General features: G+C 39.1%; 7 protein-coding genes, 1 long non-coding RNA gene and 1 pseudogene across 13 annotated transcripts; 6 read left to right on the forward strand and 3 right to left on the reverse strand.

Annotated features, from left to right (window-relative positions):
- The first annotated feature begins 3629 nt into the window (after positions 1 to 3629).
- On the forward strand, positions 3630 to 8721 carry LOC131319901 (chloroplast envelope quinone oxidoreductase homolog). Its single transcript, XM_058350344.1, has 4 exons — positions 3630 to 3774; positions 5544 to 5685; positions 7158 to 7249; positions 7794 to 8721. Exons 1-4 carry the CDS (start codon positions 3709 to 3711, stop codon positions 8481 to 8483), a joined length of 990 nt encoding a protein of 329 aa, XP_058206327.1. The 5' UTR covers positions 3630 to 3708; the 3' UTR covers positions 8484 to 8721.
- Positions 8722 to 13611: 4890 nt separating this feature from the next.
- LOC131319853 (chloroplast envelope quinone oxidoreductase homolog) lies at positions 13612 to 17515 on the forward strand. The gene is made up of 4 exons (XM_058350273.1): positions 13612 to 13746; positions 15013 to 15154; positions 15998 to 16146; positions 16661 to 17515. Exons 1-4 carry the CDS (start codon positions 13681 to 13683, stop codon positions 17348 to 17350), a joined length of 1047 nt encoding a protein of 348 aa, XP_058206256.1. The 5' UTR covers positions 13612 to 13680; the 3' UTR covers positions 17351 to 17515.
- Positions 17516 to 17844: 329 nt separating this feature from the next.
- LOC131319911 (uncharacterized) lies at positions 17845 to 19193 on the reverse strand. Its single transcript, XR_009198065.1, has 2 exons — positions 18935 to 19193; positions 17845 to 18863 (listed from the first exon to the last, which is right to left on the reverse strand). It is a non-coding gene; the product is annotated as an uncharacterized LOC131319911 (long non-coding RNA).
- A 2905-nt stretch (positions 19194 to 22098) lies between these two features.
- On the forward strand, positions 22099 to 28007 carry LOC131319894 (chloroplast envelope quinone oxidoreductase homolog). Its single transcript, XM_058350332.1, has 4 exons — positions 22099 to 22269; positions 24875 to 25016; positions 26011 to 26102; positions 26934 to 28007. Exons 1-4 carry the CDS (start codon positions 22198 to 22200, stop codon positions 27621 to 27623), a joined length of 996 nt encoding a protein of 331 aa, XP_058206315.1. The 5' UTR covers positions 22099 to 22197; the 3' UTR covers positions 27624 to 28007.
- Positions 28008 to 29239: 1232 nt separating this feature from the next.
- Positions 29240 to 32011, forward strand: LOC131319886 (chloroplast envelope quinone oxidoreductase homolog; annotated as a pseudogene).
- Positions 32012 to 33542: 1531 nt separating this feature from the next.
- On the forward strand, positions 33543 to 37673 carry LOC131319860 (chloroplast envelope quinone oxidoreductase homolog). Of its 4 annotated transcripts, none has more exons than XM_058350310.1 (5): positions 33543 to 33718; positions 34251 to 34320; positions 35184 to 35325; positions 36526 to 36617; positions 36878 to 37673. In XM_058350310.1, the coding sequence occupies exons 2-5, from the start codon at positions 34255 to 34257 to the stop codon at positions 37565 to 37567; spliced, it is 990 nt and encodes a 329-aa protein (XP_058206293.1). In that variant the 5' UTR covers positions 33543 to 33718; positions 34251 to 34254; the 3' UTR covers positions 37568 to 37673. The 4 variants fall into 4 exon arrangements, with proteins under 4 accessions (XP_058206293.1, XP_058206277.1, XP_058206268.1 ...); XM_058350294.1 differs by having other exon boundaries at positions 33558 to 33718; positions 36523 to 36617; XM_058350285.1 differs by having other exon boundaries at positions 33563 to 33718; positions 34225 to 34320; positions 36523 to 36617.
- A 1464-nt stretch (positions 37674 to 39137) lies between these two features.
- Positions 39138 to 47271, forward strand: LOC131319918 (uncharacterized). Of its 3 annotated transcripts, none has more exons than XM_058350372.1 (9): positions 39138 to 39499; positions 39632 to 39695; positions 39798 to 39998; positions 43486 to 43667; positions 43766 to 43940; positions 44029 to 44240; positions 45128 to 45253; positions 45347 to 45483; positions 46718 to 47271. In XM_058350372.1, the coding sequence occupies exons 1-9, from the start codon at positions 39460 to 39462 to the stop codon at positions 46880 to 46882; spliced, it is 1302 nt and encodes a 433-aa protein (XP_058206355.1). In that variant the 5' UTR covers positions 39138 to 39459; the 3' UTR covers positions 46883 to 47271. The 3 variants fall into 3 exon arrangements, with proteins under 3 accessions (XP_058206355.1, XP_058206364.1, XP_058206346.1); XM_058350381.1 differs by having other exon boundaries at positions 39139 to 39499; positions 39780 to 39998; positions 45347 to 45450; XM_058350363.1 differs by having other exon boundaries at positions 39140 to 39499; positions 39780 to 39998.
- A 703-nt stretch (positions 47272 to 47974) lies between these two features.
- LOC131319929 (GTP cyclohydrolase 1-like) lies at positions 47975 to 51975 on the reverse strand. The gene is made up of 2 exons (XM_058350387.1): positions 51188 to 51975; positions 47975 to 49507 (listed from the first exon to the last, which is right to left on the reverse strand). The coding sequence occupies exons 1-2, from the start codon at positions 51384 to 51386 to the stop codon at positions 48348 to 48350; spliced, it is 1359 nt and encodes a 452-aa protein (XP_058206370.1). The 5' UTR covers positions 51387 to 51975; the 3' UTR covers positions 47975 to 48347.
- A 1618-nt stretch (positions 51976 to 53593) lies between these two features.
- Positions 53594 to 60678, reverse strand: LOC131319938 (cyclin-C1-2-like). Its single transcript, XM_058350400.1, has 9 exons — positions 60528 to 60678; positions 60326 to 60432; positions 59285 to 59324; positions 58352 to 58396; positions 58127 to 58245; positions 57891 to 58005; positions 55864 to 55908; positions 54494 to 54641; positions 53594 to 54074 (listed from the first exon to the last, which is right to left on the reverse strand). The coding sequence occupies exons 1-9, from the start codon at positions 60557 to 60559 to the stop codon at positions 53970 to 53972; spliced, it is 756 nt and encodes a 251-aa protein (XP_058206383.1). The 5' UTR covers positions 60560 to 60678; the 3' UTR covers positions 53594 to 53969.
- Between the last annotated feature and the right edge of the window lie 270 nt (positions 60679 to 60948).

Here is a 60948-nt window from a genome sequence, read left to right on the forward strand (position 1 = left end):
CTTCTCCAAAACGTGAGCCTCCTTTATATAGAGTGAAGGGGCATGAGAGTTGAATGTTGCCTTCAATTGCTGATATGAATTCAGCCAATGAATTCAGTCAATGAGTGAGAGAGGTTACTGATCAATCCCAATTCGGTAGTCGTTGAAGTTTACCAAACGGCCGTCAAATTCAATTATTTATCAACCGGACTACAACTAAAGATTTGCATAGTATAGTGAGGAAGTCCGAGTCGATTCACAGGGAGTTCGAATATAGCTTGTTCGGATTAGATGTAAGGGTTTTCGGCGCTTAGGCGGCCAACTTTTAGTTTTCCTTTGAAATGAGAAAACACTAAGGAAAAATACTAGAAAATGAGTTTGAACTAAGAATTAAAAATGGCAAGGCAATGGAGTTACTAACGCCCGTAACTTAGGCCATCCAACAATTCTCAACGAAAACACGGTTGAATCGCACGGCATAGGCTATCAACCGGAAGATTTTGCTAATGAAAATGGTTAGACTTGATATAGAGTTTGAACAACAAGCTTAACACAAGGCGTGACATCGCTCCCGGAACCATATGAGCGAGGACATGATCACCGGAGATTAACAACGCCAAGACTTGCATTCAAACTAAATATCAAGGTCAAGAACTAGAAGTATGGTTTGGAAAGCGAGCAAGTTCTTCGGTTCTTTTGGCAAACACGAGTCAAGACATAGCTCACGAAACCATATGAGCGAGCATATGATCACCGGAGGTTAACATCGACAAGTTTTGTTACATAAAAGGCGAACCACTCACATTTCCAAACCAAACCTCAAGTTGAGAAAGACAAGATTAACCAAAGTCGCGAGGCGTTATTCACCCCATGGCCAAGCCTAAATGACTACTCACACCTAAAGAAAAGACTAGAAAACATGCTAAAGGAAGAAAACATGATTAACCGATAGAAATGAAAATAAACTTGGTTTAAAGAAGAATCTAGTCCGTAGCTACAACATTAATACACGACAAATTAAACGAAACCAAATACTTACTTGAGTTCTTGACAAATTAAAGTCAAAAGCTTGAAAGCACAACAATGGAGAAAGACTATCCTAAGCTAACTACTTACTCCTTTTACAAGTGAGAGAGAGAGGAGTATTTATACAAAAAGACTCTCTCTCTCCTCCAAAATATCCAGAAACACACCAAAAGTAGAAAGTTGCCACTTATGGAAAGTTAAAAATTGTCAAAAAGTAAGTCGGTAAGCCTCCCGTATCGATACTCCAATACCGTATCGATACTGAGCTGTTGCTTGAATTCCAAAATTCCCTGTAGAGGAACCGTATCGATACCCAGATAACCGTATCAATACGCTGAAGCCTTCAAAACTCTCTGTTTCAATGAAGTATCGATACTCCAGAATCCGTATCGATACGCTGAAGGTTGGATTTATGACTACCTTCTGTTTTGAAACCGTATCGATACTCCAAAATCCGTATCGATACGGTTCTGCTTTCTGGCAGATCAAGTCCTTCGTGCCCCGATTTGACACCTGATGGCCCATGGCACGCTCCAGACACTCCCGAACTCGGATTTAGGTGTCCTTGGGACCGTTAGAAAGCTTGTCGAGTCTACTTTCTAACCCAAGTGGTTTGGTTTAAAAGTAATTTATACATAAAAAGTTATGACAATTCTACCCTCAGCTGGTCGGAAGATAAGTAGCTTTGGTAAAATCCTCACTTCTCCTTCAATTCCCTTGACCTTTGGGCGACCCGAGCAACCTCCAAACCATCTCTTCATGACTCTTCGGGCACCACAACGTGGTGGCATGTGGCCTTGAGTACTTGGTTGCACCCGGAGCATTCCTTGGCATTCAAACGCGCCTTATTTATACGAATTACCTGAAACATACAAAAACTTACCTTACGTGCAATATCGCTATATAAGCTAAATAAACACAAGTTAAAACAACATAAAATGGGACTAGTCGCACCAAATATCTGCAATATTGGGTGCTCATCAGTTACAGGAATCAATACTCCATCATGGTGAGGGTTACGGGAATTACAGAATATCATACATCAATACGTTTATTGATTGTGGTGCGTTAAGATTCAACGAGTCCGGAACGCTCACGGTTGCCTCGAGAGACCCTTCGGTTTGCCCCGATTTCATTCATCTGAAATTCTATAAATTTCCAACAGTATTCATCGTGAAATAGTTTCAGATTTGAAAATTCTCAGGTGCTATCAATTCTTTTAGGATTGTGATTTTGGTACTTCAAAAATTGATAGAGAGGCTCCAAAATTGAACTGTATTAATACACAAAACAATGTCGTTTTGGAGCCTCTCCATCAATTTTTTTGGAGTGCTAAAATTAATTTCCTTCTTTTATTGCCAATCTATATGAAGCATTTGCTCTGATTTCAAGTTGGGTCCTGTTAAAATCAATTTCCTTCTTTTATTGCCAATCTATATGAAACATTTGCTCTGACTTCAAGTTGGGTCCTTGCTAGTGGACGGTTGAGTTTATGGCTTCAAAATTAGTCGAGATACGCGTAAGGTAGCCCGGGCATCGGGTTATAAAAAAGGAAATGTCTACATACATGACATCATTAGAGCATCTCCAACCCATACTCTATTTTTTCATTTTGAAGGAAAAACATTCTCCAACCCATCTTCTAAAACTCTCCTCAATTTTGGAAGATGAACTTTGATCCTCTAAATATAGAGGATGAAGGAAAAAATAGAGGATCTCCTCCAAATATGTGTTGGAGTTGAGAAATAGTGTATTAGGTTGGAGTTGAGATAAATAGTACAATCCTTTAAATCTACTTTTCAAATAAAATAGATTAATTTGATTCTCTCAAATAAAGATTTAGAGGATGTTGGATTGGAGATGCTCTTAGGAACTCTTCATGCGCAACATTTGACATTTCGAATGAGATGACCGATGCCAACAAAATTTTGCGAGTGCACATTCGCTACAAGAACCACTGAATAAAAATCGATTCTATGTTGCAACAACATGCACGTCGTTTTTTTTTAATTTATAATTAATTACTCGGACCAGCTTATGCACGCCATAACTAATACAGAGATTGTAATTCCACCGTTCACTAGCGGGGACTCACTTAAAGCAAGATCAAATGCTCCCCGAAACCCTCAAGTCTCAAATCTTCACCACTAGGCCAACCCCCTTAGAGTATGTATTTCATTGTGAAATACAGTATCTGTCTCAGGTTTTAAAATTCTCAGGTGCTATCAATTCTTTTGCTGCTAATCTATATGAAGCATTTGCTTGGACTTCAAATCCTGCCAATGGACGATTGAGTTTATGGCTACCAAAAGTAATCGAGATGTGCGGTAACTAGTCCGGATATTCAGTTATAAAAAAGGAAATCTCTTTATATATGACATCATTAGGAACTCTTCATACGCGACGTTTGACATTTCGAATGAGATGACCCATGTCAACAAAATACTACCACTGAACAAAAATCGATTCTGTGTTGCAGAAACATACACGTCGGTATGAAAGGTGCTTTTGTTTGCAAATTGCAATAATGCGCCACCTCAAAACAGCAAATTCTGAACAAAAAACGATGAAAATTCAACCTTCGCTTTGTCATCCCTACCAAAAAAGGAAAAACCTTTTGCTCTCTCTCTCTCTCTCACTCTCTATATATAGAGAGAGAAAACTTGTGTATAGACACTACTAGAATTTTCTGTGAATTGGAATATGGCAGGGAAGCTCATGCATGCGGTTCAGTACAATTCCTATGGAGGAGGAGCCGCAGGTTTGAAGGTAATTTCATACGCTCCTCAAAAGTTACTTTTTTGTTCTCTCTTTCTACTGCTATTATAAATGGTCCATCTGTCATTATCTCTATAGACTCCAGTAAATATGTTACTTTAACCTTGGTTGACAATTGACATGTCAGCATCGTACTACTATTTTGCCACGCGCACAATTTTAAAACAAAAGTCCAGAACAGTTGAGAGTCAGGACCCGTTTGATGGATTGGTTCACTTGCATCGAATGATTTCGGACATAGTTGTGTAAGTGTTCCGCGTTGTGTTCTAAAGTTATTTGCGTAGATTGTCTGTTTTAGCAACAAGAGGAGTCCACAATCCACACTATTTGGGTTAGTTTATACGCAAATCGATGGCGATCGTTACACTTTCTTAGAATTGGATACGATCGGGTTTCTGCTAAAAATGAAAGTGCATACAAAACTTTGCTTTTTATAGCCCCTTGCAACATGGGTGGGGTTTATTTCAGGGTTACAAGGGGGATTGTGTAAAATTCATGACTAAATTAGTATCTGGACAATTAGTCTGGGACTATTAAACTCAAGACTCTTAATCCTGCCAGTAGTCCCCGAATCAAACAAGGCCTTAAAAAATTGTATGGGACTAAGTGAGCTGATGCGGGGAGGAGAAAATAATTTACTGGGTGACGTAGAGTAGACCAAACTATTACAATCCAAAAATCATTGTGGATGTAGTCCACAAACACAAGGGTTCTGCCACCCAACTTGGAAATTTTTTCCATATGGTTCCCAGCCTGTAAAACCTAGAGGAATTTCTAAAGAAGATCACGACGTCAAGACTGGAGGGGAAGCATCAAGATTCGAGAGTGTCGTTTGGCAACTATAGAAGGGCAAAAAAGTTTATAAGTTTAACTGGTGACGGGGGAAGTATTTGTGCAGAGTATTTTTTTGCTCTATGTGTGGCCAAATGTGTATAGTAATTCGATAATATTGCTAAGGGATTTTTCCAACTACGTGTAATCAAGTGACCCAACTTGCGAAGCACTGGCTCCGCCCTCGAATTATGTGGGGCTTCTCGTGTCGGACATCCTCTGAAGTACCTGAGCATCCCGAATCCCCAATAGGATGGTTAGTCTTTTGGCGTGCAACTGGAGTAGAGACCGTTGGATATGCAAACTCTTGTCGGTAAAAAGTTCACCTGTACGTATATGAAAACCAATGTCTCAGTGTAAGTAGTTGGGAGGGCCAAAAATTTCAAAGGTGTTGTACCAAGAACAAGTTTTCGTAAGTGTTTTCATTGACAGGTCGCGTAAGTGCTTTTCAATGAGCGGAATAACTTTATTTGAGACCGGCGATTCCCACTTAGTGGATTGTATTTGTGAATGACTTCCGAACATGCATTGGGATTTGGGACTATGTTTGTAATTATGCAGAGTCTAGGTATAACCTAGGTGCATACTTCTACTGTTCTACTCCTACAGCATTTTGCCTTTTGATCTCAATTGTTTCCATAAACCTGGCGACTCAACATATGTTTTAGAAGTTGAAAAGGAGAGACAATCAGTATTTTAGGGAGCAAAAGAAGAAAGCATAAAGTTGAATTCTTGAATCAACCAACAGATTTCCATTTCTGTTTTGACAGTTGCAACACAAAGATTGAGTTTTCTATGAGCACATCAATACTTTAGTTTCCCTTGAAAATGTTTCCTGACGTCGTGAAGTTCGATTTTTCATAATTGATGATTTTCTTGGCCTTATCAATAGGTTTTGACTTTCGAGTTGCATATATTGTATCTTGCAGCATGTTGAAATTCCTATTCCTGCTCCAAGTAAGGACGAGGTTTTAATAAAACTAGAAGCAGCAAGCATAAACCCATATGATTATAAATTACAGGCAGGTGTGGCCCGTCCAGTTTTGCCACGGAAATTTCCCTTCATACCTGGTAAGTTTGATCGCACCTACTCTTCCATCTGTACCTGGTTTATCTCTTAGACTACCTTTGGTTTCCGAGCCATGACCTATTTGTCACTTCTATTGTTAAACTATAGCCTTCCTCGGCTTTAAGGTTGTCGTTAGTCTTAATTTTGCAATGTTTTGTAAGTACTTTAAATACTTGCTAAGGTGAAATGACATATTGTTGTGCCCTGTAACCACTTGTCTGATCTCTCTGCCTCTTCAATTCTTCCCTTTCTTTTCTCGTATTCTTTTCACTTTATCCTCTTCCTTCTTTTTCCCGTCTTTTCTCTACATTTGCTTATTTGTCAGGTGTAGCCGTGTAGGGATCTTAATGAGTTAAATTACAGTGGATTTTTCGGATTATGTTCGCGATCAGGATTCGATATAGATGCATTATATTTAGCCTTGTCCGTAAAATTTTCAGATTCCTGATCCAACCAGTCCTTGAACTCCGGCAACCAAAGAGCAGAACGCTCCGTTTTCATTTACTCGATCCTGCTCATCAAACCAACAATTTCGGTTTCCTCATCTGATATGGCATTCTCTTCTTTCCTCAGAGTTTCATTTTCACAGAACTCTGAATCTTGGTCTGAGCCTATCTGCATTGCCTGCTCTTCACATTGTATAAATATTTTGAACTTCTGGTAAATGCGTGACAATATTTTTTTTGAACAGCTAAATGCGTGACAATATTATCTACCCCCATCTACTATTAAGAGGCAATATTTGTATCTTCTAATTTTGACGTCGTCAACTTTGGTACTTTGATTACAGAATATATATAAATGAACTGTGCTAGTAATCAAGAGTGTCTGATACATATATGCATGGCTTTCTCTTTGCTAGACTAACGAAATAAGTATCTTATGTTTTCTTAGTGTCTGCATTCCCCAGGTTATAATAGCCTCCAATATTGCTGAGACTAGTATAGACAAGGACTGAACCCAATGAAGTCCAAAATGCTTGAGATTTTAAGCCCAATAAAACAGTGTGTTGCGCACAAAATCCTTGAACTTCAGGTTAAATGTGTAAATATAAAACCCGTATGGTTTTGTCGGCTTTGATGCCAAACGCAGCAGTAGCAAATTCCTAAGCGTGGAGTGAAAACTTCAATTTGAGTACTGCACATTTTCAGACCTTTAACATTAGCGATAGTGAGATACTCCCTTTCAACTTGTGTAATAGAGTAGTTTTCCTAGACCATCACAACATATTTTCCTTTCAGCATCACTACAATTGTTGAATATTTTAGAAGTAATTGAACATGTGAAAGCAATGAAGGATTGGGTTTGAAGAGGAGCAAAACAATTGGATTGTTACAAATTTCAGAGTTTGGAAGTTATTTGGAAGTTTTCTTTTGCTCAATATCCATGTTAAGAGAATAGTTCGTGAGCATGACTCATCCAATTAGATGAACTTTTCTGAGCTGATTTTTTTTACTTTCTTTGGGTGGAGCAGTCTTTGATGTATCAGGAGAAGTAGTGGAGGTTGGATCTGGAATCAAGAACTTTAAAGCTGGTGACAAAGTTGTATCTATGCTTAAGTCTACGGTATGTCTCACACAGTTCCCATTGCGTTATGTTCAGCTTTGCGGTGTTTGTAGTTGGTATGCATCTCTTCAAACTTTTAAATCAGAAAGCTTTGGATGAAGTTGACATTCCTATTGAGGAAACGATACCTAACCTGCTGGCTATGTTGTGTAAATTTTGAACATAACAATTGTATATATATCACAAACTTAGCCGAAAACTGGCTCACACGGTCGGTGACACTTGTCCTGTGTTGCAAAAACTTGATCCTGAAAGGCAGACACAACGCATAATAATCGATATCCCAGTAAGAAATCGAGCAGGTCCTGGTCATTTAATAAATGCATTGGTGTTGGATGTCTTCTGGTGGACCAGAAGAAAAAGCAGTTTTGGATGTCCTCAATTCTGAACCCTGAACTAGTACATATGAAAAGATAGTACCACTTGGTTCACTATTGCATATATCACCTAAGTATCATGCTTGAATATGAATATATATGTAATTCAGAGGTGGTGTCAACCTCTGCCATTTTTGTTTTTGAAAGTTCATGGGATTGATTGACAGGGTGGAGGTGGACTAGCTGAATTCTGTGTGGCTAAGGGGAATCGAACAGTTCCAAGGCCACCTGAGGTATCAGCAGCTGAAGGTGCAGGATTACCTATCGCCGCTCTCACAGCTCACATGGCCCTCACCCAATTTGCAGGAGTCAAGCTCGACGGGAGTGGCCCACAGAAAAAAATCCTAGTCACGGCAGCCTCTGGCGGCGTGGGCCACTACGCCGTTCAACTGGCCAAGCTCGGAAACACCCATGTGACGGCCACTTGTGGGGCCCGCAACATGGAATTCGTGAAGAGCTTAGGGGCCGATGAGGTGCTCGACTACAAGACGCCTGATGGAGCCGCACTGAGGAGCCCATCTGGCCAGAAATACGATGCTGTCGTTCATGGTACCACCGGCATTCCATGGTCTACGTTTGAGCCCAATTTGAGTCGAAATGGAATGGTAATAGCTTTGACTCCTAATCCAAGTACCATGATGACTTTTGCATGGAAGAAACTCACCTGCTCTAAGAAGCAGATTGTGCCACTGCTTTTAGACGCTAAAGGCGAGAATCTTGACTATCTTGTTAAGTTGGTGAAGGAAGGGAAGCTTAAAACGGTAATCGACTCGAAATATCCTCTGACCAAGGCTGAAGATGCCTGGGCCAAGAGCATCGACGGTCACGCTACTGGGAAGATCATAGTGGAGCCATAACATATGCCCTTCTGAATTGATTATCTGGTACTGGTTCTATGTACTTAAAGAAGAGAATGTGTGTATTTAGACCGTAGAATACATGTAGCTATTCTACTTTCTGGTATTTTCGTGGTTGTGTGCTTCATATTCTTTGCTTGGGTGAAATTTTCGTTTCTTCTGCTGGCCATTTTCGTTTCTTCTGCTGTGCTTTCGAACTTATAACACTAATGAGAGAACATCAACTTCTTTTCCCTTTTTATTTCTTACCTATTGCTGTATCATACCGTTATGCCCGGAGGATTGAAGCCAAACAGAAAAACACATCAAACGCGCACAAACACAAGATATTTATGTGGTTCGGCAACTAGCCTCCTCCACGGGATAGGAGATTTCTTATTAGCGGGAGGATTACAATGTGCCTCACAATCTCTCTCGTGTATCACCCAATTCTCTAGAAATGCATATTTTTTTCTTTCTTGTTTTGGGTGCTGTTTGGGGGTTTATGCCTTTTTTTGGGGTGCAAATATTTAATATTAGGTGTATAAAAAACCAATAGCTTAGATAAAAGTATTTATCATCTCTCTCTGTTGAGTGAGGATTTTCCTGATTATTAATCATTTTTCAGAGGCAAAAAAAAAAAATCAGGTGACATGGTAGAGAACTTGGAATTTTCCCTATTGTTGTGTTGGCATGTACCATACAGCTGCCCTGGCTGTTTGGATCTCTCAACTTTTCCTCGTTCTTCAATGGTTGGATGTTCATTGAGGTTATCCATTTTTGCGCAAGTTTTGTTTTATAATTCACATGTCAGGGTCAGCTTATGCGACATTTGACATTTGTTGTTAAGTTCATTGAGATAATTCCTATTAATCTTTGTAATATTTTCAGAGATTAATAAAATTTTTTTGCCTTTAAAAAAAAAAGTAAATTGGGATAATTTCTGATGTAGCAACGTACCATTACCTACAATAAGAAACCTTTGTGATCACATGACTCAACAACTAAAATTATTGCCAATCGTGTAATGTATAAACTCGGAAGATTGCGAGGACCTGAATATGTACCCGGTACCCACGTACTCGGAAGATTGCCGGTGCTGGGCTTTTGCCCTTGGGATTATGTCTTGGTTGGCATCTTGCCAATCAAGATTTTGAGTCTGGGATAGGTACTTGTGTCTTTCTCCTTGCCCTTTCTATCTTAGGAAAATGACGATCAAGAACGTGTTTTGATAATTAATACCCACTAAGGACATACTGAGAATATTTGTTAATGCTAAAAATGTCATTGGCGGATATTAATTTTCAAAACACGTTCCGGGCCGTCATTTAAAATCTTTGTAATCTTTCGAAGATTTATAAAAATATTTTGCCTTTCAAAAAAATAGTTCTTAGTTAGCAATTATTTTTTGTTTTATGATCAGCTCTTTGGGCTAATTTACCCTTGACTAATTCGGAAATCATAGATTCACCGTCCACTAGTGGTGGCCCACTCGAAGTCACATCAAAATACTCCCATAATAAGTTAATAATACACTAGAGATTTCAATTCTACCTTTAAATCTCAGAGCCTTGACCATGAGGCCAGTCTTTTGAGGTTTTGAGCCAACATTATTGACTAGAATTGAAGTATGTATTTTCTAATTATGTATTCTAATTCAACGTGTAAACTTATCAAGTGTTATCAATTCTTTTGTTGCCAATTCATATGGAGCATTTACTCTAACTTCTAGTTGGGCCCGCCCCTGTCAGTGGACGGTGAGTTTATGGCTCTCCAAATTAATCGAGATTCGCGTAAGCTATCCCGAACATCTCTGTTTTCTGTTTATAAAAAAGAAGAAGAAGAAGGAAATCTCTTTCCGCATGACATTACGAACTCTTCATAGTTCATACGCGACCTTCGACATTTCCGAATGAGATGACCGACGTCAAAAAAACACTGCAAATGCACATTGCTTCTTGGGACCACTGAATAAAATTCTCCCGTCGAACAAAAATCGATTCTAACGATCAAAAAAAAAAAAAATCGATTCTGCGTTGGAAAAACACAGGTCGACATGGAGAAGGTGCTTTTGTTTGCACTGCAAATTCAAAAAAGGAAGAATGCCCAACGTTGATGTGTCGCGACCAATCCATACGCAATTCTAGAGGATCCGACCCGACACCTCAGCCCGCCCGCAGTACCTTGGGCTGGGTGATCCATGTGGTCGTCAATGGGCATTGGCTGTCGAGCCTGACAGGGCATTTACCTGATTGGGCCCGTCGGGCGGCCCAAGCTGACCGACCCGCTCTCCAGCCCACTACAGTGTCTTTTCCATTTATTTGACAAATCCTGGAACCAAACAGAGCTAAATGTTTTCTTATCTTTCCGTCGTTGTATAACTACGTAATTTACCGATTAATTAAAATAGAAAACTCTTCTGACTTGTATCCCTTGAGATGACTTTGAATATGCAGAAAACTACTTGTCGTTATAATATTACAACTGAAACAGATCAGCCAAGTAAGTTCTAACGAATTGTGACTATAAGTAATAACAAATCAAATGTTTTCCTTCCTCCTAAAAGTCTTCCTCCTCTGCCTCGTCTTCGGCCGGCTCCTCTCATACCCAACTAAAAATGGTTCTTGTTCTTCTGAACTTCGTTTTCTCGGCCGTGACTGCTATAACAAACCTTCTATCTCGCTTGATCCTTACAGGAACAGCAGGCCTTCTCGTGCTGGTGATCCGGGCGTTGAAACTTTCAGGTGGAGCGATGAAAGTCGCGATAGAACAACTCTCCGAGGGCATCAATTCCTTTGCCGAGTCTTTCTTTGTTTCTTTGGTGGAAGTTATAGGAAATATCTTTTCCACCCTCTTTGATCTTATCAAGGATGGGATTTCAGTCTCTGCGGATGCTATCGAGTTGGCACTCGGAGTAGTGATGGAGCAGACAGGGAATTCAGTTGTTGGGTTATTGAAAGGTTTGGCTCTGGTTTTTGAAGGGTTTGCAGGGATGGTTTCAACCATAATAACGGATTTGTGGAACAACTTGATGGACGCTACAGGATATGTAACTAAAAATGCTTGAGATTTTTCTTTATTGTTTTGGGTGCTTGCTGTTTGGGGTTTTATGCCCTTTTTTGGGGTGCAAATATTAGTTGTATAAAACATCAATAGTTTAAATCAAAGTTTTTATCATCTCTCTCTTCAAGGGAGAATTTTCCATTTTTGCTGCATTTTTTTTTTCCATAAGGAAATTGATATTCGCGCTCCACTTTTTACTGATGGCGTTCTAATTTTAACGTAGTAACTTCATAAACAAAGTGGAGCGCCGTCAATAAAAAATGGAGCGCGAATATTAATGTCTTTTTCATAACTAAGATGTTGTTAGGTTCATTGGGATATACTTATAACTTCCGATGTAGCATCGTACCATCACCTACAATAAGAAACCATAGTGATCACATCACTCAACCGCTAAAATTATTGCCAATCGTGTAATGTATAATCAGTTGTGTTTTTTTAAATAATCAGTTGTTCGGACCAGTTTATACGTAGTCCTTAACTAATACGGAGACCGTAATTCCATCATTCACTAGCGGGGGGGGGCACTCAAAGCAAGATCAAATGCTCCCCGAAAAGGTTTCGAACCTGAAATTTTAATAGAGATCAAAATCCTCAAGTCCCAAGTATTGACTAGTTGGCCAACTCCTTAATTTGAGCCAACCGTTGTATTCATTCAGAAATAGTCTCATATTTGAAAATTCTATACGAAGCATTTGTTCTGACTTCAAGTTGGGTCCTTGCTAGTGGACGGTTGAGTTTATGGCTCTCAAAATTAGTCAAAATAAGCGTAAGCTAGTCCGGACATCAGATTATAAAAAAGGAAATGTCTACATACATGACATCATTAGGAACTCTTCATGCGCAACGTTTGACATTTCGAATGAGATGACCGATGTAACAAAATTCTGCGAATGCACATTTGCTTCTAGGACCACTGATTCTGTGTTGCAACAACATACACGTCATTTTTTTAAAATTTATAATTAGTTGTTCAGATCAATTTACATACGCCTTGACTAATACACAGACTATAATTTCACTGTTCACTTGTGGGGGCTCACTTAAAGCAGGTTCAAATGCTCCCCAAAACCCTTAAGTCTCAAATCTTGACCACTAGGCCAACCCCCTTGGATTTTGAGCCAACATGTAGAATTGAAGTACTCCGTGTATTTCATTGTGAAATATAGTCTCCGTCTCAAGTTTGAAAATTCTCAAGTGCTATCAATTCTTTTTCTGCTAATTCATATGAAGCATTTGCTCAGACTTCAAACCCTGCCAATGGATGATTGAGTTTATGGTTACCAAAATTAGTCGAGATATACGTAAGCTAGTCCGGACATCGGGTTATAAAAAAGAAAATCTCTTTATACATGACATCATGAGGAACTATTCATACTCGACGTTTGACATTTCGAATGAGATGACCGATGTCAACAAAATACTACCACTGAACAAAAATCGATTCTGTGTTGCAAAAACATACACGTCGGTATGAAGGTGCTTTTGTTTGCAATTTGCAATAGCGCGCCACCTCAAAACAGCAAATTCTGAACAGAAAAACGATGAAAATTCAACCTTTGCTTTGCCATCCCAACCAAAAAAGGAAAAACCTATTGCTCTCTCTCTCTCTCTCTCTCTAGATATACATATATATATATTAGTCCGGTTCCCTTGAGGGATCCCGCACGGGCTTACCGTGCGGGACTCCCATTTTTCGATCGAATTGGGACGATCCGAGCCGCTCAAAGTGATCAAAACGTGATTTTCAGGGGACTCGCGAGAAATCAGCAAAAAAAATGATCGGGAAAGGCTTGATCCGAGCAGTTTTTTATTGAACGGTTCAGTAAAAACTGCTCAGATCAAGCCCTTCCCGATCATTTTTTTTGCTGATTTCTCGTGATTAATCTTAAAATCACGTTCTGAACACATTGAGCGGCTCGGATCGTCACAATTCGATCGGAAAAGGAGAGGTCCGCACGGTAGACTAGTAAGGGATCCCTCATTGAATCCGTGGTGTATATATATATCTATATATATAAATATATATCTATATATATAAATATATATCTATATATATATATATATATATCTCTCTAGAGAGAGAGAGAGAGAGAGAGAGAGAGAAAAAAAAAAAACTTGTGTAAAGACACTAGAATTTTCTGTGAACAGGAATATGGCCGGGAAGCTCATGCATGCGGTTCAGTACAATTCCTATGGAGGAGGAGCCGAAGGTTTGAAGGTAATTTCACACGCTCCTCAAAAGTTTCTTTTTTGTTCTCTCTTTCTACTGCTATTATAAATGGTCCATCTGTCATTAATTATCTCTATAGACTCTAGTAAATATGTTACCTTAACCTTGGTTGACAATCGACATGTCAGCATCGTATTACTATTTTTAGCGGGACTAATGCTACTATGCGCACAATTTTAAAACACAAGTCCAGAAACAGTTGAGAGTCAGGGACCCGTTTGATGGATTGGTTCACTTGCATCGAATGATTTCGGACATAGTTGTGTAAGTGTACATCCCGCGTTGTGTTCTAAAGTTGTTTGCGTAGATTGTCTGTTTTAGCAAACAGGAGGAGTCCACGGTCCACACTATTTGGGTCCGTTTATACGCAAATCGATGGTGATCGTTACACTTTCTTAGAATTGGATACGACCGGGTTTCTGCTAAAAATGAAAGTGCACACAAAACTTTGCTTTTTATAGCCCCTTGCGAAATGGGTGGGGTTTATTTCAGGGTTTCTCCGTAGGATTCAAGACCATTAATCCTGCACGAATCAAACAGGGGATTGTGTATAATTCAGGACTAAATGTGTATAGTAATTCGATAATATTGCTAAGGGATTTTTCCAACTACGTGTAATCAAGTGACCCCACTTGCGAAGCACTGCCTCCGCCCTCGAATTATGTGGTGCTTCTCGTGTCGGACATCCTCTGAAGTACCTGAGCATCCTGAATCCCCAATAGGATGGTTAGTCTTTTGGCGTACAACTGGAGTAGAGACCGTTGGATATGCAAACTCTTGTCGGTAAAAAGTTCACCTGTACATATATGAAAACTAATGTCGCAGTGTTAGTAGTTGGGAGGGCCAAAAATTTCTAAGGTGTTGTACCAAGAATAAGTTTTCGTAAGTGTTTTCCTTGACAGGTCGCGGAAGTGCTTTTCAATGAGCGGAATTACTTTATTTGAGACCGGCAATCCCACTTAGTGGATTGTATTTGTGAATGACTTCCATTTCTGTTTTGACAGTTGCAACGCCAAGATTTTAGGGAGCAAAAGAAGAAAGCATAAAGTTGAATTCTTGAATCAACCTATAGATTTCCATTTCTGTTTTGACAGTTGCAACGCCAAGATTGAGTTTTCTATGAGCACATCAATACTTTAGTTTTCCCGTGTAAATGTTTCCTGACGTCGTGAAGTTCGTTTTTTCATAATTGATGATTTTCTTGGCCTTATCAGTAGGTTTTGACTTTTGAGTAGCATATAATGTATCTTGCAGCATGTTGAAGTTCCTATTCCTGCTCCAAGTAAGGACGAGGTTTTAATAAAAGTAGAAGCAGCAAGCATAAACCCATTTGATTGTAATATCCAGGCAGGTGTGGCCCGTCCAATTTTGCCACTGAAATTTCCCTTCATACCTGGTAAGTTTGATCACACCTACTCTTCAATCTGTACCTGGTTTATGTATATTTGACTACCTTTGCTTTTACGCTGTGACTCATTTGTCACCTTGTATTGTTAAACTTGTCTGATCTCTCTGCCTCTTCAATTCTTCCCTTTCTTTTCTCTTATTCTTTTCACTTAATCCTCTTCCTTCTTTTTCCCGTCTTTTCTCTACATTTGCTTAATTGTCAGGTGTAGTGGTGTAGGGATGTTAATGAGTTAAATTACTTTGGATTTTTCGATTTATGCCCAAGGACTGAACCCAAAGAAGTCCAAAATGCTTGAGATTTTAAGCCCAATAAAACTGCATGTTGCGTATAAAATCCTTGAACTTCCGGTTAAATGTGATATAAAACCCCCTTCTTCTTTTTTAATGGTCTTTGACGCCAAAAGCAGCAGTAGTATATTCCTATGTGTGGAGTGAAGACTTCAATTTGAGTACTGCACTTTTTCAGACCTTCAACATCAGCGATAGTTCAATACTCCCTCTCAACTTGTGTAATAGAGTAGTTTTCCTTGACCAAGAGTATCTTCAATCTTGTACCTTTGAAACGGTCACAACATATTTTCCTTTCAGCATCACTACAATTGTTGAATATTTTAGAAGTAACTGAACCTGTGAAAGCAATGAAGGACTGGGTTTGAACTTTGAAGAGGAGCAAAACAATTGGATTATTCCAAAATTCAGAGTTTGGAAGTTATTTGGAAGGTTTCTTTTGCTCAATATATCCAGGTTAAGAGAATAGTTCATGAGCATCGTTCATCCAATTAGATGAACTTTTTTGGGCTGATTTTTTTTGCCATTCTTTTGGTTGGAGCAGTCTACGATGTAGCAGGGGAAGTGGTGGAGGTTGGATCTGGAATCAAGAACTTTAAAGCTGGTGACAAAGTTGTATCTATGCTTTTTTTTTATGGTATATCTCACACAGTTCCGATAGCGTCTTGTTCAGCTTTCTGGTGTTTATATTTGGTATGCATCTCTTCAAACTTTTAACTCAGAAAGCTTTGGATGAAGTTGACTTTCCTATCGAGGAAACAATACCGAACCTGCTGGCTATGTTGTGTACATTTTGAATGTAACAATCGTACATATATCACAAACTTAACCAAAAACATGCTCACACGGTTCGGTTCTAAATATTGCCTTCTATTCGCAGAAGTTCTTGCTCTGCCCTATTAATTCATGCATGTTGCCTTATCTACACGCATAATAATTGATATCCCAGTAAGAAATCGAGCAGGTCCGGGTCATTTAATAAATGCATTGGTATTGGATGTCTTCTGGTGGACCAGAACAAAAACGAGTTTTGGATGTGCTCAATTCTGAACTCTGAACTAGTACATATGACAAGATAGTACCACCTGGTTCACTATTGCATATATCACCTAAGTTATCATGCTTGAATATGAATATATATGTAATTCAGAGGTGGTGTCAACCTCTGCCATTTTTGTTTTTGAAAGTTCATGGAATTGATTGACAGGGTGGAGGTGGACTTGTTGAATTCTGTGTTGCTAAGGGGAATCGAACAGTTCCAAGGCCACCTGATGTATCAGCAGCTGAAGCTGCAGGATTACCTATCGCTGCTCTCACAGCTCACATGACCCTCACCCAATTTGCAGGAGTCAAGCTCGATGGGAGTGGCCCAGAGAAAAACATCCTAGTCACAGCAGCCTCTGGCGGTGTGGGCCACTACGCCGTTCAACTGGCCAAGCTCGGAAACACCCATGTGACGGCCACTTGTGGGGCCCGCAACATAGAATTTGTGAAGAGCTTAGGGGCCGATGAGGTGCTCGACTACAAGACGCCCGATGGGGCCACACTGAGGAGCCCATCTGGCCGGAAATACGATGCTGTCGTTCATTGTACCACCGGCATTCCATGGTCTACGTTTGAGCCCAATTTGAGTCAAAATGGGAAGGTAATTGATTTGACTCCTGGTGTTAGTACTATGATGACTTTTGCATTGAAGAAGCTCACCTGCTCTAAGAAGCAGATTGTGCCACTGCTTGTAGATGCTAAAGTTGAGAATCTTGACTATCTTGTTAAGTTGGTGAAGGAAGGGAAGCTTAAGACGGTAATCAACTCGAAACATCCTCTGAGCAAGGCCGAAGATGCCTGGGCCAAGAGCATTGATGGTCACGCTACTGGGAAGATCATCGTGGAGCCATAACATACGCCCTTTTGAATCGACTATCTGGTACTGGTTCTATATACTTAAAGAAGAGAATGTGTGTATTTAGACCGTAGAATACATGTAGCTATTCTAATTTCTGGTAATGTGTGCTTCATATTCTTTGCTTGGGGGAAATTTTCGTTTCTTCTGCTGTGCTTCAAACTTATAATACTAATGAGAGAACATCAAATTACTTTCTTTTTCTTTCTTACCTATGGTTGCATCATACTGTTATGCACGAAGGATCGAAGCCAAACAGAAAAACACACCACACACACAGACACAAGATATTTACGTGGTTCGGCAAATAGCCTAGTCCACGGGACAAGAGATTTCTTATTCACGGGAGGATTACAATGTCATTTGCTCACATCTCTCTCTTGTATCACTCAATTCTCTAATTATCAGACATAAATAAGCTGAGCAGAAGCCCAATTTGTAGGCACTACAAAAGAGAGAGAATTCAAAAATGCAGGCCCGGCTATTGTACGATGCAAACTCTGTTTCCTTTTTAATTCCATAACAATGAATTTTTCGTCCACATATTAAAACACCTAAATGTCGGCGAGAAACAATGATACTGGAAATACAATCGAAATCAGGGAAACCATCACCTCTCCTAACCATATCCCTAAAGGTCGCTAAGGTTACTTCATGCTTCCCGATCCTTGAATGATCTGATATCAATGTGGTCCAAGAAATGATATTAGGCTCTTCAATCCATCCAAAAATCTACCAAGCCTCATCACACTGCCCCATTCTGCAATAAACATCCATTGCCATGTTCCAAGAGACTAAATCAGGCTCAAAACCTTCCAACCCATAGAACCCAACAAATCCAAAGCTGATTCAAGAAAACCCATTACAAACTTAAAAACCCGTCTAGCACTCTCAATGTCCCCGCATTTCGAATACACATCAATTAAAGAATTGTGAACTTGTAAAATTCAGTTCAGCTCCATAAATGATCACATATTTGTGGACTTGAATCCCCACTTTGAAGTTTCGATATTGAGCACATGCCCGTAAGACCTTAGGAAACACATACTTGTAACAAATTACACCCTTCAATTTCATCTCACCACAAAACCCCAATGCACTTATCTTGACATTCCACGCTGCGAATAAACCAAACCAAACACATTTGGTTGCGGCATGTTGTCGAACATAACGTGGGCTGAAAATGCTGATTTCGAATCCCCACAATCCGCATGCATTTGAACTACTTTTGTGGAGGGTCTGCGTCTAGCCCGTTGATGGGTTTGTCATCCTTGGTCTATTGCTTTTGATTTGCTGCAAAGTTGAAGTAACTGGTTGAGTTCTAGTGGGGATGGGTATTTCGAAGTAGAAGCGGAAAGAGATGAAATTACTCTATGGGTATTTCTAACTGGTTGAGTTCTCATCTCCCTTGAAATTTGAAGCAGAAGTGGTGCAACAAAATCTTAGTTAAAATGTCAAATCATCCTCCATCCACCGAGTAAATGGAGAAGGGGCGGGAGAAGGAATTATGCTGCAAAAGGAATAAATGAGTGAAATAGTTTGAAGAACTTGAATGAGGGAAATACTTTGAATGAGAATTACGGTGTTCTGCTGGATGATCAGATGATCGAGAATCTCCATAAGTTTCGTTGGAGACCTGTGTTTTTGGGTGAGAAGAAGATGCCTGAATCACAAACACGTCTACTATTGAGTGTGGCCGCAATCTTTTTACTCGTGCCCGCGATGTTTGGAAAGCGTGAAACAAAAACAACTCCTTTCTGAAACTGTGACCGCAAATTTTTTGCAATTGGCCGCAAACTTTCTCTCATGGGAAATAGGAGTACGTACCACTCTCCCTCCGTCCTCGTTCTTTAATCTCAATTAGCACTTTTTTTCGTCCAAAAAAGCCGTCCCATGTGAAATTTAAATGGGTAAAAGATAAGGAATTTTCTTCTTTACCCTCTCATTTTTTAATTAATAATACTAAAAAGGGATACTTAAATATTCATCTTTAGATCTCATCCCATGTAAGTAATCATCTTGATCATTTTGAACGATTATGTTTTCATCCCGACATTTAAATAAATCCAATTTTACCCCTATTTATACTAATCTGATTACTATATATATAACAAAGAATTTTGAGACCAAATTTTAACTTCGCAAGTTCTGAGTAAGAAGATAATGATCCTTTGACCAATTTGAAAACCATTTCCGTATTTATAGATTTCACATCCCGGAATTCTCGGTCTGATCTAGCTCCAGATCAAAAGGAGCGAAAGGCGAGCCATTCTCCAAAAAAGAAAATACACATGGCTGCATGAAACCAATTAAGAAGGCCCCAAACCCAGCATGGCGTCAAAATCACCTCATCTCCAACGCCGGTGGCCGCATCATGATTTTCCGCTGTCGTAGCTTGGGGATGGAGGACGGCAACAAGGATGGGGACGGAATTTTGGGACGTATCATACAGTGGTGAGGATGGGCCATATGGCGGCGACGTGGGCAGAGTAGCACTAGGCATGGATCAAGGGCCATTTTTCTTATCGTGGCCATGGGTTTGGGTTTTGAGTAGCACTGATTGAAGCACGTCAGTGATGGATTACTGTCTTATTCTACGATTCCGGCATGGCTAATTGCGGTGGCGATGGAGGAGTGGAATACTCTGAAGGAGCGGTATTTTTATAATCATGATGGTGTATTCATGAATTCATGAATGTATTTTCATGGTGTATTCCTCTTGGTTCATGAGATCACGGCCCAAATTTGTATTTTTATAATCATGGTTTATTCATGAAATCATGATTGTTTATTTTCCGATTAAATTTTGATTTTTCCCCATTTAAATCATGGTGTATTCATGGCTTGATCATGATATAATCTTGAAATCATGGTGTCTTCCTCGATTTATGAAATCATGGGTCAGATTTGTATTTTTATAATCAGGGTGTATTCATGAAATCATGATTTTTTTTTTCCGATTATATCATGGTGTATTCATGGCTTATCTCTTTTTTTCGATTTGTATTTTTTTTTTGATAGTTTATCTCTTTTTTCCTTCCCCAATTATTCCTTTTTAGAATTCCCTAATATTGTGCATTCCTTCCATTTTGAAATCATCTATTAAGTATCATTCAAATTCAAATCCCACCAAGATAGGAAGCAAATATATTTAGGTTCTGGTGAGGGATCCCTCATTTTATTAAAATGAGGGACTCCCCTTCCCGATTGAATTTTGATGATCCGAGCTGCTCAAAGTGATCAGAACGTGATTTTAAGGGTCCTTGTGAGAAATCAGAAAAAAATATGACCGGGAAGGGCTTCATCCGAGCAGTTTTCATTGAACGGTTCAAAAAAAACTGCTTGGATGACACCCTTCCCGGTCATTTTTTTTGCTGATTTCTCGCGGGGACCCTTAAAATTACGTTCTCCACACATTGAACGGTTCGGATTTTCAAATTTTGATCGGGAAATGAAAGTCCCTCATTTTAACAAAATGAGGGATCCCTCACTTGAAAATTCCTCCATACATACATACATACATATATATATATCATTAAAAAGGGCAAGAAGGATAATTTACTCATTGAAAAGGATGAAAACATAACCGCTAAAAGTGAGCGGAATGAATACTTACGTGGAATGACTTATTGTGATGGATATTTAAAAACTCCTACTAAAAAAGTGTAAGAAAATATAATGAATGAAGGGTAAAATGAGAAAAACGAGATTTCAAAAGTGTAATGTTTAATTAGTTGAAATCCTTAAAATGAACTAAAGAATGGGAGAAAATTTTTAGTGCTGGGTGAGCAGCAAGTCCAAACAGATCTAGATCATCCAAAACATATTTGGACGGCCAAGATTGTACTCGACACCACGTGGCCCGTCGATTAAATCTTGATTTTTTTCCCAATTAAATCATGGTGTATTCATGGCTTGATCATGATGTAATCTTGAAATCATGATATATTCCTTGATTTATGAAATCATGGATCAGATTTGTATTTTTATAATCAGGGTGTATTCATGAAATCGTGATTTTTTTTTTCCGATTATATCATGGTGTATTCATGGCTTGTCTATTCTTTTCGATTTGTATTTTTTTTTTTGGAAAGTTTATTGCTTTTTTCCTTCTCCAATTATTCCTTTTTAGAATTCCCTAATATTGTGCATTCCTTCCATTTTGAAATCACCTATTAAGTATCATTAAAATTCAAATCCCACCAAGATAGGAAGCAAATATATAGTTATACATATATATATATATATATATATATATATATATATATATATCATTAAAAAGGGCAAGAATGGTAATTCACTCATTAAAATGATGAAAACATAACCGCTAAAAGTGAGCGGGATGAATACTTACGTGAGATGACTTATTTGAATGAATATTTAAAAACTCCTACTAAAAAAGTATAAGAAAATATAATGAATGAAGGGTAAAATGAGAAAAACGAGATTTCAAAAGTGTAATGATTAATTAGTTGAAATCCTTAAAATGAACTAAAGAATGGGAGAAAATTTTCAGTGCCAGGTGGGCAGCCAGTCCAAACAGATCTGAATCATCCAAAATATGTTTAGATGATCAATATTGTGTTCCACACCACGTGGCCCGTGCCTACACAACACCGAAAAACTTCTCAATAAATGGGGACCGAGGGAGTAAAATAAAAAAAGAAAAAAAAGAGAGAATCATTTGTGTTTGGAAAACATACACGTGGCCATTAGCATGCAATAATTATTAACGCTCCACCTCGACACTGCAAATTCACCAATATATACTCCGTTGCCGACGTCTCTCTCTCTCTCTCTCTCCTTGTTGTAGATAGACGCACCCGCGCTCTCTCTGAACAGGAATGAATATGGCTGGGAAGCTCATGCATGCGGTCCAGTACAATTCCTACGGAGGAGGACCTGCTGGCTTGAAGGTAATTTCCCATGCTTCTTTTTTGTACTCTCTTTGTCTACTAATATTGTTATTTTCCCCTTTATCAATTTCTGAAAGCATCGATCGGTTTCTCTCAATTTTCTTCTGTGTTGTTTGTGAGATAAACCTACTTTGAAAACGTTCAGAGATCAGCAACAACTGATTTGCTAATATTACGATGCTCTGGCTCTTTTCAGACCTCTTAAATCGTCCATATTTTTCGATTTATAATGCTTTTTTATATGCAACATGAATGATAGATCTCAATTAAAAAATAATAATTATATAACACATTACAAATTGTGAGATATAGACGATTTTGTAAGGGGCACGTGTGTCGAAATAGGATAGACAAATTGGAGCGGAGGAGTATGATTTACAATTGTATTGGACAATTATGGGTTCGAGTTTCTATTTAGTTGAATGGTCCAACTGTTCGAGCATATCCAGCCCTACACTTAAAATTTTGGGAAGAAGCTGTTGGGTTTTGCCCATGTGAAAGAGAAAAAGAAAATAATTATGGTTAGTTGGTTTTAATTGGTTCGGTGGTGTTCAGCAGTGAAATGGGTTGGTTGTTTGGTGAATGACCTACTCTAGAAACCTCTCTATAATTAGCCGGCTGTGCTTGGAAAGTCCCAAAGAGCATTTGTGATATGAAGAGTCAAGTGTGTAGATCCTTCTCTTATTCCTATTTAAATGAGGCAATGCATGTGTGCCGAAGTAAGGGTGTGAGCTACGGCAGAGAGAGCACAAAGCAAGGAATACAGTGTGTGTGAGAGAGAAAATCGGTGAGAATATTGTATGAGTGAGGGAGATAAAAACACCGAGAGCTTGAGAGCTAGAGTAGGGTATTTTGTAGCTCATTATACTCATTCAATATTAGTGGAAGTTGTTCTCTCTCCCGTGGATGTATCCGAGTTTGGGGAACCACGTACTCTTGTGTCTCTTTTGTGTGTGATTGTTTTTCTTTACGCTTCCGTTGTATTGGTGATCGGGTATTTTACCCAACAGAAGCTTCATTTGTACAAAGCACTCCAATGGGTAAACTCAAATCTAAGCAACTTTGAGTTCTACCGCTACTTTTGATCGCTAATATATAATTTGAGTAAAAAGCTTCATTTGGTCTGTTGCCTTATTACTTTCCCTTGTAATAAAGTAATAAAAGCAATATGCGCACCAATGTTCTCTCATAGATGAATTAGTGTAAACATTAAGCAGTGCAGTTAGTTGTTTTCTTCTTTGACATTTCACAGTTAATTGTTCCTTAGAATATGTGAAGATGACGGAGTTTCTGCTAAAAAATGAAATTACACTGAACGTTGCGTTTATAGCACCCTGCAAAGTGGGGGTGGGATTTTACTTTTAGGCTTTTCAACTAGGATAAATTGGGTTCTGGATTGTAAAGCAATTGTGTTGGATTAAGTCGGCATAAGTTGCAGGTTATGCGAGTTCAATTGGTTTGGGTGCTTGAATGAAGTTCAACAAAAGGGTATGGTTAGGTGACACTAACACGTGGATGGGAAAAAATTGGTGGGACCGTTGACCAAGCTATTGCAATCCAAGAAGCATTATGGATGTAGTTTATATATACGAGGGTCCTACCATCCCAATTGGAAATTATACCCATGTAGGTCCAGCCTGTAAAGCCTTGAGGAATTTCTAGAGCAGATTATGCCGTCTAGATTGGACGGGAAGCAGAAAGCTGTGCATTCACTAATTTGGATGTGTCATTAACAGGTTGATGGATGGTATTTTTGGTTAGCTAGTGGAAAGAAGATGCTTCTTCTAATTATATGTGTAACGCAATGTAGTAGAGTAATGTTTAAGATGAACGTAAACAATGTATCAGAGAGCTAATGTGGTGATTCTTATGTTGGAATTCCACTGAAACACCTGAGCATACTAACACGATGTTACTTGCTTGGCGTTCTCCTGGAGTAGAGACTGTAGGAGATGCAAACACATGTTGGAAATGGTTGCGTTTGGTACTTAATAAGAGACAAATATCACAGTGTGTGGTCCTACTATCTTCGCACTTAGTGGATGTATTAGTGAATGGCTTCTGAACATGGATGTGAACTATGTTTGTAACTATGCAGAGTAGGTATAACCAAGGTCCATACTTCTACTCCTACAATTTTATCTTCTGATGTACGAATTTACAAATCAATTGTAGTATGGGATTGCTCAAAACAATATGCCATGTTATTGGTCTTACTTATTCGAAGTCAACAGATTCATTATAGATGTTTATGGCTCATTCAAAACCTCATTAACGAATTTCATTCGTATGATCTCATTGTTTCCATAAACTAGGCGACTCAACATATGTTTTAGAAGTTGAAAAGGAGACAGTGAGTATTAATCATTTTCTGTTTCATTTGTTGAATTTTTAGGGAGCAAAAAGAAGAAAGCATGAATGTGAAATTTTTACTCAACCAATAGATTTAAATTTCTATTTTGAGAGTTACAATATCGAGCACATCCATACTCTAGTTACTCATGTAAATGCTTCCTGATGTTAGGAAGTTGGATTCGTCAATCGATGACTTTATTGGCCTTATCGTTAGTTTTGAATTTTGTGTTGCATATAATGTATCTTGCAGCATGTTGAAGTTCCTGTTCCTGCTCCAAAAGAGGGCGAGGTTTTAATAAAACAAGAGGCAGCGAGCATAAACCCAATTGATTGGAAAATCCAGAAAGGCATGCTCCGTCCATTTTTGCCATGGAAATTTCCTTTCATACCTGGTAAGTTTGGTCACGCCTAGGCTCTAGTCTATACCTGGTTTATCTCTTAGACTACATTTGCTTTTATTCTGTGACATATGTTTTACTACTTGTGTGGTCGGACTATAGCCTGCCTCAGCTTTTCTGGTTATCGTTGGAGTTATAATGTTGTAATGTGTTTATAAGTACTTTAAATACATGCCAAGTTGAAAGGACTTCTGGTTGTGCTCTGTACTGACTTCTCTGATCTCTCTGCCTCTTCTATTCTTCCTTTTTTTTTTTTTTTTTTAATCTTCTTCTTTTCACTTGAATCCTCTTCCTTCTTTTTCCCTTCTTTTCACTACAATACTTAATTGTCAGGTGTAGGGATGTTAATGTGTTAAATTTCAGTGGATTTGTTGGAACTGTATTCAAGGACTGAACCCAAAGGAGTCCAAAATGCTTGAGCTTTTAAGCCCAATAAAATTGTGTATTGCCTACAAAATCGTTGAACTTATTGTCAAATGTAGAAAATAAACCTGTAGGGTTTTGTGGGCTTTGATGCCAAATGCAGCAGCAGTATATTCCTATGTGGGGAGTGCGAACTTCAATTCGGGTACTGCACTTTTTCAGGCCTTCAACGTTCAACGATACTCTCTTTCAATCCATTTAAAATACTAATTTTCCAAGACCGCGAGTATTGACATGGTCTTGTATACCTTTGAAATTGTACCACATATTTTCCTGTCAGCATCACTACACTTGTATATTACGTTTCTTAGTTTAACACGCTAAAGCAATGAAGGATAATTGGATGAGAAGAGCAAACCCATTGGATTGTTACAAATTCACAATTCGGAAGTAATTTGGAAGCGTCTTTTGCTCAATATCCATGTCAAGCGAATAGTTTGTGAGCATGTTTGGTCCAATTAGATGAACAAAGTTTGGTAAGCTATGATGTTTATAATGTAAACCTTAGAAGAGTTGCAGGGTATTTTCTGGGCTGATTTTTTTTTCCTTATTATGGTTGGAGCAGTCACTGATGTAGCAGGAGAAATAGCGGATGTTGGTTATGGAGTCAATAACTTAAAGCCTGGTGACAAAGTTGTGTCTATGCTTAATACTATGGTAAGTCTCACACCGTTCCCAACATGTAGAACTGTTCAGCGTTCTGGTGTTTGAATGTGGTATGCATCTCTTCACTACTTTGTACCGGCCAAGGTGCAAAGGCAAACTTTTAACTCAAAATGTTTGGATGATCTTAAGATCTGAACCCTCCTGCAGAGGACACAACATGCAGCCTGTGTACAATTTTGTTGAATATTTTGAACAGAACAATCAAACATTGATCACAAACTTAACCAAAACCTGCATACAACTAGTTGACACTTGTCCTATGTCCCAGAAATTTCATCTTGGAGGCAGACACAATTCCTTGGAAAGAAAGACCCATCCCCACAGTGGCGATGAGGTGCCGGATCAGTTGTAAAATTAGTTATACGTCAGAGCACTTGATTTTTTTAATGGTATTTCGATTATCAATCGGGAAGAAGTACCATGTAAGGACCGTTTGGTTCTAAATATTCGGCCCCACTCCGTAAAAGTTCTGGCTATGCCCCTCATCATGTTATGACCAATCGTCTTGTTTATACAAATTCATGCTTGTTGCCTTGTCTACATGCATAATAACTGATTCCCCATAAGAAATCCAGCATGCCCACTTCATTAACAGATGCAATTGATGTTTTATATCACGTGGTGGGGTAGAAGAAAAAGCAGTTTTGGATGTGCTCAATTCTGAACCGTCAATTAGCACTCAAGGAAAAGAGTAGCCAGCTGGTTAGCATAAATAACCTTAGTTATCATGCTTGCATATGAAAATAATTGATTCAGAGGATAAGAACTTGCTGTCAATCTCTGCCATTTTTGTTCTTGAAAGTTTGTGGGATTGATTGACAGAGTGGAGGTGGACTAGCTGAATTCTGTGTGGCTAAGGGGAGTCTAACAGTTCCAAGGCCACCTGAGGTATCACCAGCTGAAGCTGCAGGCTTACCTATCGCAGCTCTCACAGCTCACATGGCCCTTACCCAATCAGCAGGAGTCAAGCTCGACGGAAGCGGCCCGCAGAAAAACATTCTAGTCACTGCCGCTTCTGGAGGCGTGGGCCATTACGCTGTTCAACTGGCCAAGCTGGGAAATACCCATGTGACGGCGACTTGTGGGGCCCGCAACATGGAATTCGTGAAGAGCTTAGGTGCTGATGAGGTGCTTGACTACAAGACGCCCGATGGGGCCGCGCTGAGGAGCCCATCTGGCCGGAAATACGATGCTGTTGTCCATGGTACAACCGGCATTCCGTGGTCTACTTTTGAGCCTAATTTGAGTGAAAATGGGAAGGTAATAGATTTGACTCCTGGTGTTAGTACTATGATGACTTTTGCATTGAAGAAGCTCACACTGTCTAAGAAGCAGATGGTGCCACTGCTTTTAGTTCCAAAAGGTGAGAATCTTGACTATCTTGTTAAGTTGGTGAAGGAAGGGAAGCTCAAGACGGTTGTCGACTCGAAATATCCTCTGAGCAAGGCTGAAGATGCCTGGGCCAAGAGCATCGATGGTCACGCTACTGGGAAGATCATCGTGGAGCCGTAACGTATGCCCTGTTGGATTGGTTATCCAGTACTGGTTTTTGTGTGATTGAAGAAGCGATTGTATATTCAGACCACAGAACACATGTAGCTATTATACTTTCTGGTAATTAGGTTGGTTGTGTTCTTCATAATCTGTGCTAGGGTGAAATTTTCGTTTCTTGTGCAGGGCATTTTTCATAGTGGAGGCTTTTATTAAACCCGTAAAACTCATATAGGTTTTTTCACAACTTCTACTGTAACATTTCGACTGGCCTGCTCCGGTTTTGGTTACAAGAGCTTGATGTGAAAATGGCATAGTCAAAATTATATTTTGGCTGGGTACAATGTCATTTTGTCAAAAAATTGCAGACTTGCTTCACCAATGCAATGTGATTTTTTGGCATAACTTTCTTTCCTTCCTCCTGCAACCTTTTTTTCCACCCAAAATGTATGCAATAAAGAATTCCAAATTTCAACCTCATGGGGTTGACCAAGTGGTCTTCAGAGTCAGCTTCGGGGTAAGTCCCATCAGAGTCAGCTTCGGGGTAAGTCCCACAAGATCCCGGGTGTGGGCAACCCCTACCATGGACAACAAAAAGAAAAATGTAAATCTAATGTAACCTTGATTTTATTTGCATCGAGGCTGGCAGTGATGGTTTTGGCTTAGGACTTCAAAAATGATACTCACACGACAATCCAAATACAATAATTTACACAACTTCTCACATACGTGTGAGATCCACACACTATTATGTGTGGGCTCAATATGTATGTAAGAGATTGTGTTTCGATTGTTGTGTGAGTAGCATTGTTGTTAGGACTTAGTGTTGACTTAGTGTCTGCTCCATTCTAAGTCTCAGGTGTGAAATGGCTTTGGAATGAGCTGTAGATTAGTTAATTTCACCCCATTATCTAATTGAAGATATGTTAATTTCCGATTTCCAGGAAACCACAAAATGGGAGAAAGACTTGAGGGTACTTTTTTTCTTACCGAAGGGTTCCATCTATGTGCGAAAAGTCTGTTTACACATACAAAAACGACACAAATCACATACATACTTTTTGAGGGGCCCACTTCGGATCCCGCAAAGATGATCTGAATCGTTTAGTTTTCTTAAAATTTTGTTTTATGGACTTCTGAAAAAAATCATCTCAATTGGATATCGGTAAAAACTTTAGGCTGAAACTGACAGGATCGCCTTATGAATCTCGAAAAATTCCCTACCAATATTCAATTTAGATGATTTTTCACAAGAACCTATATAAAATATTTTTAAAAAAAATAAACGGTTTGGATCACCTTTGTGGGACCCGGAATGGGCACCGCGAAAAGTATGTGCGTGATTGGTTCCTAATTTATATGCGTCTATAGCACAGTTAATCTATGTGTGTCGGTTTCTTAGTTGGCCAGCCCATTTCGGACCATGTAAATCATTTGAATTATTTCGGAAACTCGTTGTGTTCGAAAGCGCTTACGTCCAGTGAAACTACTAGTTTAGTTTATTTGGTAACTTAGTTTATTTGGTAACTTAGTTTATTTGGTAACTCATGTGTTCGAAAAGCGCTTACGTCAAGTGAAACTAGTTTACTCTCTCTCTCTCTCTCTCTCTCTCTAGTCTCTATTTACAGACGCTCGAATTTCTCTCTGTGAATAGGAATATGGCAGGGAAGCTCATGCATGCGGTTCAGTACAATTCCTATGGAGGAGGACCTGCTGGGTTGAAGGTAATTTCCCATGCTTCTCAAATTCATTTTTCTGCTCCTTCCTAATTGATTTGTTGGTCTTGCCAATGGTTTTTAACTTTTACGTTGCACAATGTATCTTGCAGCATGTTGAAGTTCCTGTTCCTGCTCCAAAAGCGGATGAGCCGGTTTTGCTAAAGATAGAAGCAGTAAGCATAAACCCAATCGATTGGAAGCTCCAGAGAGGCATTGTCCGTCCATTTTTGCCACGGAAATTTCCTTTCATACCTTGTAAGTTTGGTCACACTTCGTCTTTAATCCATACCCGGCCGGTTTATATATCTCTTAGACAACCTTTGCTTTCAATTAATGGAGTATATTGCAGTTTTTCAAGCATTCAGCATTGAACAATACTTCCATATATACCTCTGATATGGTCACCACATGCTCTCCATTTGGCGTAACTACAATTGGTGGACATATTAAGAATCGACAGAATATACAAAAGTGAAGGTGTGGACATTCAGCAAAACCTTTTGGATTATGACAAACTTCGGAGTTCAGAAGTAATTTGAACGTGGTGTTTCTTTCTATATCATGTTAAGAAAAATTTTCATGATCCTGTAAAACTCATCCGATTAGTTGATTTGGTACCTGCATGGCGATATATTCGCCGGAACTTCTTTATCCACATTGGAACATCAGGCTATGGTACTTACGATGCAAGCTTTAGAAGAGTTGCTGTTATTTTGTGGACTAATGTTTTCTCTCCTTACGGTTGAAGCAGCTACTGATGTAGCAGGAGAAGTAGTGATGGTTGGATCTGGAGTCAAGAATTTTAGAGCTGGTGACAAAGTTGTATCTTGGATTAGTCCTGCGGTAAGCCTTGCTCTTACTCTTCCCATTTTGTGATCACTTTCATATGTTCCATACTAGAATCCATCCCTTCCCTAGTGGCCAAGCTTCAAAGGCAAACTTTTACTGTATAACTCAGAAAGCTTTGGATGATCACAACGTTCCTGCTGAGAACACAGTACGTTTTGCCAAACATTTTGGACATAACAAACTAGAAACCCTGCTCCAACAAACAGGTGACACAATGTTCTGCACGGCAAAAACTTCATCTTGGAGGCAGACCAAATTTTGTTCGAGAGAAACGAACCCATGCCCTGAGTGGTCACAATGGGCTTTATGTTGATACAAATTTTTGCTTTGCGAAAAATTAGTTTCCCTTCAGATACCCAGCATGTCGTTTCCTCTTAATTCACAGGTGCAGTTGGTAATTAATTAGCAATTAGCATTGTTCGCTCATAAACATTAAGTAGTTTAGGATGTGCAGAATTCTTAACCCTGACTTGACACCCACTGATGCAAAACGTGGAGGCATGAGAGGGGGAGAAGGGTAGCGCAATGGGCCACAGCCCTAACACAAGGCCACATCCTTAAAACTCAATCCTCATTCAAACTCTTCCGACTACAATGACTGATGGTCTTATTTATAAGCTAAGAGCCCTGACTAAAAGGGAAACTAGAATCCTCATCCCAAACGGAGATAATCCAATCATCCACAAATATACAAGGGATGGGTAACTGTTTGATTGTCAAATGTTCAACAGGGTCAACTTTTGCCATTTTTTGTTTGTAATGTTCATGCCTTGATGAGATTGAATGACAGAGTTCAGGTTGACTAGTTGAATTCTGTGTGGCTAAAGGGAGTCTGACAGTTCCAAGGCCACCTGAGTTATCACCAGTTGAAGCTGCAGGCATACCTTCTGGCGCTCTCTCAGCTCACATGGCCCTCACCCGTTTTGCAGGAGTCAAGCTTGACGGAAGCGGCCCACAGAAAAGCATCCTAGTCACTGCCGCCTCTGGCGGCGTGGGCCTCTTTGCCGTTCAACTGGCCAAACTCAGAAACCCCCATGTCACGGCCACTTGTGGAGCTCGAAACTTGGAACTTGTGAAGAGCTTAGGGGCCGATGAGGAGCTCGATTACAAAACGCCCGATGGGGCCGCAGTGAGGAGCCCTTCTGGCCGTAAGTACGATGCTGTGATCCACTGTACCACCGGGACTCCGTGGTCTATTTTTGAGCCCAATTTGCGTGGAAATGGGAAGGTAATAGATTTGACTCCTGGTGTTAGTACAATGATGACTTTTGCACTGAAGAAATTCACCTGCTCTAAGAAGAGGATTGTGCCACTGCTTTACTCTCCCAAAGGTGAGAATCTTGAGTATCTAGTTAAGTTGGTGAAGGAAGGGAAGCTTAAGACGGTTGTCGACTCGAAGTACCCTCTGAGCAAGGCTGAAGATGCCTGGGCCAAGAGCATCGACGGTCATGCTACGGGGAAGATCGTTGTCGAGCCGTAAAATATGTGGTTTTTTGATGTACTTCATAGAAAAGTGATGTATATATGAACCATAATGCTTCATCTTGTGAGGAAGGCTGAATATTTTGTGATGGTGTTTGTACCCAAAAATGACCGTCCAATAAAAATGCGCCACGTTGCGGGTACTTGGTGAAAAAGATTGGACAAAGCACCCTGAGTTTGCTCCACTAAGGATGTATTTGACCTTCATTTGTGGAAGCAGGTAGTGATGGAGTTAACACAAGGTCCCCGACCACACAACAATGCTCTTCTTTTGTCTATTTCAATTCCCATAGTCAAGCACTATGTTTATTTTTCTGCACTTTTCAATTCCAGCAACTCCGTAGTTGTAACTTTTATTTGCGATAATGGAAGTCACGAGCATTTCCATAACGGCATTCTTTATGTTGGAGAACAGCGCTCGCTACTTTTTTCTACATCGCTTGAGAAAATTGTGAAGTTCTCTTCGTTGAGGTAAAAAAAAACCGTTGGTGGATTTCATCTACCAAGCACAACTCGTCTGTTTGGAAGTCATTCATCTATACTCGGACCAACCATAGTCACCCGCGCATCTCAATCACACTGCCTAGGCGTTTGTTTCGCTTATTCGCGGGATATGGATGGTGATGGGCTTGCAACCCTGTGTACTGCCCTAAAGAAGTTTTGTACTAATATTTTGTAAAAACACAAGGGTAAGGACCATAATTCACATTAGACCCACTCTGCTCCCTCGATAAAATTCAAATGGCTTTTCGCACGGTATAATTCACTTATTCCCATTTGGTTCGTTTAACAGGCTAATCCTTTACCGGTGTGGAACTAAGGTAGAAGTATGTATTATTGAAATATGTATTCAGACATAGATGTGTATAGAATCATTCAAAGCATGTGCACTGTGTAAAACTTGCATTAATATCGGACGACTCCAAACATCTCCTCTTAAAAGTGAAACGAGAAGAAAATTTAATATTACAACGATGCTTGTTGTCATTGATGATAGATACTACGGAGTAACTTATTTGTCACTCTTTTTTTATTACGTATATTTTTACTCTTTTATAATCTTGGTTTGCTACAAGAAATCGTGTTATGTACACGTAAAAAATAAAAGTATCTAGATGCATAATTATTAATAATTTAATTTATGGTGAAAAAATAATTTTTGTGGTCTGTTTAGAACATAAAGAGAACGTGGGAAAGGACGGAAAAGTTTAAAAACAAAAAATTCTCTTCTGTTGTTCGGTTTATGAAGAAAGAGAAAATGATTTTCCGCTTGACAAAAAAAGAAAGGAGAAAATAAAATCACAAAATAAAATTTTGCATATAGCAAAATTTTTTTCTTTAATTATTGTCTTCTCCTTTTCCATAACTCCTCTTAAGGAACATGCTAGGGGCACATCACTTTAAAGGCACATCAATCACACTCCTCTCACTCACATACAGGTGGGTTCCAGTGGATCCGGGGACCTTGCCGAGCGGCACCCCTGCCAAGCGGGTGCCGAGCGGCCAATCCAGCCGTTCATCTCGGAATCAACGGCCCAGATCGAAACATCTTTTTTTTTTCCTTTTTTTTTTTTTAAATCCGTTCGGTATTTTTACATCTGGGCCGTCCAAAACACTTTTGGACGCCCAAGATGTGCTCGGCACCCAAACCCAAATCCAGCCGTTCATCTCGGAATCAACGGCCCGAATTGGAACATCTTTTTTATTTTCCTTTCTTATTTTTTTTAAATCCGTTCGGTATCTTTATATCTGAGCTGTCCAAAACACTTTTGGACGGTTAAAATGTGCTCAGCATCTCTGCCAAGCACCCCTGCTTGGCAGGGTCTCCAGATTCGGGTTCCAGCATGTGAAAAAGGTGTGGTTGATGTGCCTCCGGCATTTTTGCCCTCCTAAACTAAACAGCCACCCAGAGGCGAGAGAGCCCACAACTGTAACTCTGATCAACACACGCGAGAGAGAGAGAGAGAGAGAGAGAGAGAGAGAAGGGTTCCACGCACATAGAAGCGATCAATCAAGCTATAATGGGTGGCGTCGGCGACACTGCATCGTCTGTTGTTTCCTACTCCGGTACTCTCCCTCTCTTAACTTTCTCCACATACACACACGCACAATTGCAGACTTGCTCCAACAATGCAATGCAATGTGATTTTGGCATAGCTAACTAACTTTCTTTCCTTCCTTCTGCAACCTTTTTTTTCCACCCAAAATGTATGCAATATTAAAGAATCCCCAAATCTCACACCATTATCGAATTGAAGATATGTTAATTTCCGATTTCCAGGAAGCCCTAAAATGGGAGAAAGACTTGAGGGTACTTTTGTCTCATTTAATCCAATTAAAATGGTTGAAAAATCAAGAGAAGGATGGTTCAGCCACTAATACTATAATCAGACGGCCTGCTTAAAATATACTAGTTAAGAGTCAAACTAATTAAAATATAGGGAAAAAAAAAAGTGGCCAAGCTGCTAATTATGCTTTGTACTCCATTGCCGCCCTCTCTCTCTCTCTCTCTCTCTCTCTCTCTCTCTCTCTCTCTCTCTCTCTCTCTCTCTCGTCTTATATGTTGAGTATAGACGCTCGAAATTCTCTCTGTGAATAGGAATATGGCAGGGAAGCTCATGCATGCGGTTCAGTACAATTCCTATGGAGGAGGACCTGCTGGGTTGAAGGTACATTTCCCATGCTTCTCAAATTTCTTTTCTAATTATTTTTCAACTCCTTCCTAATTGTTAGCCCAATTGTCGTTTTTGATTGTTCCAACTTGAAGAACAAGAATTTATGATGCAGTACAACAAACTCTTTAATTTTGTTGTCATTACTTTTTCCGTATTTTGTTATCTTAAATGTGTGATCCTACATATTATTCAAATATCAAATCTATGGAACTTGGAATTTGAAAGATGTTACTCATTTGTCAAATTTGAAGATGGAAAAAAAGGATTTGAAGGATAGAGCTCGCGCTTGAAGGGTTTGTTAGAGCAGTTAAAAACCTTGAAAAACTTCTGATAATTTTCTTTATATTTGGTGTTTGATGGGTTTGCTGGAGATTATCTTAGTCTCTTCAAAAAATCAAAAGTGTCCAATTTTTTTTTTTATAATCCCTTGTAAATAGCTGTAAATGGGTTGGAAAGTGTAAGCTAAGGAGCAATATTGGAAATTATGCCTTAGTATTTACATTTAAATGCAATGATTACATGTCTCGTTGGAAATTAAATTTCTGCAAGGCTGAACATTATGAGACGAATTGGAGCATTAATTGCCCAGAGGCCAGAGCAACACTCAATCATCTCCCCAATCCAAAACCCCTTCTTTGTTGGCATTGACCCCTTTCTTCAATCTTCATGTCCATGTCCTTCTTTGCTCCCTAATCATTACCCAAGAACCGCACCCCAATCAAGCTTACAGCCAAGTAGCCAACATACTTTACTACTATTATAAATCCTTCTTTGGGTTTCTTGTGGAGTTGAAGTTATTTGATTTGTTGGCCTTGTCAATGGTTTTTAACTTTTAAGTTGCATAATGTATCTTGCAGCATGTTGAGCTTCCTGTTCCTGCTCCAAAAGAGGATGAGGTTTTGTTAAAGATAGAAGCAGTTAGCATAAACCCAATCGATTGGAAACTCCAGAAAGGCATTGCCCGTCCACTTTTGCCACGAAAATTTCCTTTCGTACCTTGTAAGTTTGGTCACACATGGTCTTTAATTTATACCGGGTTTATCTCTTAGACTTCCTTTGCTTTCATGCTGTGACCTATTTGTGGCTGCCTGACTCAACTTTTAAGTTGGTTGTTAATTGCTATAGTTTTATTTCTGTAATATGTTGGAGACTGTTAAAGCATCTAACTCAAAATCAATTGGCGATGAGTGGAGAGGCTGCCCAGGCTTATATACTAGTTTGGAGAAGATAATTAACTGATGGGGGACAAACTCCAACACTCCCCCCTCATGTGGGACCCTTGACTCGCACGTCGAGAGGTAAACAAAGGACCCATAACACATGGATCACAACAAACAACTGTGCACTTATAGCACAAACAAGGGGAAACAAATTCTCTGAAACCCTAGCTCTGATACCATGTTAAAGCATCCAACTCAACACCAAATGGCAATGAGTGGAGAGGCCGCCCAGGCTCATATACTAGTTTTTGGAGAAGATAATTAACCAATGTGGGACAATCTCCAACAGAGACTTATTGATGTTCTCTAAACATATTCTCTAATCTCTCTACCTTTTTCTCACTTTTTTTTTGGTCTCTCCTTGTCTCAAGTGTTGTGATATCAACAAGATAAATTACAGTGGATTTTTTCGAACTATATCTTAAGGACTGAGCCAAAAGTAGTCCAAAATGCTTGAGCAGCCCGATATAACTATGTCTTGTCTACAAAATCCTTGAGCTTAATGTAAAATTTGAAACTGTGGCTTTCTGCTGAGCAGAAGCTGAATTTTCCATTAGAGAGAGTGAGGAATTCAATGGAGTATTGCAGTTTTTCAAGCATTTAGCATTGAACAATACTTCCATACCTCTGAAATGGTCACCACATGCTCTCCATTGGGCGTAACTACAATTGGTGGACATATTAAGAATTGACAGAATATACAAAAGTGAAGGTGTGGATATAAGGGAAGAGCAAAACCTTTTGGATTATTACAAACTTTGGAGTTCAGAAGTAATTTGAAAGTGGTGTTTCTTTCTATATCATGTTTAGCAATTTTCATGACCATAAAACTCATTTGATTAGTTGATTTTGTACCAGCATGGCAATTAAACTTCTTTATCCGCCTTGGAACATCAGGCTATGGTACTTATGATGCAAGCTTTAGCAGAGTTGCTGTGATTTTGTGGACTAATGTTTTCTCTTCTTATGGTTGAAGCAGCTACTGATGTATCAGGAGAAGTAGTGACGGTTGGATCTGGAGTTAAGAATTTTAAAGCTGGTGACAAAGTTGTATCTATACTTAGTCCTATGGTAAGTCTTACTCTTACTCTTCCCATTTTATGATGACTTTCCTATGTTCCGTACTAGTATGCAGCCCTTCCCTATTGGCTAAGTTTCAAAGGCAAACTTTTAAGGGAAAACACTAATTTCCATGCATGATCCCAATCATCCACAAATATACAAGGTCTGGGTAACTGTTTGATAAATAAGCCTTGTCAAATGTTCAACAGGGTCAACTTTTGCCATTTTTTGTTTGTAAATGTTCATGCCTTGACGAGATTAAATGACAGAGTGGAGGTGGACTAGCTGAATTCTGTGTGGCTAAAGGTAGTCTGACAGTTCCAAGGCCACCTGAGTTATCAGCAGTTGAAGCTGCAGGCATACCTTCCGGCGCTCTCACAGCTCACGTGGCCCTCACCCAATATGCAGGAGTCAAGCTCGACGGAACCTGCCCACAGAAAACCATTCTAGTCACTGCCGCCTCTGGCGGCGTAGGCCACTTTGCTGTTCAACTGGCCAAACTCGGAAACACCCATGTGACGGCCACTTGTGGAGCTCGTAACTTGGAACTTGTGAAGAGCTTAGGGGCCGATGAGGTGCTCGATTACAAAACGCCCGATGGGGCCGCATTGAGGAGCCCGGCTAGCCGGAAGTACGATGCTGTGATCCATTGTACCACCGGGATTCCGTGGTCTATTTTTGAGCCCAATTTGAGTGGAAATGGGAAGGTAATAGATTTGACTCCTAGTGTTAGTACCATGATGACTTTTGCACTGAAGAAATTCACCTGCTCTAAGAAGCGGATTGTGCCACTGCTTTACTCTCCCGAAGGTGAGAATCTTGAGTATCTAGTTAAGTTGGTGAAGGAAGGGAAGCTTAAGACGGTTGTCGACTCGAAGTACCCTCTTAGCAAGGCTGAAGATGCCTGGGCCAAGAGCATCGACGGTCATGCTACGGGAAAGATCATTGTCGAGCCGTAAAATATGTCGTTTGAAATAGGTTTAGCTAGTTTTGATGTACCGGAGAGAAAAGTAATGTGTATATGAACCATAATGCTTCATCTTGTGAGGAAGGCTGAATATTTTGTGATGCTGTTTGTACCCAAAAATGACTGTCCAATAAAAATGTGCCATGTTGCGGGTACTTAGTTAAAAAAATGGACAAAGCACACTGAGTTTACTCCACTAAGGATGTATTTGGAGGTTAAGACCTTCATTTGTGGAAGCAGGTAGTATGGAGTTAAAGGCCCCATTCCGCTTTCTCCCAAAACTTTCTTTTTTAAAAAGAAGGTAATTTTAAACTCAAATACAATGAAAATGAAAAATGATTTTTCAATTTTTTTTGCACCGTTTGAAAGATCTCAATGAAATCTATCAAATGAGATTCATATTGGTAGGAAATCATTTGCGTAAACACATGATTTTTGAGCTTGAAAAAAACCTTCTTTTTTCTAACCTTCTTTTTACTGTTGAAATGAAACGGCTTCTAACTCCTCGTAAAAAAACGTGAACATGAGATCTTAGGATCCCCAACTACAAATTGTCCCCATTCCACAACTACAAATTATCCCCATTTGGTTCGTTTAACAGACTAATCCTTTACATGTGTGGAACTAATGTAGAAGTACGAATTATTGAAATATGTGTTTAGAATAGATGTGTCTAGAGTCATTAAGCATGCATTGCATAAAACTTGCGTTAATTGGGCGACTCCAAACATCTTCTCTCAAAAGTGAAACAAGGAGAAAATTTTAAAGTGTAATGATGCTGCTTGTCATTGATGATAGATATCAACTTATTTGTCACTTTTTTTTATTACTTATAATTTTACTCTTTCATAGTTTTGGTTTACTAGAAGAAATCATGTTATGTACATAAAAAATAAAGTAATTTAGATGCATAATTATTAATATTTTAATTTATTGTGAAAAAATAATTTTTCTATGCCAAATATTTTGTTATTTTTAGTGAACCAAAGGTTCCGGAAAGGAGGGAGGAATTTTGTGGTCTGTTAAGAACATAAAGAGAACGAGAGAAAGGAAGTAAAAGTTTAAGAAAAATTCTCTTTTATTATTTGGTTTAAGAAGAAAGAGAAAATAAAATCACAAAATAAAACTTTGCAAACAGCAATTTTTTCCCTTAATTATTTTGGCAGATTTAGTGATAGATCCACTATAGACATTTTATAAGTTCACAAGTCCATACAACCTAAACTCTAAAATACTCTATGAAAGTGCCTAAAATCCTAAACCCTATGAAAGTGCTTAAATCACTAAAACTCTATAATAGAAAAGTGCACCATAAAACTCTATAATAGAAAAGTACATTCTAAAATCCTATAAAAGTGTCTAAATCCTAAGGTGCCCTACGTTACGGTAATCTATACCCTACCTTAAGATACCCTAGAATAAACTTGAAACCTTACAAAATTAATAGATGAATTTATGGACTTATGAAGTACATATATAGTGGACCTAAAACTAATTTTCTAAATTATTTTCTCTTCACCGTTCCCATAACTCCCAAACAGGACGTAATTCTTCCTCCCTCGTAAACTACCACCCAGAGGCGAGAGAGCCCACAGCTGTCATAACTCTGAGAAATCTTCCGTAAAACCAACGCAATAAATCACGTCCCTTCCAAATTGTATCTTCCCCCGATTCCACCTCCTCCTCTCGCATGTCTTAACCAGCAAGTTATCCCAAAATTCATAGACCTTACCCACTCTCTCTCTCTCTCTCTCTCTCTTTCATCAGCAAACCCAAGTCCACTCTCCCTTCTTTAAGTAACATACAGAGAGAGAGAGAGAGAGAGAGAGAGAGAGAGAGAGAGAGAGAAGGGCTCCACGCACATAGAAGCGATCAATCAAGCTAATGGGTGGCGACACTGCATCGTCTGTTGTTTCCTCCTCCGGTACTCTCCCTCTCTTTAACTTTCTCCACGCACCCACACACGCGCGCGCGCACACACACAGAGGCACACATATTTCCATATACCTCTTTAAACACACAAAATATGCCCTCATTCCAAATTTTGAACTTGCAGAAGAGGAATCAATGCTGGAGCAAGAATACCCGCAACTTTCTCTCCGACTACCCACTCCAATCGGGTACTTGTTCAATTTGTTTCCGTTTTCCAAGATCGTTTTCTTTATTCTACTTTTTAACGGTCGCATTGTGTTTTTATGAATTAGGAGGAAGGAGGGTTCAAGCCCGAAGGACGGGAACGGTGGTACTTTGGGCGGAGAGGAAAGGGTGGACTTTGGGGTATGTGAAGACGTGGGTCGATGCGTATCATCGAGTTGTTTCGATGAGAGGAGGAAGCGCGGTGCTTATAGGGATGTTTTGGAAAATTATAATGAATTGCAGCGTCGGAGTGAGGATTTGGACGCGGCCAAAAGTAAAATCCTGAGGTACTTCGCTAATTAGGTCACTAGGGTTTGTTGTCTCATAATGCTTCTTGTGTTTTTTCTTGAGGAATTCTTGGTGTATTTGAATTTTATGATGGAGGAGCACTTGGAAATTATTTATAGGACTAAGATCAATGATTGATGTAGTGGTGGATGACTATTAAGAAGGAGCAATAATACAAGAACAGACCAGACTAATGGGGCTAGCCTAGATTTTACGGCCATTCATATGGGAGCAATTTGGAGAGCCTTGCTCAAGTGATCATATTCATTGTTTCCCATATTAGCAAGATTATGGGATGGTAGGGCAATTGTGTGATCCTCTGCCTCCTGCACGCAAAAGCTTGTGTGAAATAGCTATGGAAGGGTCTGGTTTACTGGAAAGATTTCATTTGTCACCTATGATATCTCTTTTGCGCACAAGATAGTCAAATGAGCACAAATAGGGTTAATCAATAAAAGTTAAAACGGCCCCGGAGATTGTGAATGCTGTATATACTTCTGGTTTACCTCAAATTTATGATTGAACTGTTGGATTATGAATTACACTACCACATTTATAGGACAATGACTGCACTCCTCTCAAACTCACCAGCCAATTCTCTCCTGCTTCTGTTATTGTCGTATTTTTCTACTCAATTAAAATAGCATTATTTGCGCAATTATTCCGACAGTCTAAAGCAAATCATATTGCTTCACGTAGACTTTGATGGCTTTGTACTTAATTTTGAATCTTTGATGCATTGAGCATTTTGATTTCGTGTTCTCTGGCATTTCTTCATTGAGTCACAGTCCTATATTACAGGTTGCATTCTTTGGTTATTAATAATTTTCACTTGAACCATGTGGTATATTCATGTTTTTTATATGCTAATATTTTGGAAAGAGTTAATTATCTTCTGAATTTATGTTACGTTTGAAGTTTAGGAGATTTTCTGTGTTGAGATTGTAGTTTCGAGGCAAGGCTTATTCGTAGAACTTATTGGGCTCCTAGTAGTGAAAAGACTACTGGCCTTGAGAAGGAAAAACTAGAAGTTTAGTAAATATAAAAAGTGGTTCCTAATGGCAATGGGTGTACGGCTGTGGATGAAAACAAGTGGCTCAGAGTGGGTTCAAGACCGCAGGCCACATACGCTGAAAATAGAAGTCTAATTCAAACTGTGAGCTTCTAAATTACCACATTAGAAAAAATGGTTCTCAGTAGACTGATAATACTATTGCCCAGAATGGAGTTCCTTGTAGCAAGCTGCTGGTCACAAATTATCGTTAATACTCACAATTTATGGTTCCTGAAGGGCAGGCCTGGTGCAACGGTAAAGTTGCTCCATTGTGAACTGGAGGTCACGGGTTCGAGTCACTGAAACAGCCTTCCTGCTTGCAGGGGTAAGGTTGCGTACATCAACCATTTCCCAAACCCCGCAATGGCGGGAGCCTCGTGCACTGGGTTTGCCCTTTTACTCACAATTTATGGTTCCTAGTAGTAAGGTTGTTGGCTACCATAAACTGTTTTTCGCCCATTTGATCAAAATTATCTAAGGACCTAACATGCTGCCACGATTGCACAAAAGGACCATGTTGGTTTGATGGTCCTACAAATAAATTTGACAAGTCCCTAGAAAAACATGGCCCTTAACAAATTTGTTAAATTCAAAGTAAGAACAGAACATATGAATGGGGCTGCTGATGTTACCCGGACTGGTGTCGATGCAATTTGGAGAGCATCTTGCTCAAGTGATCATATTCATTGCTTCCCCAATGTCAATATGGAGGTTGGAATAGTGTTGAGTTCATCATTTTCCCATTACTCTCTTTCATGTAGTGTTCTGGGACATTATGAGTAGCAATGATGGTATATGTCTCTTTCTCCTCTAAAATACACACTACCTTTATCGGTTTCACCAGACGACTTGGTTCATGCTTGTTCATTAACTGCATATCCTCCCTGTGGCCGTGACCAGTTGATGAGGAGTGCATGGGGGTTGTATCTTAGAGCTGTTGCATTCCGTTTGGACCTTCACGTGGGAAGGAGCATCGACTTCAGGGCAGCGACTGCAGGCCCTGATACTCACAGGCCTATTCTCTCCTACTGTTTATTGGATTTCTCCATTATTCGATTTTGTAGTCTATTTTGCGAATTATGGTGTCAAGCCTAGGCTGTCTGGCGATAACTTATCCCCAAAACTGACGAAGTCAGTGAAGTTTTGAAACTAAAAGTTGTGTACCTGAAAAGCATTTTTGTATGTGAACCATGGCATAACATACAACGATTATGTAGTTAACTGAAACTTTTCTTTCTGTCTTGGATGACAGTTAGAAGACGGAACTTTCATCTTATTACTCATGTTTCTTTATTCAGTAAAAGAAAAGAGTCACAGCAGGCAAATTTAGTTTACCAAAGTCGGTTGGAACTTCACAGGATGCCAATGCTGGCATAATTTTGGATGATGTTTAGAATGAGAGTTATGAAGCAGGCCAAAAGTAAAAAATAGCAAGATATTCACGTTGCCTCCACTTTACTTGTTTGTGCTGAAGACATTATGTTCTATGAGGTGGCTCATGGTGGTGTATGGTAGGAGTGTTCCAGTGTGCATAGAATCATAGATTGAGTGGCTCTGTTTGCAGTTGTAAATTGCTACCATCCACAAAGGGACCACTAAATAATTTCAGGCGCCTCTCTACTGCTGATGGTGCGAGATTGATTATAGGTGTACATGACATGGTGCTCCTTGAATTGTTTCATCATTGTCTACTCCTATGTCTGCAGGTTATGAATAGCCTCGTGAAGATTACTGCCTAGCATTTCCTACTAAACTAGGATAACTCATAGAACTAGAACCACTATTCCTATTGTCAACAAATTGCAGAACTCCAATAGGCTGTAACTATTGAAAGTAATACTTTTTTGATTTGTCGAATCGAGTAGCATCACAATCCAATTACTGCAGAATCTTGTTTCTCAATTTGGCTCTACATATTACTGTGTTCCTTATGCATTCACCATTAGCGCATTTTCTTGATGCTGTATATGCACTATTGTATTATTGTTTTTGGACCTGCTCTGTTGCAGTATCATTGATAACCAGTGCAACCGATAGTTGCATGTAATCTAAGTATCTAACTGGAGGAAATCTCACATGAGTGTAATAAGGTGATTGATATGTATTTCAAGGTATGAGGTTCTAAGGTTTGCTTTGTGTTCTGCTATATTGGTTTGGAACTGGAGTTAATTCAGTTGTGTTGGTGCAAGCTTTTCAAAATTTAAGGGCCTTTCTCTGCTATTATTCTTGGTATCATTTGATAGGTTGAAGCTCTAGAGACTTTGTGGGCTATTTCCACTATCCTAATCCAGTTGATTACCGTAGAAATTAATTCTCATCGGCAGTAGATTGTATTATAGTCCATGCGGTACAGAATTTTATGTGATGGCTGAAAACTCTAGTTATGCTTCAGCTACGTCAGCTGAACTGAGGCAATCTTACATCCTTGACAGTTATTACCCTGGAGCATGGATGGAGGTGGCGGGTGGAATGAAGTTGAGTGACTATGATGTCCCAAAGACCACATCACTGTTAGTGATTGGTCCAAAAGGATCTGGAAAAAGCAGCCTTGTGAATAGAATTTCCAGGGTGTTTGAAGATGACAAGTTTGCACCGGACAGGGCCCAAGTCTCATGTACCTGAAATTATCCCCCCTTCTCCTTTGATTAGTTTCTGCTAATTTAGTTATTATGGTTTACTACAGCTTCATGAAGTTTAATCCTCTTGTGCCAGATAATGCGTCTGTTGGAGATGGGACCTACTTTCTCCAGGAGTATATGATCCCAAGAGATTCAACGTCTTTCTGTCTATATGATACTCGCAGTTTGTCTGATGAGTCATCAACTAACAGGGAAATGCTAACTCATTGGATGACAACAGGAGTTCGGCATGGGGAACTGGTTATCAGGTTAATATAGTAACTTCGCCTGGCTTTTCTTTTGTGGATTGGGATTTTCCATATCTTTAATTCTGGACTACTCCCCTTTGCCTACCAGGGAAACTGACAGTTCTAGTTTAAAGACCAGATTGAAGTGCAAAGCTCGCCAGAGTGGTTATGGTTCGCATGAGATCAGGATGGTTAATTTCGTTATATTTGTAGTTAATGGTGTTTCAATTTTGAAATCCATGTATACTGATGATGAAGCAGAGAAACAGTATAGTCAGATGGTTGCCACAACTTTCAGCTGCCCATTCTTGTCATTTAAAGGTACCAAGGGGTTCGTATATCGTCTTTTAGAAATTTTCCAGACCTGAACTCTTTAAATATCTTTTTACCAGATTATTGGATAACCTCATAATGTTTCTGTGGAATATAGCCCAAGTGGTGAACTCGAAAATTCTGAGAGACTTCGCAATTTTCCAAGTATTGACAATGACTATCCAACTGAACTTTAATTATATTGGGTACTGAATTTGTTTTTTTATGAGAAGACCATGAATTGTAAGGGATGGGGATTGGATGAAATCAACACTTCGACAATCACCTGCACCTGGTTTGCACGTAGCAGTACTCTGGAAATTCCTCTCGAACAAGCACAATCTTAACCTCAACAAGCCTTCGTCACATATACTTATTGGGTGGTTACATGGATCCATTGTCTCTAATTGGCTCTACTGAAGTGATGTCCCCAATCAAACTCCAGGGAATCATGTCCTACCTCACTTGTTAAACACGTGTCTTTGGCATTCCTCCTTTTTATAGTAGCTTCTTAATAGGTGAAAATTTTGTCTGTAATGGATTAATGTGTCTCCTAAATTCCTTATAGAGCGTAAGAAAAGTGGGGATCATATTTCCAGTTAAACTTTAGGTCGGACTCTATGGTATATTAATTTCTAGAGATGTTTGAGCGGGCACCATATTTTAGTGATTTAATTATACCTCATTTTTTCTTCTATGCCTTACAAGATAAGCGTACTGATAGGTGGAGCATGTTGTCTGTGTGGGTAGAAAACTTGAATCTTATAATTTAAGTGCATGTACTGTTAGTGCTATATTTTGCTCCCCATGGAATAAGAAAAAAAGAGTAAAAGTAAGATGGGATAAATCATGGAGGGACCAAGGGGGAGATTAATATTTCTTTTCCCATGTTACAGATGACAAGCCAGTTATTGTTGTCACACATGGAGACTTACTTTCACTTTCCGACCGTGCGCGAGTTCGTGTTCATTTAGGGGAGCTGCTGGGCATTTCGCCTACTAAGCAGATTTTCGACATTCCAGGTAATCCCTTCAAAAGTTAGCTGCTCCAGCAGTCCCAATTGGTTTCCTATAAAGTATCACCATGAGATTAATCATAATTACTTGTGCTTACAGAAAGCTGTGATAAAGCGACGGAGTTGGCAATAGTTGATATGTTTCGTTATTCCCTTGAGCATGCTGATAGGAATCTTCCTGTCAAGGAATGGGTTCCAAGAAAGGTTTGCTCTTTTTGGCAAGATTTACCATCAGTGGTAGTTACGGTTCTCTTTTGGGTTATTTGTTTTGTTGTTTTCTTTTGATCCTGCATTTGAGCATTCAGTTTTTGGGACTTCTCTACCACTGACTTTACTTTGAAGACAGAGGGGTTTTTTTTTTTTCAATCAACAGATATCTGGATTAGTAATTTCTGTTCTCTGAGATGAGGTAGAGTAGTAAACTATAATATTCTCCATAGCTCCCTCATTGAAAACTCCCCTTATTAGTAAACTATAATATTCTTGGGGTCGTTAGCTGTTACATCAAAGCTAAAATGCATCACTTAAGGTTACATTTGTTGTCATGTTGTGCTATGGTTTGAACAGTTAAACAGGGAGGTGACAAAATTTATCAATCATCGGAAGTTTCTCCTTCCCTCATATTAGCCCATAATATTCCTCAGGGGGCTCATCTCCTGTTTTCCATAGCACTTCTGGTGGAAAAATCATCTGTTGTCCCTGTTTACCTGAAAACATTGATTAGGTTACCACCAATTTCACCGCCAATTTAGGGGCCTCTCTCTTTTTTCAGCCATGCGTTTTTCAAAACATCCGGTGAATAGAAAATGAGATTCTCCAAAGCTCAGCATTCTTGAAACGTAGCAGTATGCCTTAGTTGCACGAAGGGCTCCAGCGGGAGCGGGATTGTTGAGGATTATAAAAACTCCTTGTTTGGGAGCGTTGGGAGGAGTGTTTAGAAACTATTTATGCGTATAAATATTATGATCCGTACTTTGTATTGGTTGCAAATATTGCTTAGGGAATACAAGTCAATGTTGTGGATACCAAGTAATCGAGCAAATTTGATTGATAGTTTGCTATTATCTTATCATTACTTCATATTTTTACTTGCTCGTTATCTTTTACTATTTTTGTATCCGTTGAGATTTATATGTTCAAGAAGTTCAATCCTAGTAGGAAGCATGCTCATTTCTCAATGGGAGCAAGGTTCTTAGGAGAGTCAGTCTTGGGAGTGCAGTTCTGAGATAATTTGCGACCCAATAGGAGGTTCCTGAATCCTACTACTAACTTACTATATTATAACACAAATTATGCAAGTGATACCTTGAGTTGTGATACTTTTGGTGGAGCAACTGTAAATAGTAAATACACTGTAGGGGATTCGGCTAGCAGAAGTCAATGACTCAATGGGTGGTCCTCTTTCTATTAACCGACTCTTTTTTCACATAATATTTTCCTCAGAAAGTTTGACTGCAATAGTTACATGCAGGTTTTTAGAAAATCTCTACCAGTGTGTCTCTGCCTGTTGATTGTCCTGTGGATTGCCATAATCGCAACCCATATGCATCACCGTGCCCCTATTCATCGTGTTCGTCCGCCTCCGTCAAGTATTCATATCGATTGGCACTCAATTCGTCACCTGTGGCTGGGCTAGGAATTTGATTGACTTGTCTGTCCTCGAATTATAAATAAGCTTTCTATCCTGTAAGCTGAAACACAATGTGAATAAATGTGTGCATATATATTCTGGACTGTCTATGTGTGTAAATTATGTGTCGGACATCTGAAATTGGGAGTAGGTTCATCCCACTCTTGTATTTCACTCTAAACAAGCTCGTCTCGCTTGTATTACAAAATCTTTTTCTTCTGGATTTCAAGTGCAGTCTGTATCAGAATAAGAGAGGGAGTGTTCTGGCATGCGACGGTAGAGCAGTTTCCACTGTGTAGTTGAAGTACACAGTCTGTATATATGAACTTTTATGCTGTGTTTGGATCATGAATTTTTGTTGAGATTTGTGCACAAGATTAGCTGATTTTCGTGTATTTTTCTCTTCCTTTTTCCTTTTCTTCTACAAGTAGATGATCCAAACACAGTCTAAGTTCATTGACGAATGGTGGCGAACATTATGTGATGTATTTGGATAGAACAGGTTATCCTAAGTGGCCGGAGGCTGCATAAACGGCTCATATCTCTCGATTTCGAACTCCAGTTACACCACTCGTTCCTGCCTTAAAAGACTTTGTTTATAATATAAACAGCTCATAAATCATGTTGATTCCTAAACTCCCGGATTGAACTATTCCAGCAGATTGTTCCCAATAGAAACAGGATCACGATTCCATTCAAACTAATGCCTTAAATCTTTGTTTGGCTCCTAGATTTCTGGGCTATGAAGGTGGCCTAAAAAAAAGGGATGAAGATAATGAATTCAAGTTGATTTTCTTCATTTTCTAGTCTAATCCTTCACGACCCGCATTCTCGTGGCTTAACTTTGTCTTTTATGACCGTTCGTTTCGTTAATCTAGGGTCATAATTGAGCCAAAATGTAATAAAGAAAAATTACTTCACCAAAGATAAAAACAAGCCAAACCATAACTCGGCATGTTCTCCAGATTTCTAATGCGTAGGACCGCTCGTAATACAGAAAGCTGGGTAGGATTTGCGCCTGGTAAAACCAATTATTGAATCTGATACTTCCTATGCATACTTTGGAAAACAATGCCAGATCAAAACCATAGAATGGAATGAAGTGATAATGGCAATACTTCCTGATGTAAATATTGATCGGTTACTCGCATCAGTCAAATGGTGCTTACTCAAATCTTTGATAATCCGAACAACCACCCACGTCGGTGAAAAACCTCTCAGAAAGGAGGCACTACATTATTGTTGCAACTACGCCAAAAAAAAAAAAAAAACTTGTAGCCAATTATGTTGTCCTTCTCAATGCTTCAGACAACAAAATAGAAGATTGGAAACTTGCAGAATAGAGAAATCCCGAACTAGATATGCTTCTGAAATGTCTCTGCCACGGGGTAGTCCACTACAAAAGGCCGAAACAAGGAAAGATTTTGCCAGGCAAAGAAAATAACCCATTGGCGGTACTTAGATAAGTTGCTCATCCTTCAGGGGTAGTAGAATTCGGAATGCTCTGCAAAAAATTTGCCCTAAAGGCAGGGTCAGTAGAAAATCGACCCAAGACAGCAACTGTGGCAGTATTACTCCCGATCTTCTCAATCCCTCTAGAAATCATACAAGTATGGTTAGCTTCTACCACCACCATTACATCTCCCCCCAACAGCGATGAAGCGGTCTCGGCTATTTGTCGCGTGAGCCTCTCCTGTACTTGGAGCTTGAAACCATGGAAATGGACTATCGACTGTAAGAGACACTTTCCAATTGGATCGACTCCACCAGTACAGATGTATCCTATATGCACAACACCGTGAAAGGGAAGAAGATGATGCTCACATTGAGACCAAAACGACAAGTTTAGCTCAGATTTGATGTTGTCATCACCAATGGATTTAAGAGCATCCATTCGACCAAGAACGAACCCATTCAACTTCATCTCCAGATGAGAGTTCTTAAAATTAAATAGCCACTTCACAAAGTTATTAGGAGTTCCTAGAAGCTCCTTTCTTAACGGGTCTTCACCCAAAGACCGAAGAATCAAAGATACCGCAGCAGTCATTCCTGAATTGGCAGGGCCCACTTTAGAGGTGGTTTGAGATGGGCACCAACAATTGTCAGCAGAGTCTCTTGGATGGATTTTATCCACATTTATGCCTCTGAATTTCAAAAGACTCAGAAAATCACCCCAAATATCGGCCTTCTCATTTTCAAAAACCCCTGAACCTGAAGTAACCAGCATCTTTACAAATCCGTGGTGATTCGATGCAAGAAAGGCTGATTCTAAAGTCGGGAAGTGAATGTGTGAACACTGCAATATGACGGAAACGCCCGCTGGCTTGATTCCGTGTTGTAAAGCTGAACATATTTCATCTGCTAGACGTTGTGGATCTTGTAGTCGTTTTGCGAATACATCGGCCACCCGAGAGAGCTTGCTTAGTCCTACAACTCGATGCCCAGATGGGACATACCCAATGTGGCACTTAACTTGGAAGGGAAGCAAGCAAGACTCACAGTATGAGAAGAGATCAAGATCTCGAACAATCACAAGCCCACCAACTCCTCCAGCATGACCAGTTCCGGTCTCCAATCCAGCTTCAGGGAATAAAGCACCTTGGACAATATCTTTCACCTTTAGTCGGTAACCTGAAACAGGAGGTAAAAATATTTCAATCACTAAAATTCAGCAGTACCTACAAGTCCAAGTCTATAATAACAGACACATGAGCGAAAAGTACTACTCCATAATTCTCTTTGTTTATTTTACTTCGCTGCTTCAATTTTATTCAAGCTTAAGACAAAAAAATGATAAAACATAGAGATTGTACCAGCAGTTTAACATGGAAGAGGTGTTCAAGACTGAACAGAAGTCAAATACCCAAAGAGCATTTCAAATAAACATAAACTACTATGTCCCAAGCATCTAAAGAAAGAGGTCGTGGTGAGGTGGCTTCAAGGGGAGGGATGGCTAGGGGTGCTGCCACAGGGAGCAGCTTGTCATCTATGCTGAACTGCTGAAGCATGACTTCTGCTTTATCTCTGAGAGGCCTGAAGCATCGGTGTTCAGGGTAGACGGACCTCAAGCTAATGGGATTATATCCCATTGAGAGATGGGGAAAGAAATTTAGACTTCCATCCAGTCATATGTCCGCAGCTTATTGTCCATTGATCCCAACTCAAAGTCACAACCATACATAAAAGTAGTACCCTTGTAAGTTGTAATCTCGCTACACAAGAAGATACTGTCCCACTACAAGAAAAAAATGCTTTTCACAGCATGCAAAAAGCGCTGTAGTATGTAATACACAGCGTTCCGAAGAACTCTGTATTAGCCCATGCTATAAAAGGCCATATGTGTTGTAGTGTCCCTCCTCCCATCTCTCTCCTTTCAATCTGGAGAAGTGGCTTTTAAACACCTCAAGAAGCACACAACTTTCGACAACTAGTAACAGAGTACATCACACACTAGGTTGCAATTTATCATCCAACAAGAGTTGAGAATGATTGGCTTTTGATTAATACGGATGGATTTCCTCTCCTGATCCTTGTAAAAAAGTACGCCACGTTAGTACCCATTAAAGGTGTCTGGGAGGGGCGGAAGGGGTAGATAGTGCACAAACCTGTACTCTGGTCTGGCACTAGATGCACAATGTGATTCTCAACCTCAAACATCAGGTAACATTGAAAATAATGCTCCAAATGCACATGACATGAGACGGATGGAAGATGGCAGATGGCCTCTCAATGAGATGTGTTACAGAGTCAGCCAGAACAAGATGGTCGCAGGAACAGGATCTTTCTAGCAAATTAGTTATCCAAAATGCTGTCCTATATAGCATCATTGACCTTACCGTTGCCATATGCAACTTCAATCCAATTTTGTATCCGGTCATATAATAGGCCATAGCTGCAATCAACACGAGTCAACCTACTTTGCTCCTATCAATAACCCAACTCCATTGAAAGCTAATCAAAAAGCATTCCCATTATGTTATATGAAGAGCAAACGAGCAAGAAACCCGAACCGAACGGTCGTAGATAAACAAGTAGGTACCCCCATCTTGGTTAAAAACTGTGGGTGTAATTCTATGGCCATTTAGTTTAACCAGTGAATTAAGGGAAGAAATCTACTGTCTAATCCTTAACATGCCAAGTTTCAGCAATAAGAATCATGGCAAACTATACAAAATATTTCCAACCAAACAAACTGAGGAGACAAAAGATACATATGAATCACATCCCTTAAGTATAATTTTCAAACAAAAAAATCGAAACAATTAGATCCAAGACAGTTTCTATGTTAATTTGCAAGGAATGTTGGCACACCTCTGGTCCCTTCTCTCAGGGCCTTGGCAACACGTAGCGGGGTCTTTTGGAGACCTTCTCTATTGACATCTTCACCCAGACCTTGCAACAGTACTTTCACAGCATCCTCAATGGCCACCGTCTCTACCTCTTTCTCAAAATCCAGCTCAAAACACCCCTCTACCTCCCCATTGCAGTGCCCCTCATCCAAAGCCCCCATTGACAGACCAAAAACAATAGAAACCCACCCACAAATCAAAGATTTCACGACAACAAAAACAAGGGAATCAAATCGAACTTTCCGATTTGGAAACAAAAAACCCAGCAAGGAATCAGCCAAAACAACCAATATGACCTGAACCCAGATGAAAAAAAGAAAAAAATTTACTAATGGGTCTCACAGATCAAGCCGATAAAAACCCAGTCCACAAAGAAGGTGAAGGAATGGAAAATACTAGGACAGAGAAATTCGATGGAAATATGTGTAGAATGTATATAATGACTATATGCAGGTAAATAAATGGAAGGTTGCAGTTGATCTTGGAATGTGTGGGAGGGCTTCTTTTTTGATTTCATATCCTCATCGGAAATGTGGGTCCCGCACAAAAGGGGTACTTTTTTTGTACGGGAGCTGGAAAAAGTTGTTTTCTTGGTGATGTTTGCATGAGGCGGCCGTCGTGGTGGTGGTCAAGGAGGAAGAAGGCGGTTGGTGGAGGCTGGTAGAGTGCGACTATGGGACGCAGAGAAAAGAGAGGAAATTTCGGTTGGGGTCTGGACCCACCAAAAGGGTTTAGGGCATGGAATGGTCTACGTCCCACCAACCCGGACCAAGGTCCGGTCCAGTTTCTTATCAACTAGTTCGGTTCAGTTTTGAGCCATTGTCGGCCTATCCCGGGCTTACAGAAATAATCAGAATCGTTCATACTTTAAAACTTACAAATAAGTATGTCTTTGTAAATAAATAGATTGATTCGATAGCGAGGGATAGGCCAACGGTTTGCATTTTTATAACGACAAAACGAACCATCTGAATTTTCACCAGCCATTCTAGCCTTCACAAATATAAGATGTTGACATAGATATCAATGTCGGATTGAAGTAATTTTTTTTCCGCGACGTACCGATTTGCAACATTTAAAATTTAAACGATTTCGATCATTATTGCGAGATCGGTGGGCCCAAAAAAATAAGTCCACAATTATCCGAAAGCTAAACCAAACCGGTTGGTAGGAAACCGGACTTGACCTTGGTACCCAGCAACCACATCTACACAGAATCCAAGTTGCACTTTTAGATCCGGCATATCCGGGGAATTTATTTTATACTCCACTTTTCTCTCTCTTTGTTTTACTATACATTAAATTAAAATTGGAGGGTTGGTGGAATGAAGAAAATTTCATTGGAAGAATATGTGATTGGAAATCAATTTTCACACTCTCCTTTCATTTAAGCACACTCTATTTTTTGTTTTCATTCATGTGTAATTACGAAATTATCATTCATATATTTTTTCCCTCACACATAAAAAGGATAATCATGTTACAAAAAAAGGAATGCATTTAGATAAAAGAAGAGCGTAAAAATCAATTCTTTATATGATATATCACTATTTAACATTAAACCCTCTCTGAGTATGCATAAGGTGGCTTGTTTCTCTTATGATTTTTTTGACTTTCTTTAGTTTAATGATTGATACTATATAATAGAGTTTAAGCCCGTGAACCGTAATATATGAGGTCTCTGATCGATGGCTTTTTGATAGGTGTGTCTTGTCAACCTCAAAAGAAGAATAAGTCAATCGCATGCTAATCTTACTATTCATTATATGCATATGTGGTGAAGTCGAAAATGAGTTAGACGTAACACCTATCAAAAGTCAGTGACCATTAGTATATTGGGTGGGTATATATTAAAAGTTTATACCATGCTAATTTTTGAAAGAACAGATGGGAAAAGGTAAAAAAAAAACCCACCTCCACGAAAGATCCAAAAAAAAAACTTGGTCACAAAAGGAGCTTCCAAAAAGCTTCCTCTTGTTCATTGTCATTATTTTAAAAACGAAAAAAATAAAGCTTCCTCTAGTTAATGGTAGTATATCATAGCATCATTTTAATTGTTACTTCTATCTTGCCAATTATAGGACCTTCCAAAAAAGGTTCCACGCCTTTTTGCACCCATTTTTTATGGGCGAAAAGAATATCAAGTCCCTACTGGTTTTTTCCACTTACATTACTTTGTAGGCTTGATTGTTGTACAATTGAAGCAAAAATATCAGCTGAACTACACATCATATTAAAGTATTTGATTGAATAACACGTCTTGGTTCAGAAATTTAGACTCGAACTTTCGACCGAAAACCAAAACTCAAATAAAAAGAACATTTTGCCTAGACTTTCTAACTACACTATTCAGAATTAACAGCTGAAGTCACCAAACTAGGACCCTGTTTGAAGCTCGCACAAGGTGAGTAATATTCGCTCACTTTTTGCATGGATGAACAAAATAACAGTCATAACTGGCCTGGCTCTGCGAGCGTGGTAGCGCAATCACAGAGTAGTCGGTCTCACTTGTACCTTCTCAATCCCTCGTGTATACACCTAATAGACAGACAGTCCCCTAAAAATTTGGGACTCATCACATGTAAGTAAGTACGCAGTACACAATACACATACAAGAACCCAAATGTGGTGTCCATTACAGATCATATAAATAATTGACCATTTTCTTCACTAGGGCACTAACTCCAGACGTTTCAGTGAACATGCAGATTATTTCCGAAGGAGTAGCTGAGTAGCCAACCCATTTATGGTCTGAAAGGAAGCTTGTTCATGGCAGCATTAATCCTCTCCTCCGATATCATTTTGTGGCTGTCGTAGAAATCTAGTATCTCCATTGCGATATTCTTCACCTGTCAAATTATTACCAATAAAAGATTTAGGAAGCAAACAAGAAAATCCTGGGATAAAAAAAAACATTGAAAATCCCTAACTCAAAGTTAATCAGGGAAAAAACAACTAGGTTGGCAATTGATAGAGCCTTTAGAGCTCCACTTAAGATAATGCAAAGATAAAAGAATTAAAAAACATCTGAGAAATTATCTTTAGATATTTTAAGACTTAACATAGGACAGAAACTTATCTCAATCCCACATACTGCTCACTGAAAGAAATTTGCTTCTTCAATGAATAATTGACAGAAAGGTGCTTTCAGTATTGCAAGTGAAGATCATGTCAATGGGGAGACTAAAAGAATGTTCCTATTTAGACGTATGTCTAAGGACAGAAACGATAGCATGACAAGGACAAAATTCAGATTTAAAGACTTTACCACATTCATATCAACGTGAAGCTCTTCAAACCAAGCAGTGTTTTCTTTATCTTTGAGCACGCTTGCAACATATATGCAGGCTAGAGCAATAAAGTGTGGTGGGTGTATCAAAATTAAATCCATCCTGTATGTATCATTGACAAGTCCCCTGTAAGGTTTCAAAATGCCAGGGTAAGCTCAAGGGTTCGTGTTTGACATGTCAGAAACTCTGCAAGACAAAAAAAGATCAACCGTTTTCTGCATAATAGAATGCTCACCACACGAGAGAGAGAGAGAGAGAGAGAGAGAGAGAGAGAGAGAGAGGTAAACTGAACGAGGATTACTTGTGAGAATTTATTCTATGTTCTTTCCACTGATATATAGACAGAGAAAAACAAAAGAACCAAAAAAAAAAAAAAGGGAATAAAAGAAAATTGATGGTTCTCCTAGAACAAAAAAGCATTTCCAGCGTCTCTCTGAAGCAAGAAGGCATAAATTAACTATTTATTATCATCTCATTCTTTACCATCTTAAACATTTCAAACTACTTCCCAACTAGAACAAGTCTCCAACAATAAAAGATCGAAAAACCTATTCTTGCGGCCAGTAACCAGTCACTCAATCCTCTTATTCCGTTTGGAAATCATTTGATCAATTTTGCATGCATACACAGGCGTTTTCAGTTTCCTGGACCACAGAAATAAGCAGAGAATTTTATGTGATCTCATCTGTCCGCAACAAGCAGTGTGGAGAAATGAGAAATCTATGGCAAATACAGTGACATCGAAATACTACATCAATCTTGTCAAGAACAAATTACTAGCAAGCCAAGAGGTGACAGTGTCCTTAATCCTTGAAAATAGTGAGGAGCCGCGGTTTTCATGCAAAATGTTTTGGGTGATGGTGTATTTAATCCACAAAAACATGGAGGAGCAGCAGGTTTATTGTGAATAATTTCACCAACTGGATCAATATTCCAAATATCCAACAGATTGCTAACACAGCTACCTGTGATCAGTATCTTCAAAGGTACCCCTAAATCATCAGCCTGTATGCTCTAAGTTTAAATCCGTCAAGAAAGTTCTTTATATTGTTTACAACCTTTTCTGAAAGTTCCCTCTTAACTGGCTGAGGAAGACAGAGCTGAGGAGAGCATCACAAGAATACTAAACAATCCAGCAAAATAACCTAATCATGTAAGCCACCAATTCCTCTTCAGTCACTACGTCAAAACTCTACCATGCATTGTCATGTTTGCAGTAGGGATCTCTACCAGAGTATGCGATGGGAAAAATTATTACATTGTACCATATAAAGAAGTAACTTTTTTCTAAGCATGCAGACATGCATCTAAACAAACAAGTTTGATGAATAGATCATTGAGGTTTTACCAACATATCTGAGTCGCATCATTCATGCCGGCATCCGGGAGCAACCTGCCACAGAAGGGGTAAAACTGAGAGAAAGAAAAAGAAGTCATGATAATAATTGCTGAACATTGATTCTAAAAAACTAAGTTGAGGGGGCTCAATTTGAGTCTGATACTTGATTTTCCAACCTTGGTACTCCAATAAATCCCAGCAGAATTTGAGAGAGCTTATATGATGAAGTTAGCGAACTTGCAAGTTGAAAAGCTCAAGTACAAGCATCAAAATTCAGCTCAATATAACAACTTACTCCTAAAAAGAAACCCACGGAGAAGCTAGTGGCAAGCCTGGTGTTGAGGGTACTACTCTTTGAGATCATAGTCCTAGGCTCATTGATATGGCAAATAAGTAGAACAAGGCACGATACGAAAGCTCATGATATTCATTTATCCACTACCGGAATGATAGAGACATCTGGTGTGACCATACTCAAACCCTTCCCATGAATAGTCATATCATGGTAGAGAAAGGGTCAAGGTTACTTCTGTATGAGGACTCATCATGTATTTGGTTTTAGTCTTGTAGAAGAAACAGATACAATTTTTAAGCATAAAAGAACCAAGCAGGCACCAAACAAAATGAGTCTACTACAATGGCTAAAGATAGGATTCCCCCAATGCTATCCCATGTACCAGCAAATAGTTGTCAAATCGTGAATCGCTCCGATTCGGTCATGATTTCTTTAATGCATGGAAACCTATGCTTATTGATTAGGGTAACAAAAATATATATACTACAAATGAAAGTTTTACGCCTAAATCAATAAAAACCTTCTTCTAAATGATGATTTGATAATAATGTGGAGGATTACGTAAGCTGCTTCTATTGGAACGAGGATTCGTAAATCCTACTTATGGTTGTTTTAGTAAAGAAGAGTTACAGGTACAAACAAACCCTTAGAAGGTCTTTAGGATAGTTGTATTCCATTTATCTTTCTCATTTTCGATTCACTCTCATAATAGGTCTCTATTTCTCATTACCTATAATGTTACATAAGGAGGAACATAGACAAAAGATGGTATATAACAATACTAAAGACCTTAAAATAATAGTTTGAACCCTTTTTGAACAACCAAAAAGCAAAACATGAGTAAAAAACAAATTTCAGAAATTTTAAGTGAATCGAACAATTCACACTGATTCACTTATGATTTGCATCCATTTCCGATTCAGGCAGCCTATTCGTATCAATTACCCACCGAATCGTATCGAATTGTACAATACAAATCGTGAATCGTACGATTCTGACAAGGTCCAGCACACTTATTTCTTGAATAGAAACAACAAAATCGGGCTGGTCAAATGATGGAAAATGGTAGCACCCAATAAAAGTCTATAAAAGGCATGGATTAGATGGTTCTAAGGCTCAAGCTTTAATTTGGCATATGTTGGATGATGTGGGGCTTACTTGGGATATTTACTGGACTTTGGCTGGAACATTGCTATGACTTTTCATGAGCCTTGTGACTTTCAATTTAGGAAGTTTGACCACATATTTAATGCATACAACCATTAGGTAACACATTCATCCTATCCATCCATCTTGGGAATAGGAATAGTTATTTGCATTCACACACATTCATTCTAGACCTCTTGGAAAAAGGAGTAGTTATTTCACACATGTCATGGAGTCTATACAATTGATGTAATCTCAAGAACTTGAATTATGATTGAATGAAAATTTACAAGAGCTTAAAGCTTCTATGATTGTGTGATGCAATCTCATTCTTTGGTGTGATGCTAAAGACTAAAGAGGCCTTAGGTGTGATGCCTTTCGCAACCTAGGTGTGAGGCCTAGATCTATCTTAAAACCTTTCTTCTTCTCTTCTCTTCCCTTCCCTTTCACTGTTCACGTCCACTGTTCACTGCCCCAATACAGCCCCTTTTTCGTTGAGTTTGATCTTACTTAGCCTACTTTCAAGTCTGTCCTACATCATCAAATCACTTTGAGTTTGAACCAGATGCAAATTTTTGACATGGAAGATACTTACTGAGATAATGCACGGTAGGGATGGAACACAACTAAGTAGTAGTTAAGTGCTTCCAAAAGCTTCATTTCCATCTCAAGTATATCCTTTATTTCATATCTGTACTTTTCATCAGTATCTGCAAAGGCAAATGAAAGGTTCTCAGTAATTCTCACACAAATAGCATAAATTTCCATAAGTGAATCAGGAGATTAGGTATCAGGTAATGAACAGCAGGAGAAATAGTAGTAAGCGATTACATATTTTTCTGGTGTAAAATACAAGAAGCCTGGCCTGCACTGTGCTCTCTTCTGCTTTTGATGCCAAGTATAAGCACGTTGGAGCCAAAACACGCGGATCATATTCAGTCATACTTTTCCTAACAAAGGTTAAAAGCAAGGAAGGTTCATTTGGAGAAAAGGCCATAAGTGGCTGGTCACTACCAGAACATTTTCCTACCAACACCAGGACACAGTAAAACATACTTGGTGTATGCGCGTCTCATGTATGCAACAGCAGTCGCTACAACCCTGAAAGGTTGATCACCATATTAGAAACCACGTCAGTAGCTAGAAGTTGATAAAAAAAAAAAAAACGGTTTTTAAATGCAATATTCAGTCATGACCAATGCATTTAATGTTAGGAGGTCCCTGAATACTGACACATGCAAAAAGAAATTATAGCTATGAAGGATGCTAACAACATCCCACATACAAATCAATTACAGTGCAGGAATTATACCCAGATACAACAGTGACGGAAGACCCAATAGCTACTATCAATGAACCAATTACACGTTCATGCTACAAAAAAGGGGACTCAAATATGCGATATGGCAGAAAAAGATTGAGTGGTAAGCCTGAAAGTAATGATTGTATCCAAAAGTCAAATATAGTTAGACTTTCAAGCAATCCATAAACTTTTGGTGTCTGTCCTGCTGAATGTGAAGTTATGAGATTACCAATAAGCCCAACCAACCTATTTCATTCTTTGGTTATACTAGGAACACCTTGTTCTGATTCCTCATTTGCATCAAAAGCATGGCTAGTCAACCCTTATCTTTCGTAAAACAGGTAAGAAAGTAAGTATAAAGGAATCTCCTCCGAAAGATATCCTTTACAAGCAAACCAATACCATTTCAAAATTTTCTGCTACACATCCCCGTACGCGAAGGTTCACAATATCGTATGATGGGAAGTAGGCTACATAGGTTTATCCTGCATTGCCAAGCACAACACCAAAGAATAGCCAATGACCAGCTTATATTAACCTCCAATGACAATTTGATATAATGGTTATAACTTACTTTGCTTTCAAATTTTCCCCTGTTAGGAATATAAGCTTACAAATACTGCGGGGGGGGGGGGGGGGGGGGGGGGGAAAAAACAAAAAAAAAAACATTGAAGATGAAGTCAAACCTTTGCCTCACTTTTACGTTTTGAGCCAATCTCCCAATGTCTGACAAAGAAAGAAACAGATATGATTAGATTAGCATGTGCAAAGCAAGATCACTGGCAGTGATGCATGCATCATGCGTGCCCAGGGGCATTTTCACTAAAAAATTTGGACTATAAGTTATTTCATTTTGTCATGTTGTTCACACTTACCCACAACTTCTTCCTCTTAATTTTTCCCTCTATTTTTTTTCCTCTATTTTTCCTTTTCACCCACCTATATACCATCTACAACTTATAGGTTAGTGGAAACAACATAACATTTTTGGACAAGAAGAAGTTGTCCATAACTTATTGTTTAGCGGAAACACTATGGTTATGTGATCATTGTTACAACGTGAACCTAGGGATTTACTAGAACAAGCTCTTGAAGAAACTACTAACTCCTTTAATCAATTATCCAAAGTTAATAGCAGTTAAGAATATGAAGTTTGCTTGACAATCTTTAATTTGCAATGTACACCAAATCTTGTATTCTGTCTATAAAAAGTTCAGAACTGTGTATGCCCACATGAGCACACCTATGACCTATTGGTACATGTGAGAAACCAGATCAAACAAACATGTAACCTACAGAATCAGACAGTTAAAACCTTAGAAAAGAAATAATATGAAGTGATAATAAATTGCTGAATGCCAAAGGAATTTCGAAGAAAAACCTCAAGGTGCAACAGAACATCAGAAACAACCATTACAGACGTACCCAGTGGAAAGGGTTTTTTTTTTTTTTTTTTGTGGCTAAAGCCTAAAGTTGCAGCAACGTAATAAAACCATGGAAAGAAGCTAATACGGCATAAACAGACCAATTTCCATTACAAGAATAAACAACCCAGCTGATGAGATAAATTCTACACGAAAACTAAAGGTTAACATACACCAATCGAAATTGCTCAAACCAAATTGTTAACGAACATGTACCCATGTAAAGAACGTCTGGATTATAGGTATAGATACACTCATACAAATATACATATATTTTTAGCAGAGAGAGTTTACTATACATACAATTAGCCATGTGCATCTTAATGAGCTTGAAATCTTCAAGAGTGATGCCCTTCTCCCTGTCGAGTTGATGCACAACATCCACCTCTTCCTGATCCAGAAGCTGTTTGCTGCATCAAAACAATTATTACAACAAAAAATCAACAAGAAACACGAAAACCGAATCAACGGAAGAGTGAATAAAACTAATTATTCCAGCACTCACTAGTGCGATGAAGTCCAGAAATTAGAAGCCATTTTTCCGTCCTCCCCTTCTTCCAGAGAGAGAGAGAGAGAGAGAGATTGGCCTGAAGAGTAAAAAAGAAAAGACGCGAGAAAAAACGGAGACGATGGTATATCCCTATTTGGGCTTTTTTTAACGGTCGATTTGATAATCCAGCCCAAGTAAGGATACCGAAATGCTGATCTGCTGAACCACTGATGTTTGGACCGAATCCAGGCCCAAGTTTTCTCACTCTCGATTACAAATAAAAATGATTCATTCCACTCTAATCTTATACAGACTCACTAGCCTATAAAAATAATAAAATTACAACTCGATATAAAATATGTGTTTTGTCAAACGGAATTGTCAATACACAAAGTCTCTGGAATATGGTCCTTACAGATAGGATTATAATACCTTG

The sequence above is a fragment of the Rhododendron vialii genome, chromosome 1a, assembly GCF_030253575.1.
Source record: "Rhododendron vialii isolate Sample 1 chromosome 1a, ASM3025357v1".
Lineage (NCBI taxonomy): Eukaryota > Viridiplantae > Streptophyta > Magnoliopsida > Ericales > Ericaceae > Rhododendron > Rhododendron vialii.

Coding starts and splice junctions, on each gene's coding strand:
- LOC131319918 (XM_058350363.1), top strand. CDS start 39,460: ATGGGTGGCGACACTGCATCGTCTGTTGTTTCCTCCTCCG. Junction 39,696..39,779: donor CGACTACCCACTCCAATCGG/GTACTTGTTCAA, acceptor TTTATGAATTAG/GAGGAAGGAGGGTTCAAGCC. Junction 45,254..45,346: donor GCAGATTTTCGACATTCCAG/GTAATCCCTTCA, acceptor TTGTGCTTACAG/AAAGCTGTGATAAAGCGACG.
- LOC131319901 (XM_058350344.1), top strand. CDS start 3,709: ATGGCAGGGAAGCTCATGCATGCGGTTCAGTACAATTCCTATGGAGGA. Junction 3,775..5,543: donor GAGGAGCCGCAGGTTTGAAG/GTAATTTCATAC, acceptor TGTATCTTGCAG/CATGTTGAAATTCCTATTCC. Junction 7,250..7,793: donor TATCTATGCTTAAGTCTACG/GTATGTCTCACA, acceptor ATTGATTGACAG/GGTGGAGGTGGACTAGCTGA.
- LOC131319860 (XM_058350294.1), top strand. CDS start 34,255: ATGGCAGGGAAGCTCATGCATGCGGTTCAGTACAATTCCTATGGAGGA. Junction 35,326..36,522: donor AAAATTTCCTTTCGTACCTT/GTAAGTTTGGTC, acceptor TTATGGTTGAAG/CAGCTACTGATGTATCAGGA. Junction 36,618..36,877: donor TATCTATACTTAGTCCTATG/GTAAGTCTTACT, acceptor ATTAAATGACAG/AGTGGAGGTGGACTAGCTGA.
- LOC131319853 (XM_058350273.1), top strand. CDS start 13,681: ATGGCCGGGAAGCTCATGCATGCGGTTCAGTACAATTCCTATGGAGGA. Junction 15,155..15,997: donor GAAATTTCCCTTCATACCTG/GTAAGTTTGATC, acceptor TGGTTGGAGCAG/TCTACGATGTAGCAGGGGAA. Junction 16,147..16,660: donor CTTTCTGGTGTTTATATTTG/GTATGCATCTCT, acceptor ATTGATTGACAG/GGTGGAGGTGGACTTGTTGA.
- LOC131319894 (XM_058350332.1), top strand. CDS start 22,198: ATGAATATGGCTGGGAAGCTCATGCATGCGGTCCAGTACAATTCCTAC. Junction 22,270..24,874: donor GAGGACCTGCTGGCTTGAAG/GTAATTTCCCAT, acceptor TGTATCTTGCAG/CATGTTGAAGTTCCTGTTCC. Junction 25,017..26,010: donor GAAATTTCCTTTCATACCTG/GTAAGTTTGGTC, acceptor TGGTTGGAGCAG/TCACTGATGTAGCAGGAGAA.
- LOC131319938 (XM_058350400.1), bottom strand. CDS start 60,559: ATGGCTTCTAATTTCTGGACTTCATCGCACTA. Junction 58,006..58,126: donor ATTTTACACCAGAAAAATAT/GTAATCGCTTAC, acceptor TTGCCTTTGCAG/ATACTGATGAAAAGTACAGA. Junction 55,909..57,890: donor CCCTACCGTGCATTATCTCA/GTAAGTATCTTC, acceptor CTTCTGTGGCAG/GTTGCTCCCGGATGCCGGCA.
- LOC131319929 (XM_058350387.1), bottom strand. CDS start 51,386: ATGGGGGCTTTGGATGAGGGGCACTGCAATGGGGAGGTAGAGGGGTGT. Junction 49,508..51,187: donor CCTGAGAGAAGGGACCAGAG/GTGTGCCAACAT, acceptor CTCCTGTTTCAG/GTTACCGACTAAAGGTGAAA.